Raw genomic sequence first — 72,089 nt, forward strand, 5'->3', positions numbered from 1 at the left:
CTATGATGTGGACTATACTTGACTCACTATTACGTCCTTATTATGGGCTAATAGTTTTGGTTATTATATAAAGCTTGCAATGTATGCTGTATTGTCTAATATTATCTTACTGATGACAAAAAGGGGGACAAGTTGCCTCTTTATTTATTTATTATTCATTGCAGGAACATATACGCAAGTCAAGGAACTTATGCTCAAGATCTATACTCATTGTGACTATTCAAGATTTTATTCTTTGCAAGCAACAGATAACATTTGGTGATAATTTTTTTAGTTTATATGTGCACACGCTAAATGTAAATTTTTTCAAACGCACATTATTTTGCAAAGATTCACATAGCATTAAAAGTTGACACTCTTGTGAAATCTTTTCAGAGCTCATATTTCTTTCTTTAATCTATTTCCAAAAATCTACTTTCATTGAGGAAGTTTTGTCTTCATCAAAAAGTGGGAGATTGTTGAGAAAATCTTCCTTCGGAATATTTTGATTTTGATAAAACTATCATTATTCAGATAGAATCCATTTAATGTTTATAGATATTTTATTGCAGGATGGACATGTGAATAAAAGATTATATTTTCTCAAACCCGACGTTCGGACTCAAGGTGCAGTCATCATATATTTGCTTCTGAAGTCATTCAAATAGAGAAGGCTACCGCCTCCGAAGACTTATTCTTTTGAAGATATATATGACGCGTTAGCAATGATTTTATTGAAGCTCAGAGTCACAGTTCAAATTCTGTTTATGTGACATCCCGAATTCCGACCCACTTTCGAAGCTTTGAATAAATGAAAAGTCTCATTGATGTATTTCAGTCGAATCTCACTCGGAGTTGATCCCTCTCGAGCGGACTAACCAAATGGGAATGGCTAACTAGGAAAATCAAGTACGTGAACCTAAGAACTTGATCTTGGATTGACTCTTTGGCCATGAAAATTGTCGAGGGAATATTCTGGACCAATATAGGCCGATCCTAGAATGATTAAGGAACGATTTGGATAATACCCTACGCTTGGATCTCGGGTGATTCCGTTTGACCTCGTATGAGTTCCAAACGTCCCTAAATTATTTTCGAATGATCGCGACCATCGGGACAAGTGATTGACCCTCACAATTGAATGACAACCAAGGTCGCCATGGCTCGAGTAATTCTTAAACGTGATTTTTAATCACGGGTCGATACGCGTAACTCCTAAAAGCCGCCCGTTAGTTTGAGATACGCTGAAAATTCTATCGATCGAGATTGATCGCGAATCGAGCTTCGTAATTTGACGTCAGACCTTCAGGGGTTTCAATAAATAAAAATTTTGGACGTTTCCTCATCCTATGTGCAATTCCTTCGCGGTTTACCCCAAAGAGGTTCAGGAAAAGTAGATTTGGACTGGGTATGGGAAAGGACCCATTTGCCCTTGAAAAATACCCCATTTTTCACTTGGAACGAAGGGTATTTTGGTCATTTTTCCCCTTGGCCGAAAATTGACTTTGAAGACCCCAAAATTATCCAACATTTTTATTAATATGTGTTTTTGGCCTTCTTCTTTTTTATTTTTCAAGAGCATTCTCTCTCTCTACCTCACTTTCTCTCTCTACCCCTCACCCTCTCACTTGGCCGAACTCCATAGCTCTCACTCTTCCTCACCGAAAAATTTCCCAAGCCTCGCCGGATTCGCCTTGGATCGTCGGAGCTCGACTACCACCCGAACCACCTTGAACCGCCGGATTTTTGTGGATTTTAGCCGAGCGAGGGAGTGGCCGGAGCCGCCGGTTGGAACCAAGATTCTCCACCCGTTTTCTCGCCGGAAAACTTGCTAAAATAGTGGTAAGTTGCTCCCTAACCTTAGATTAGGTATCTAGGTTGCTAATAGACTATAGATTGAGTGATTTTGGTGAAAAATGGGTTGGTTTTGTGCTAGTTCATGGAGTTGGCCGAAAATGCAAATGAAGGGAGGAGAGAGAAATGTGTTCTTGCATGAATAGTGAAGTCAAGAGGATAATTGTTTGGTCAAAGTTGGACCATGGTTACTTTATGCCTAACTAGAGTTACTTTATGCTATTATTTAATCATGGTTAGGTTAGTTATTGACTCTAGTTAATTTTTGACCATGGTTAGATTATACTTTAACTATAGTTACTTTTTATGTGACAAAAAGTTGTTATGCCACGGTGCTAATTAAATGTGACATTATTATAGTATAGTATTATGGTCGTGAATTAATTATATGTTAGAAAATTATTATTGTTCGGCCGTGATAAATTTCCACCTTAGTATAATTTTAGTGGCGCGTGATTTATAAATTACTATGTTAGCGTAATATGGTCGCATGACGAAGATTGGATACTATGGTAGTATTAATTGATCGGGTAGTCTGGATTAGTCCTTGGATTAGTGTGAATTAATCGGGTGATCCCGAATTATTAATTCTCTAACGTGAGTGAATCACGTGGTCCCGAATTATTCTGGGAAAGTATGAAGGTCGTATTCAATCAAGTCGTTTGAGGCCAAAGTGAGCCGTATTCGTCTGATTGTCTGAGACCGAGGAAATGTAATGGTCGTATTCAATCAAGTCGTCCGAGGCCAAAGTGAGCCGTATTCGTCTGATTGTCTGAGACCGAGGAAATGTGAGGGTCGTATTCAATCAAGTCGCCTGAGGCCAAAGTGAGCCGTATTCGTCTGATTGTCTGAGACCGAGGAAATGTGAGGATCGTATTCAATCAAGTCGTCTGAGGCCAAAGTGAGCCGTATTCGTCTGATTGTCTGAGACCGAGAAAGTATGAAAGTCGTGTTCAATTAAGTCGTCCGAGACCAAAGTGAGTCGTGTTCGACTAATTGTCCGAGACTTAATCCGGTCGTGCTCCTATGTGTCCGAGACCGAGATTTATGGGTCGTATTCCTTTGTGTCTGAGACCCCGATATCTATATATAGAGCCGTGTTCCATAAAGGTCCGAGGCTCAATGTTATGAACTTATTTGATGGCGATGGAGTAACGTGGAATATTCTGGAGCAACGTAGAACATTTTTGGAGTAACGTGGAATATTCTGGAGTGACATGGAATATTTTTGGAGTAACATGAAATATTCTGGGGTAACGTGGAATATTTTGGAGTGACGTGGAATATTCTGGAGTGACGTAGAATATTTTTGGAGTAACGTGGAATATTCTGTAGTAGCGTGGAATACTTTCGGAGTAACGTGGAATATTTTTGGAATCATGTGGAATTTTTCGGAGTAATGTGGACATTTTTATTATGGCCTGACGCGTTAAACGCGGGCCCTGGAGCACTTAGAATATTTTATTGTCAGACCGAGGCGTGGAATGCCGAAACGGGAGTAACGTAGAATATTTGAGAAGGTGTGGGAATTTTCGGAGAAAGAACGGAATTTTCTGGAATTTAATTGTGGAATTTTTGGTAAAAAAAAAAAAATAGGGACTGTCGGAAATTGTTCAATGAAAATGTGTCTGGAGGCACTAGAGCCCTAATCTAGGATTAGGGGCTAGCTTACTGAGATTTTATCTCACCCCGTCGTGGGCTCGTTGTTTATTTCGGACCCTCCGCCGCAAGCATGAATGATCTGCCCAGGAGATTCGGTATTCCCCGAGGTCATGGTACCGGGAAAAGATGGGGAGGTTGTAGAGCCATCGGATTCGAAACAGCCACTTGAGCTTGAAGAGGATGAGTTGGAGGCGAGAGATGATATAGTACCAAATAGCGAGGACGAGGCTTAGGGTAGTTGGCCTCTTGACTTTTGCTGGTTGTTTTATTTTGGATGTATAGTAGGCTTCGACCACGTAATCGTTTTGTTTTAGTGGTCATAGGCTTGTACAGTGGCCTCCGAAGCCGTAGGTTTGGAAAATTGTATAGAACATGTGGATATGTATATAAGTTTATTTTTTTTTACCGTCCCAAGTCATCATGATGTTAATTGTTTATGTACGGGGATTTGTTTTTGCTTCCGCATGAATTTGTTGGCCTTTGGATCCTGGAGAACTGTACATAATCGTGGCCAGGTGGGATGTTAACGAGCTCGCGGGGTTCGGGTCGTGACGGTTTAGATTCGGAGAGTCCCTACTTCTGAAGACTGCTTCTGAATAATGTTTAGATTCTGCGATAACTTTTACACAGATTCTAAAGACCCACGATTGGCGGGTTTTCGATATTAGTTGTATCTTTTTTGGAAGTTTGTAATATTTGATTGACAAGATTATTTTTTAATTAGATCAGGAAAATATCTATAATTGGACATTGCCTTCCAAGAATAAGAATTGTCGTTTATGTGAATCAACTCTACTTTTGAAAACTGAAGATTTAGTTGTATGGACGACTGAATCTGAAGAGTTCAGACTCTACTCCAATGGCTACTATATCTTCCCAAATATAGTCTCGTTCAACTACGATTGATGGAGTCCAATTAATGATTGAAGAGCGATCCTTTGAAGGTTTTTCCAATGGCTAGTTTGGAAGCAAAGGAGTATAAAAGAAGATCCATGGTGACCAACAGAGTGAGATCAAAACGTATAATTTAAAAGTGCTTGAGCTATTCAGATTCACATACTTATTTTCAAGTGTTAAACATATTATCTTTGAGATGTTTTGTAAGAGCGATTGAGAGTGATAATCTTTTGTAACCTCTATTGATCATCTAGTGGAATCCAGCTAATCGACTATCATTGTGGGAGAGTAGATGTAGGCCTAACAAGCCGAACCACTATAAACACTACGTGCAATCTTCTCTTCCCTGAACTCATATTATTGTGTTTAGATCACTAGCACACTTTCTTACTAATTCCATTTAGATTGTGTTTTGAAATTGTTTTAATTTTGCATTAAGTTTCAAATTATTCACAATTACCTATTCACTCCCATCTAGGCGATATTGCTAGAAACAACGGTTCTCAAATTCGCTCTGGAAATTTCTTCATTGTTTTCATGTGTGGAACCCCCATTTTCGCTAAGTCATAATGAGGTATGCATAAAAAATGTTAGGCTTCCTTATCCTAGCAAAGGTAAGGTTCGTTTTCAACCGTTAGATTAGGATTACTAATTAGACTAGGACTTTTTCCTAGCCATAGGATTTTAAAAAAATATGAATTTGAGAATTTTTAAATAAAAAATTCATCTTTGTCACACCATTCATGCCATGTTATCTTTGCCACGTCATCTATACCATGTCATCCATGCCACGTCATACACGCTACGTCATTCATCTTTGCTATGTCATCTCATACCATGTCATATAGGTTGCATGTTAGCTTAAATTGCATGTGAGAATTACATGTCTAGATTTTAATTAATTTACATGTAACCTAATTAATTTGATTAAACCATGGTCTCACTTGTACATTCATTTAATTTAATTTGCATGTCATCTAGTTTAGTCTTGTATTTAATTCATGACATTGCATCATTTTGAATAGGTTCATTCATTCATATAAAATATAAATAATAATAATAATAATAATAATGTTTTGGGTGGCGCATGCTCCTTTGAATATATTGGTTTTTGGATGTTCAATTAATTGATTGTGCACTCGCATGATAACCTTTATTAGTAACTTACGTTAAAATCAATTAATGTTGCATTCTCAAATAATTTTTCATGAAATAAAATGGTACCGAAAGGGCGTTAGAGTAATATAGCGTAATCACGTCTCCGAACTCTTAATCTCTGATTCGTAGGAATAAAATAGTTCTCCCGCTATTTTATTTAGGTTTCTAATTACTGTAAATGATTAGTGGTGACTCTGAATTCAAAATACATTGCATGTTAGTGAATTGAACCTTGAGTTACAATTGGTAGGACCGGGGAGAGACCGAGTTAGGTTAGTTGAATAATTAACATGATTATCCATTAGTCGGGAATTTCTCAAATTTTTAGGTCGCGACAGTAAACTAGTCACGGATGTTCATGAGGTTAGGATAGATTTGATTATGCTGGAGATGTATGCTTTCGATCCGATTGTTGGGATGGATTGGCTGACCAAGCAGAAAGTCATAGTGGATTACTCTCGTAGGACTATTCAGTTTAATGGACGAGGTTAGTTTCGAGTTTGTTGGAGGCCAAGGTGGAACCTCTACTCTGTTGGTTTTGCTGTTGGAGGTAATGCTTTATGTTAGAAAGCAGATGCCAAGGCTATCCGGCGACCGTAATGGATGTGTCGGTTGAAGGACCAAAGATAGAAAACCTTGTTGTCGTGAGCAAGTTCCTTGACGTTTTTCCTCAAGAGTTGCTTGGGTTATCGCCGGAAAGGGAAGCGGCATTTGTGATAGAGTTGGCCCCCGGGACGGAGCTGATCTATAAGGCACCGTATAAACGGCGTTGTCGGCGCCTAAAGAGCTTAAGATGCAAATGCAAGAGTTATTGAATAATGGATTTATCCACCCCAAGACGTTGCCATGGGAAGCACCTTTGTTATTTGTTAAGGAGAAGGATGGGACTCTGAGGGTGCGCGCAGATTATAGGGAGCTAAATTAGGTGACAATCAAGAATAAGTATCCACCGCCGAGGATAGATGATTTGTTTGACCAACCGCAATGAGCTTCAGTGTTTTTCAAGATTGATATACGGACGAGATACCATCGGTTGAGGATTAAGAAAGAGGACATACTGAAAATGACGTTCGGGACGCGATATGGACATTATGAGTTCACGGTGATGCCTTTTGGTCTAACTAATGCTCCTGCTGCCTTTATGAATCTAATGAACATGGTATTCAAGGAGTTCTTGGATCAGTTTGTTATTGTGTTCATAAACGACATCCTGGTGTACTCAAGGAGTTTGGAAGATCACGAACAACATTTGAGGGTAGTTTTGGGAACCCTAAGGGAGCATCGGTTGTATGCGAAGTTTAGCAAGTGCAAGTTCTGGCTGACTCACATGGCATTCTTAGGCCATGTGATTTGCGATGAAGGGATTGCAGTGGATCGGGAAAAGTACACTATAAGTGCCATAACTTTTGTACGTCGTTCACTTGAGTGCCATAACTTTCAAAACATTCACTTAAGTGCCATAACTTTTAAAAATCGTTCACTTGAGTGCCATGTTGACGTGTCAGCCGGAAAAGCCGACGTGGCGGCCAAAAAAGTTCTTGTAGCATGCCGGAAAAGTTATTGTAGACGTCGGAAAGATGACGTAGCACGCCGAAAAGCCGACGTGGCATGTTGAAAAAGTTACTGTAGCATTCAAGTGAACGATTTTGCTCCGACGTAGCACTCAAGTGAACGATTTTTTAAAGTTGTGGCACTTAAGTGAACGTTTTGAAAGTTATGCACTCAAGTGAACACCGTACACAAGTTATGGCACTTCTAGTATACTTTTCCCCGGTGGATCCGTCAAAGATCGAAGCGGTGATGGGTTGGCCGAGACCTACAACAAGAATCGAGGTTCGAAGTTTCGTAGGTCTAGCAGACTATTATAGGTTTTTGGTAGAGAGATTCTCTATGATAGCCTCACCTTTGACGAAGCTATTGAAGAAGGACGTGAAGTTACAAGTACGAGTGTAGTTTTCAAGAACTTAAGCACAAACTAACTACGACTCTGGTGTTGATAATTCCTTCCGGTCCTGGAGGTTTCAAGATCTATAATGACGCATCTCTTAGAGGTATGGGTTGTATCTTGATACAGCATGGTAGATCGATAACTTATGCATCTAAACCGCAAGAGTTAAACTACCCAACGCACGATCCGGAGTTGGCTGTGATAGTCTTTGCAATGAAGATCTAGAGACAATATCTAGTAGGAGAAAGGTCCCAAGTATATACCGATCACCAGAGTTTGAAGTACATGTTCTATCAAAAAGAGCTGAACATGAGGCAGTGTCGATGGATGGAGCCGCTTAAGGACCACGACTGCGAGATTTTGTACATCCGGGTAAATCAAATAAGGTTGTAGATGCCATGAGTCGGAAGTCGGTGATGGCCCAAATGATGGTGCAAGAACGGCGTCTTTTGGAGGAAGTCAGAGATTCAAGCTCTAAGTTAGAAGTGAGTCGTCTTTTGAGTTTGCTGGCTACGCTAAGAATCGAGCGAGAGATACAAGCTAAGATTAAAGCCTAACAGTCGACGGACCCCGTCATTCAGAAGATCCTTCAAGAGGGCTCAACTAAGAGAAGGGTTGACTTTCGGGTAGGCGAAGATGGGATACTCGGATTTCGAGGACGTCCGTACATTCCGATCGATGAAGGCTTAAAAGAGGAAATCTTATCATAAGCGCACCGTAGCGATTCTGATATTCTTCCGGGTAGCATGAAGATGTATCAAAATCTAAAGAAGCACTACGGATGGAATGGTATGAAGAGGGACACGGCCAAGTATGTAGCTAAGTGTTTGACTTGTCGGCAGGTCAAGGCACAACAATGTAGGCCCGATGGATTGCCACAGCCTCTAGAGATTTCGAAATAGAAGTGAGAGCATATCACAATGGATTTCATGATGGGTTTATAGAGGAGTCGAAGAGGGCATGATTCAATCTGGGTCGTGGTGGACAGATTGACAAAGTCGGGGCACTTCATTCCCGTGAGAAAGGACTTTGCCTTGGATCGTTATGAAGAACTGTACATGAAGCACATTATGAGGTTGCATGGAGTGCCGGTGACGATTACTTCGGATCGTGATCCCAAGTTCACTTCCATGTTTTGGAAAAGTCTGCAGATCGCCTTGGGCATGAAACTGCAGTTCAGTATGGCTTACCATTCGCAGATAGATGGTTAATCTGAAAAGATGATTCAGACCCTGGAGGATATGCTGCAAGCTTGTTTTCAAGGGTAGCTGGGAAGAATAGTTGTACCTAGTTGAGTTCGCCTACAACAACGGCTACCAGCAGAGCATTAAGATGGTACCGTTCCAAGCGTTGTATGGCAGAGCTTGCAAAACACCGATATGTTAGGATGAAGTGGGCAAAAGGAAGATCACCGGTCCCGAGTTAGTGCAGCAATCTAGCGTTACTATAGGAGGTGTAGGCCTTTGGAGTTTTAGGTGGGCGATCATATCTTTCTAAAGGTATCGCCTATGAGAGTAACGTCCCATTTTGGCAAGAAAGGAAAGTTGAATGCGATGTATGTTGGACCGTTCGAGGTTCTTGAGAGGATTGAAAATCTTGCATATCGTCTTGCGTTACTGCCCGGACTTTCTCAAGTGCAAAACATTTTCTACATATTGATGCTAAGGAAGTACGAACCGGACCCTACTCATGTGCTAAGTTATGAGGAGATTGAGTTGGATGAGCCAAAAGAGTACGTAGAATGCCCGGTGAAGATCATCGACAAAAAGAAGCAAGCACTTCGGAACAAGACGATCCCGTTGGTCAAAGTGTTTTAACAGCACCATGGGACTGAAGAAGCTACTTGGGAAAGCGAGGAGATCATGAGGCATAATTATGCTTTTCTTTTTGAAGATTTGTAATCGTAGTATAATTTTGAGGACGAAATTTCCTAAGGTAGGGAGAGCTATGACGCCCCAAAATTTCGACGTCCGTAGGATAAAATGGGACTAAACTTGACTCAATTTAAATCCAACTATGAATTTCAGTTTGTTGTATAAAATGAGGTTTTGAGGATTCAAGCGGTGATAGTTGGATATTTTCTTAGACGTCGATCAGAATAGATTAGGCTTACGTAATTTAGTCGTCGCATAGTGGCTTCGAGAAACGCGTGCTCGAGCCTAACCCTAACCGAGCCCGAGCTGTGAAAAGATCAAAATACTCTCCGTCGATTGAGCCAAATATCCAACCAATCCTAAAATACCAAATGACCAAAATGCCCTTCATTCATGCACAAAAAATAAGATTTGAATCCCTTATGGGTCCCACCCCTAATCAACTCAGTTTTCCCAACCATCACATCCCCAACCCCCCACCATCACATCAAGTCCTATCCCACCTTTTCCCTCTTCTTCTTCTCTCTCCTCTCTCCCTCTTCGCCCCCTCACGCTCACCTAACCACCCCTACCTCCCTCACTTTTTCGCTGGCCACCTCCGACCACCCCCACCATCCCATCATACCGCCGCCGTGCGCTACCTCCGCTCATGCCATCGCCGGTCGCACGCCGCCGGTGCTCTACCCAGCCGACGGCAACCCCATCCCTCATTCGACCTCCCCCTCTCTTGGTCCATGACTCCTCCAGCATCCAACGCCTCTCACCAGCTCCAGCAACCACCGTCGCCTACTCCGGTCACCGTATACGGTCGATGGCCACCCTCGTTTGCTGCCCTTGTGCCGCATTGCCCTAGCCACCGACCATCGCCTCACCGAGCCTTTAGCCCACGTCCCAACCTCTTCCTCGCTCGGCCATCACCGCCCACCTCCACCGAACCTCCACCAACCCTTGCCCGTCATCCTAAAGGCCCGAGACCCCACCATGAGCCGAGAGCCCTCGGCTGCCGCGCGTTGCCTTGCCGCCATCGTAGTGACTCGCTAAGCCAAACCCAAGCCCGAGAGGTCCTATCGCAGCCGTTGGTCTGCGAGTCGTCATCACCAGCACCGAGTCCCGTCTCTACCATGCTCACCGGACCTGAGTGGCCCAGAGCCACGTCATCGCCGTCCCATGCTAGCTAATGCCGAGTTTCGCCGCTCTTGTTGACACTTAGAGTGAGTTAGCCCCCGATCCTTGATTAAGACGCTAATTGCACTTAGGGCCGGTTAATTATTGTAAATAGTTTAATAGGGTATTTAGGTAGATTAATTGTGATCGATTTAGATAGAAACTCGATTTAGGTTAAATGATCACAATTAATTAAGTTAGTTCAATTAGCTAGGTTGTGCGTAGCTAGTTGATATTAGATTGAACCGATTGATTAGCCGATTGCTTGATTGTTGCTGCTTAACCGAGAGTGAACGATAGGCTAGAGCCAAGTGGGAGATTATCTGTCTAATGAAATTGGATTTAATAATTATCGTTAGAATAACCATATGTTTAATTAATTGTGGTATTAAATTGTTTGTTGGATGCTTTGCATTGATTGTTGGACGTTATTCGTGAGATTTTGGGTGTCGATTACTTTATTTATAGATGCAAAGTCTTGTGGACAACTTATGCATTTATATAACTATGCATGGAATCAAATTGCACGTTTTAGCATGAAAATGGCCTCGAGCCGAGTCTTTGAGCACGTTCGCATGAGCATCCAGCTAAAAGTAAAGATGAAAACCGATTGGTTGTCGGATGTGTCTAAGTGGTCATATAATGAGGTTAAACCGTGCCGGTCGTATGGGATCCCGATAAGTTCATACATGCCATTAATACGGAACCACACGACTTGTCAAATGCACGTCAATCTGTACCCATGCCGGTCGTACGGATCACATGGATTGTCGGAAGCTGGTTGCAATTTGTGACAGACCGATGCTCTGTTTAAGGATGCCTATCTGACGTGCCATGCCGGTCACACGAGATACATGGCTTTGAGTCACCGTTGCTAAAAGTAAGGGACGATACCTAGTCTTTTCAGTAGACATTGCAGATCGTAATGTTAGCGCCACACCGATTGTGTGTGCCGACCACGCTAGTCGTATAGGTCATCGGTTAATAAATGGACTTCGTGTAGCGTTCTATGCATACAAGTTAATGTGATGCGGTGCCCGTTAATTGTTGTTGTGACTATTGGTTTAAGTCAAGTGTTGCATTATATATGGCTAGAGGCTGGTAAATTTGCATGTGATTTAACGTATATACTATGATTCTATGTTTGTTAGTAGGATGCTTTGAACGAATCAATGCTCAAGCCGGGCTTAAGCATTGACTCACCGAGATTATTCTCACCCCATTGTTTAACTTTTTCAAATCCAAGGTAATGGAGCGACATGTCCGGTTCGGCATCCCTACCGATTAGTCTTTTTACATTGTCTCTCATTCTGTCGCAGGTACAAAGCATGTCCGGGAGCACCACGTCATGACGATCTAGGCCGAGAGGGGTTTCCGTACCTAGTTGCGCACCTCTTTAAGGCCTAATTTTTTCGTGATGGGGACCAACTCTTTGGCCCGCTCCATGGATTTGAGGGGCCACCTAACCTGACCCCTCATGTCCTCACCTGGGACCCGATGGACTTGGACATACCCGATGGAGAGGTGGTGGATCTCGAGGCCGACATGGAGTCGGAGCCCTCCATGGCTACGCCTTCTTTTGGTTAAGACTTTTGGTCCTAGACATGTGATTGTCCTTTTTTGAGAGCTCTGTTGATAAGGATGATAAAGGGTGGTGTAACCCCTTTTTGGAGTAGATGGGAGTTTAACCCTACCTAACCCGTGTATCTTTTTTAGATCTTAGAGAGCTGCCCAAAGTGTGGGATTGTACATGTCTGCTGGTAGCTCTGTAGGGTTAAAAATCATCTATTCTTAGTAAAGAAATGAAATTGTCTTTTGGTTGATTGATTGTGTTGAGTTTCTGCTTTACTATCCATGTTGTTGTGTTTGTCCGAGAATGTTTCATTTCCGCTTGCGCTTAATAATAAGATAAAACAAATGGATCGATAACGTGCTTATGACCGTGGTGATTTTGTAGGAATGTTACATGCTCGAGGATCGGGGCGTAACGGAAATAATCATAAAAATGATAATTTACCATGTTTTCCATCATCATGGGCCTAAATCCGTGCTACTTATTTACTATGCTTCTCTGTTAAACGACATTTACAATGAATGATTCCCGCAGGTAAAGCATCGGCAAGATAAAGGGAAAGCCTTACCTGGCAGTGGTCGCCACCGGTGCAAGGAGTCTGGAAATTCAACCTGGATTGCTCTTGGCGCGACAGCACTCCTGAGGGTTTGGTTGCAACGTTCAATGTTGACTTGTCCTCCTACTGCGACAAATAGTAGATACAAATTGTTTTCAAAATTTCATAAAAAGAAAATCTAAAAAAGTTTGAATGTAGGAAGAAAAAGAAAAATAGAAAAAGAAACATCAAACGGAAGGGGAAGGAGGAGGGGCGTAGCTGCCAGTCCGGCGATTCAACTACCAACGGTCACACTCCATGAGATAGACTATACATTGCCACATACGAATTTTTGTATAATACGTCCTAGATTTCATTTTGTGTTTATCTCCATTATTATTAAGTTCTATATTATTCCTAGTCACACATGGTTCACCGAGGTCTCTCAAACTTAATATTGTTGCCCAATTTGTCATCAGGTTGTCACGAGGGGAATGAACATCTTTTCTTTTCATTTTATAGAAATGGGTTAGAAGCTAAATGCAAAAAATTGATATCATGAATCTATTAGCCCTAATTTATCGACTAATAAGACAAGAACTTTCTAGGAGGTAATGGAAAGAATGAAGTATCCAAGTACTTATCGATTCCAAGATTTGCTAGTCAGTCAGCAAAGCGACTTCCTTCCCAAAACTTATGTTGCACTCTAAACTCAGTGAGAGTGCATTAGTATTGTGATATCTTTAAGCAAATCATTGCCAGCATGCAGCAGTTTTATGATATCTTTAAACAAATCAAGGTTAACATTCTCAATCATAAGCTCTGGACTAACAAGAGCTTTAGAGTCGTTTTCAATCATAATCTTATGAAAATAAAGTTGTTTTGCGAAGTTGAGTCCCAACCACAAAGCACAAAGTTTCGCTCGTGTCGAAGAATATATTTCTATGAATGCAGCATAACCACCAAACCAATCGCCCTAATTGTTTATGAATAATCTCCTACACTAGCAACTCCCTGGTTGTCTTTAAAACCCCATCAGCATTCAATTTAATCTACCCGAAAGATAAAGTATCCCATCTAATTAAAATATGAGAAGTGCATGATCCACTTAACGTCAAATTATTCACAGAGGAAGCTTTAATAATTTCCTTTGCGTTAGATCAAATTACTTTTGCTGGCTAGAAAAGGAAAACAAAGTCGTCATGGAAAAATGACTGATTTTTCCATTGCCAAAAAAGCCGTACACATACTTAAAAAATTAGGCTCACATTATGATCAAAATTCAATCACCCTTTATTTATGAGATTTGAATTCAACAATTGCGACAAATTTATTGAGGAGAACTCTCCCAAATACCTCCAAACCCTCCCTCCTCTACCGACTGTGTAGCTCTCCTCTCCCTTGTGTGTAGCAATGGCTTGTCCTATCCTCAAACGCTAATCTCGTCTTTTTTAGAAATCTGGATCATCTCCATGGATTTGAACTCCTTTTCTTGCCTCTTCTTTGCCCTGCTTTCCCACCCCATTTCCACCTTTTCAACGAAGTCGTGTCCCAAAACCCCAGCCGCCATCTGATACCACCTCCATTTCCTTTGGCCTGCGTATTTCCAGTTTCCCTTTTCCTTGGCCAACCAAGCTATTTCTTTACCTGATTTCCCCCTTTTTCCTCCCCTTTATTAGTTGTTTTTCTGTTCTCGTGGTAGCCACTCCATAGCTTTCTCAGTCCTCCTCGCCTAGTTGCCTGCGTTTCCTTCTTCCCAGGTTTTCTTGCGCCCAGACATGGAGGAAGATGAAGAGGCATCCATTCGCCTGGCTCTTCTCTGCAGAAAACTGGGTACATTACTCTCAGATAAAGACATTTCGGGGATTGTATCAGATGAAAAAATAGAAAACTGCCAAGTTATGTTAATGGGTCAGCTCTACCAAAATCCCAGCATCAATTTCCAAGCGTTCCAAACAGCCATGAAGAAAGCATGGAAAAATGAAAATGTGGTTTTTGCACCTCAGGGGCATGATGTTTTCAGCCTCACTTTCAGAAACGAAGTGGAAAAATCAAGGGTGCTTGAGGGAGGCCCATGGTTCTTTTCAAACCATTTACTGTTATTGCAGGATTGTGAGCCGAATACCCCTCCCCGTTGCTACAAATTTGAGAAATATTCCTTTTGGGTTCGCGTGATTGGTCTGCCAATAGGCTGGCTATCACCAGAGGTTGTGGAATCCCTCGTCAGTACTGTTGGCCTGGTAAAAGAAGTAAGAATTGATGCTCGAGGCCCAGCAGCTCTAAGAATAGCCAAAGTAAAAGTGCAGATCTGTTTACATGATGCCCTCACTGTAGGTACTCTTGCCACTTATAAGGGTTAGAAGATCTGGCTGGATTTCAAATATGAAAGGCTACCCAATTATTCCTATTCGTGTGGTAAAATTGGGCATTATGCAAATTATTGTGAAGAAGTGCCATATGAGGAGGAAAAATTCACATCGGAATTGGCTAGTTATTTTGGAAGTTGGCTTAGAACAGAATCTCTTGAGAATAGTCCTTTTGAAAAGTCCTCTATAAGAAGGAAACAATGGAAGATCTAGTTGATGAAGTTGTGCCTGAATCCCCTTTGATTCAGAGTCAAATTATACCTCTGAATCTGGCCCAGAACATTCCAAGAGAAGATGTTGTTGAGGAAGATAGGCCTATGAATATGATCTTTGACATTGACCAAGAGAGTTTTCAAGGAAAGAGAAAAGTAGACACTGGCAAAGCAATTTTGATGTGCTCTGGTCACAATCAGAAGCAGAATTTAAAGCATCCCTTGGCCCAAATAGCAGTGGTATTAAGATAGGAAAGGGACCAAAAACCCCAATCACAAAAAAATAGAGAAGATTCAGCTCTTCTTTGCTGGATGAATCTCCGCTATTGGACACCCCAATTCGCGTGACTGAGGAAGCAACAAAATGGGCTGTGGTGGCTAGCCCGAATAAGCCACCGGGTTACAAATGAATGTCTTATGTTGGAACTGTCAAGGGTCGGGCACACCTTGACAGTCCAAGCTGTACGGGCTATGGTAGCTCGAGATAGGCCCAAGGTGATATTTCTTATGGAGACAAAGAATCAGAAATCTGTTATCCTTCATTTGAGAAGGCGTTCGAATTTTCAGTTCAGTTTTGCAGTGAATCCTATTGGGCTTTTGGCTTTTTCAATATAGATATTTGGCCTAAAGGTGTTTTCAGAAATCTTCCCAAACACCAAAACTTTGACCCAAGGGGCTTTGGACACCCAAAGCCTCTTGGGAATGCTCTTCCCAAACGCATCTAGAGGCTGCATTTGGAAAGACTTTTGGGGAAAGCTTTCGGGAAAATGAAAATACCTTTAGTTTGAAGGGGTTTAGTGAAATACAAAAACTGTTTGGCAAACCGTAATTGAAAAGTGTCTTGAGAAAGACTTTTGGAAAAATGTTGTTTGGTAAATATATATTTGGAAAGTCATTTAATGTGACTTATTTAGATTTTTTTAATTTGTTTGAAATGAGAAAAAGAAAACAACGACGGCCACATTTATATAGTTGCATTAAGAATAATATGATAGAGACATACCAACAATTTTATAAATGAAAATACCTTTAGTTTGAAGGGGTTTAGTGAAATACAAAAACTGTTTGGCAAACTGTAATTGAAAAGTGTCTTGAGAAAGACTTTTGGAAAAATGTTGTTTGGTAAATATATATTTGGAAAGTCATTTAATGTGACTTATTTAGATTTTTTTAATTTTTTTGAAATGAGAAAAAGAAAACAACGACGGCCACATTTATATAGTTGCATTAAGAATAATATGATAGAGACATACCAACAATTTTATAAATAAAAAAATCATATCAAAGTGGACTTCTGTCGCAATTAAAAAGAGAGTACTTTCATTATAATAAACATAGTTACATATGCATCGATACAAGATTTACGTTATTATTGAAAATTACAAGCATCCTTAAAAATTTACTAAACTCATGGCTATTCGATCACGTAGAAGTTCCATATTAGAAGATAAATTATCATTTGAAGCACTAGTCCCCTCATTTACATCATTAAGATTAATTGAATATCCATAATCAAGATCCAAATCAGCTCTTGCAAAATGTGTATCATTGACGGCGTTTCTCCGTATATAATTGTGCAAAGTCATTGTTGCTATCACAATTTTCACTTGTTTTTCAAACGGGGTAACTTGGCATTTTCTTTAGAATCTTCCACTTCTTTTTTAACACACCAAAGGCTCGCTCAATTTCTGATCGCAGCGAGGAATGAGCACGGTTGAATACCTCCCGATAACTTGTAGGTGTGGGACCTTGCCGAAATTCTGTCAAATGATATCTAACTTCTTTGTATGGCCCCAAAAAACCTATTTGATTTGGATATCCAACATCTACTAAATAATATTTACCTATAAAATATAATGTAAATTCAATCAATATAGACATATGTATACATATTACTATACAAAAATCATTAATTCACGAACCTAGAGGAGGATGAGGAAATTGTACATCATGTCCCCCAATGGCTTCACGGAAGATACGAGCATCATGAGCTTACCCTTCCCAACCAGCCCAAACATAAATAAATTCCATGTTAAAATTACACCTTGCCGATATATTTTGAGTTGGTGTTCCTTTTCTACCGATAAAACGAATCTGATCATGCGTACGTACCACTGCTGGAATATGTGTGCCATTAATAGCCCCAATACAATCCCGACACGAAAATGAAAATATTATTGTATAATCAAAATGTATATTTAGTTCTACATTTATATTTCATAAGTGAAATATACCTAAAAATAAGGATACAATCGTCGATTATTCCCGATCTTCTCCGAAACTTCCCTAAATTGCCTATCGGATGGTTGGATCAAATCTTTTCCCATTGCACATGCTTTATCTAATACTAAGCTAAAATACCTACTTATGGTTTCCCCGGAGCGCTGAAAGCGCTCTTGTACTAACCTATTACCCACACCATGTCCTAAAATAAGAAGAAATATTCCAAGCATTTCTATTACATCGATATTCCTAGATCCTTGAAGGCCATAACCCGTTACTAAATCATGCATTAAACTATTAAACACAATCCTATCCATTTTAAACATTTGATAGCACCTTATCGAATTAGCATCTTCGCCCATCAACTCTTCTAACCATTTATTTCCTGTATATGAAGATGTCATACGGGGTTCATTGTAACTGTACATTGCACGATAAGCCACTGCAGCCTGAGTGACTCCCACAATTAGCCAATATTCTTCTTCCCCTTTGTCATGATTTTCCCTGTGACATCCCGAATTCCAACCCACTTTCGAGGCTATAAATGAGTGAAATATCACATAGATGTATTTCAATCGAATCTCACTCGGAATTGATCCCTCTCGAGCAGACTAACCAAATGGGAATGGCTAACTAGGAAAATCAAGTACGTGGACCTAAGAACTTCACCCTGGATTGACTCTTTGGCCATGAAAATTGTCGAGGGAATATCCCGAACCAATATGGGTCGATCCTAGAATGATTAAGGAACGATTTGGATAATACCCTACGCTTGGATCACGGGTGATTCCGTTTGACCTCATATGGGTTCCGAACGTCCCTAAATTATTTTCTAATGATCGTGCCCATCGGGACTAGTGATTGACCCTCGCAATTGAATGACAACCAAATTCACCATGGCTCGAGAAATTCTTAAACGCGATATTAATCACGGGTCGATACGTGTAACTCCTAAAAGCTACCCGTTAGTTTGAGATACGCTGAAATTTTAATTGACCGAGATTGATCACAAATCGAGCTTCGGGATTTGACATCGGACCTTCGGGGGTTTCAATAATAAAATTTTGGACGTTTCCTCATCCAGTGTACAATTTCTTCGCAATTCGCCCCAAAGGGTTCGGGAAAAATAAAATTTTGGACTGAAAATGGGAAAAGACTCATTTACCCTTGGAGAATACACAAGATTTCACTTTAGCTCAAGGGCATTTTGGTCATTACACCCCTTGGCTGAAATTTTGACTAGTCTTGGTGGAGGAAATTACCATTTTACCCGTCTTGACTTTGAAGACCCAAAATATCTACCCTTGAATTATCCAACCTTTTATTAATTAATTTCTTTGGCCTTCTTCTTCATGAATTCAAGACACTTTCTCTCTCTAGCTCACTCCCTCTCCTTTGGCCGAACTCCATTGTCCCTCTCTCTCCCTCACCGAAAATTCTTCAAACAACCGCCGGTGTCGCCTTGAACCGCCGGAGCACAACTACGCCGTGAACTACCGGGAACCGCCGGATCTTGTGAGTTTTTAGCCGAGCAAAGGGAGTCGCCGGAGCCGCCGGATTGGGGTAAAAAATTCTCTCGATTTCTCGCCGGAAAACTTGTTAAAATTGTGGTAAGTTGGTCCCTAACCTTATATTAGGTATCTAGGGTGCTAATAGACTTGAGATTTGGTAGTTTTGGGTGAAAATTTGGTGGTTTTTGGCCATTTTCATGCCTTGGCCGAGAATGAGAGGGAGAGGAGAGAGAAGTAGAGATGTTCTTGAATGAATAGTGATTTTTCATGATTACTAATGGACGGCTAGGATTTAATCTGGTTGATTTTGCTTTATTTGGACGACTCACGTTGAATCTTGCTTAGGAAGATTTATCCGACGGCCGGAATTAATTCCTGCATAGTGCAGATTGATCGAGTGGTAGAGATTTATAGCACGTTAGAATATTCTGATCGTACGATCACGATTAAATGCCATGGTAGTATAGATACTGGTATGGTACGTATTAAACGTCCGTTAGTATAATTCTGATCGCATTGTAGTTATTAATTGTTACGTTGGTATTATTTCGATCGTGTGGCATAGATTAATTTTTGTAGTGATAAAAATTAATCGTGTGGCCCGATTGGCCATTGGTCTATTGTGACCTTATTGGGTGATTCCGATTTATTAATTCTCTAACATGAGTGAATCACGTGGTTCCGATCAAGTATCTGCCGAGTACAATTTAATCGAGTGGTTTCGATTGGGCAATTGAGGACAATTGGAAAGATCGTGTGGACCCGATCTTTTATTGGAGAAAGTTGGGAAGATCGTGTGGTCTCGATCCGCTAATTAGGAAGATTAGCAGGATCATGAGATGAGGATTGATCGATCGGAAGGATATATGTGATCGTGTGGTATCGGATGAGCGATCGAGGAATTATTGGGACTAGATGGTCTCAACGTGGAATTATTGAGAAGAAGTGTGGAATTTTAGCCTGAGGCGTTATGACGCGGGCTCTATTATCATTATTTTACCCCGAGGCGTTATGACGCGGGGTACGTATTGTGAGATCATATTATAGCCTGAAGCGTTATGATGCGGGCTCTGTTATTATTTTACCTTGAGGCGTTAAACGTGGGGTTGTGCTTATTATTTTACCTTGAGGCGTTAAATTCGGGGTTGTGCTTATTATTTTATCCCGAGGCGTTAAACGCAGGATATTAACCTGAGGCGTTATTACATGGGTTACTGTGACACGAGGCGTTATTACGCGGGTCCGTCCGGTTATAATATAGCTCGATGTGTTAAACGCGGGCTCTAGACCAATGTGGAATTTTATATGATAGCTCGATGCGTTAAACGCAGGCTCTGGATCAACGTGGAATATTTATATTGGCACGAGGCATTATTACACGGGTCCGTCCGGTTATAATATAGCCCGATGCGTTAAACGCGGGCCCTGGACCAACATGGAATTTTATACGATAGCCTGAGGCGTGGAACGCGGGCTTTGGAGCAACGTGGAATATTTTTATTCCAGTCGGAGACGTGAAATATCGATATGGGGGTAACGTGGAATATTTATGAAGGTGTGGCAATTTTTAGAGAAAGAATGGAATATTTGGGAATTTATTTGTGAAATTTTTTATTGTCGGATGATTTGTTGGAAATTGCTCGCCTAGTACGTGTTTAGAGGCACTAGAGCCCTAACCTAGGGTTAGGGGCTTTCTTACTAAGATTTTATCTCACCCCGTCGTGGGCTCTCATTTTTCGGACACTCGGCCTCAACAATGAATGATCCGCCCGGGAGATTCGGTATCCCCCGAGGTCATGGTACCGGGAGAAGATGGGGAGGTTGTAGAGATATTGAATGCGGAACAGTCACCCGAGCTTAACGAGGATGAGTTGGAGGCGAGAGATTATATAGTACCGGATAGTGAGAACGAGACCTAGGGTAGTTGGCCTCTTGAGTTTTTGTAGAGTATTTTCTTTTGGAAGCATAGCAGACTTCGAATGCGTAATCTTTTGTTATAGGTGGTCACAGGCTTGTATAGTGGCCTCTAAAGCCCTAGGTTTGAAGGTTGTAACAATTATGTATGTACATAAATTTGTCTTACTGTCCCAAGTCATCGTGATGTTAATTGGTTTTCGTAAGGAGAATTGTTTCTACTTCCGCAAGTGTTGTATTTGTTGGCCTTTGGATCCTGGAGAGCTGTATACAATCGCGGCCAGGTGGGATGTCGACGGCTCGCGGGGTTCGGGTCGTGACATCTCCGTTTAAGTGGTATCAGAGCAAGGTCAGCTCGATCAAATGAGATTGAGACTTGGAGTAATAAAGTGTGAGACTTGGGGACGATTAGATACTGGGACCCTTAGGATAAGGCATTGATTTCTAAATCCCGAGGATTATAGGCTTGAACTTGTATTGTATTCTAATGGTTTTAGTATCGTTTTGTTTTATTGGTAAACTTGGGTGATGATATTATTGAGGTTATAAGTGAGCAAGCAGGAAATTGAGGAGCCATAAGTATGGATTTTGATGTTGTACATGTGGTTGAGGCTAATAGCGGTTTGCTTTTGAGTGAAGGGTTAGTTGGATTATATGACTATGATTATGATTTGTCAATGACTCAACTTGAAGAATATGCTAGAACATAGGCAATGGATCTATGAGACGTGAGAGTCATTAGTGGAATTAGAGATCTTTTGTGGATAAGAATTGATCCGGAAGCGACTATGGTACGTCGAGTAACGAGGACAATCATGCGGTGCAGGTGTTTGTGGCGTTAAAACGAAAGTCGATGAATGTGCATGCATGAGCTTATCACGATTAGACTTAATAAACTGTCGCTTGGTATGGGACAAGTGACGGGATACCTATAAACCGTAATGAAGCATGATATGGGTCGTGTGGAACGGGACTCTCTCCTTAGAAATATGACTTAGGACAACCTGCAACGACCAAGTCTGATGAGGGCGGGGAGTGATCGCCGGGACAAAGAGGTCCGGACAAAGAGCGGCTCCTGGCAGGCTTCTAAGATAACAAGGAGGCGGGAATGACCCAAGTCATAATTTGAAAGTGAGAGTCTAGGTATCAAGTTGAGTCTGATTTTGGTTAAGAGATGTAGTGTACGGAGTTGATCCTCATATTGAATTTTGTAATTGCTTGACATTTGTAAGGGCGCATGTGATTGTCGTGATTATGAGTTTCGTACTTGGTGGCAAGAGCCGTTCAAGAAGAAAATTGATGCTTGTGATTGGCATTGGCTAAACTAAGGCTTGCCTGGTATATGACTGTTAATTGAGAAACTACCTAGTTGAGGTTAGCTTGTTATGTGGTTGCTGCTTGAGGATGATTTGGGATCATTAGACAATGGGCAATTAGTTGAGAGTTGCCTAAGAACCACTGGATGGTTGATTGCTAGTGATAGATAATGAGATGAGCAGCCTGAAACTACTAGACTCGAGTAGATGACTTAAGTCTTTAATTCCTAAAGGGAATTGTAGTGGTTCAAGTGCCATAAGAACCTAATGAGGTCGAACGACAAGAGTATGGTCACTAGAGGAGCATTTGGCTCGAGTATGCAAAATATGAGAAGATTCAAGAACCGAAAGGAATCATAACAAGTGAGTAAAGATGAACCACGAGAGTATAAATGCTGGAAGAGCGTTTGGCCCGAGCTTGTAAATTGTGCGAAACCCTAGAGTCAAAGGGGTTAAGAAAACCTTGAGAGGAATTTGAAATTCGATGGGTAGGCGGACTCAAGAAGGAGCTGCCATTGTTGCCCAAAGCATATAGGACTACTACCGTTAATTGTGTTGTTAGCAAAGTAAATGGTAGAGATCATGGGAGAGATGATAGAGAATGGAAATGAAAAATCGTTTGAAAGAAAGCTTGTGGAAGGATGTATAAGAGTGAGATTGATTAAGTTCGATGGAGAAAGAGTGAATTTAAAACTGCTTTTCTCTGGATTGGGGATTATGTAAGGAAACCTCGGAGGTTCCGGGTGCACGGATGAAAAGAAAGTGACCATGGCAGTTACTAGCCTTAAGAGGCCGTCGATGATTGGTGAAAGATCACCGAAGGAAGGGTTTTTCCTTGAAGGCATGATATATGCCTGGATTGTCTTCGCCAAGTTGTCCAATGGAAAATTCCTTTCGAAGGTTACTCGAGAACAAGGATTGCCTGAACTTCAATGACGTTGTGAAGATCTAAAGGCAATCAACCAATACGATACAAAGTTCTCGAAGCCGTCTAAGTATACTAAGGGTGGTTAATGACCTTATTAATGAGACGTGAGTTCCTGCGTGGATTGGAATTCGAAAGCCTTATGGCTAGTTGTCACTCCTAATTCTGAGGAATGAAGTGGATAATTAGAAGAGGAATAAGCAAGAGAATTTCCGTTCATGGATTGCGAGTAAGGGAATTTACACTTATGGAGCACAGAATGTGCCGGGGAGGAATGGCTATTACCTTGGCGTATAGCCTATAATGAAAGATTGACGTTTCTTCTCTGTCACGGGGAAAAATTATGGAAAACGTTATGTCAATGGTCCGACTTTGTTGATTTATATGCAATTGAGTGAGGTTGAATTGGGACCACTAGAAGTGGTATTGCGAGTTATCATCCTAAAGGATAGGACGTCGTTTTTAAAGGGCGATTAGATCATGAGATGGTCGTTAATGGAAAGGAAAGGGAATGGACTTGACAGTCTCGACTACCCACAGTGTTCATGGATGGAGGAGTAAGCAAAAAGGGGTACTTGGATTGTAACCACAAGGTGAATTGATTTAATCAATTAAGATATCCAAGGTATGGATGTGCGGAGACCGAGGAAGAACCTCGACTCCTTTGAACCTTGTCGCTAAAGATGACTGGGTTATTAGAAGAGAATGTCAAGTGTGGGGGCATCTGAATCCCGGAGTAAGAACACCGCTATTGGCGTGAACTCCAAGGACGAAGTGAATTCGACGTAGAAGAATGCCACCGTAGTGTATCGTTTCCTTCATAGGGTAAGAGACCCTAGTGTGGAAGGAAGAGAAAGTTCTAATTGCCGTGGCATTAAGATTGAACATCTAGAGCGAGAAAGAAAACGCAGAACTCAAATGATCTCCGTAAAATTATTCTAAGGAATTGTCTTGTAGACAATGTTGAATTCCAGGAAATGTTGATGTTCATTGGAATGAATGAAATGGGGATAAGATCGCATTAGCTAGTTGTGGAATCAAGAGATTGAGGCACTAATGCTTCCCGAGGAAAGAGTGATCAAAATGAATAAAATGCGACATGGTCTAACTGGAAACCTATAAAGACAGAGAACTAAAGCATAAGCTTTCAAGTGGATGGTACGAATGACAGTTTAAACGAATCGACACCTGGTAGCAAGAACTGACAATAGTCGGATTGTGTATCCAAGGAATAATTGAATTAATTGTTATTGTCTTTAAAGACAATGGTCGGACTCGTTTAAGGAGTCACGAGAAGCATGACCCCGAGGAAACAATCATTGTATGCTAAGTGTGAAGAGTGCGAGTTTTGGGTCTGATAAGGTGAAATTCATTGGTCGTGTGAAGTCTGAGAGAGGGGATCCCTATGAATCCTTCGGGAGTAAAAAGTGATGATGGATCGACTAAGATCGATGTGAGTTATTGAAATTTAAAGTTTCCTGAAATTGATGGATTGTCATAGACGGATCGTAGGAAGATTCCCCGCAAGAATTATTCTATTGATGAAAAGGACTAAGGACGAGATGTAGAGCGAATGGATAAAATTGTTTATGGAGATGGGAGTGTTGATTGTGCAAGGAATGACCTTGCAACTATGTGAACTACAAGAGTTAGAAATATTGACTGCCCCAAAAGGAACTAAAGGAAAGGTCATGATTGCGATACCCTTATCGCTAAGGAATGGTGAATTAGGTAATGGAGGCATACAATTGAAAATTGAGCGTCTTGCATTTGGTAACGAAGGGACAGACCTCACCTCGAGGAATAAGATATTCAACTTCTAAATTGGAAGTTTACCAATTGACTAGTTTGATGGCTACTTAAAGCATCAAGCTCGAAGGTCAGAAAGAAATTGAGATGTGGCGATGAATGGACCCGAACTTTTAAGGGTTGTGGAAATGAATAGAACAAGGAGGAAATCCAGACTTCCGAGTACTTGGAAAAGAAATCTCGAAGTTGAGGATAGAAACCTTGAAGTTCAATAGACGAGTGTGCGAGTTCAATATTGGAAAGGAATCTAAAAACATGACCTCATCGGAATTTGAGAGGACAATTACGGTGTCCAATGGAATGGACTGAACATTGGATTAGTCTCACATGTGGTCAAGGATTAGACATGTCGGCCGTAAAGAGGCATGACATTGAAGATCGAAAGATTGCTATGACCGTTGAAGGTTTTCAAATGGGATTGAGAGGAGATTACTACTAAAGTAATTTTGAACTTGCTTAAGGAGTCGAGACGGTTACGACTCAATTTGGATAATAGAGGGCAAGTTGATAAAGGCCATGAGTCCCTAATGGTTGGCGAGGGCGTTTGGAGGGAGTAATATGCCAATGGTATGGGCACCAAAAAGTGCATTCTTGCAATGGTTTAGTAATGATGGTAAACAAAGACATGAGTCTTATGCGATGCTTTGGAAAGACCTTCAGCCCAGAATTAGAAAAGCTAGATTGTAGTAAGGTATGTATGTTATTCTTGGGCCAATAAACAATGGAAGAGGTGATTTGAATACTCGAGAGCGTACTACTAACAGATATTGCGAATGTCAAAAGGGAAGAGGAAGGTGAACACCATTGAGGACCAAAGGAAACAAGTTTTCAAGGATGAAAATCATTGCTATTAAGGACGTTATCAAAGTTCCAAGTGACAACAAGAACTACTTTGGAAAGCGTGGTCGCGATGAGGCGTTAGTACCCCCTAAGACAAGATGATTGCGGGATTGCAAATTTCGATGACGAAATTTTTGTAAGGGGGAAGAATTTTGACATCCTGAATTCCAACACACTTTCGAGGCTATGAATGACTGAAATATCTCATAAATGTATTTCACTCGAATCTCACTCGGAATTGATCCCTCTCGAGCAGACTAACCAAATGGGAATGGCTAGCTAGGAAAATCAAGTACGTGAACCTAAGAACTTCACCCTGGATTGACTCTTTGGCCATGAAAATTGTCGAGGGAATATCCTAGACCAATATAGGCCGATCTTAGAATGATTAAGGAACGATTTGGATAATACCCTACGCTTGGATCACGGGTGATTCCGTTTGACCTCGTATGGGTTTCGAACGTCCCTAAATTATTTTCTAACGATCATGCCCATCGGGACTAGTGATTGACCCTCGCGATTGAATCACAATCAAAGTCACCATGGCTCGAGAAATTCTTAAACGTGATATTAATCACGGGTCGATACGTGTAACTCCTAAAAGCCGCCCATTAGTTTGAGATACGCTGAAATTTCAATTGATCGAGATTGATCACGAATCGAGCTTCGGGATTTGACGTCGGACCTTCGGGGGTTTCAATAATAAAATTTTGGACGTTTCCTCATCCAGTGTACAATTTCTTCGCAATTCGCCCCAAAGGGTTCGGGAAAAATAAAATTTTGGACTGAAAATGGGAAAAGACTCATTTACCCTTGGAGAATACAAAAAAGATTTCACTTTAGCTCAAGGGCATTTCGGTCATTACACCCCTTGGCTGAAATTTTGACTAGTCTTGGTGGAGGAAATTACCATTTTACCCCTCTTGACTTTGAAGACCCAAAATATCTACGCTTGAATTATCCAACCTTTTATTAATTAATTTCTTTGGCCTTCTTCTTCATGAATTCAAGACACTTTCTCTCTCTAGCTCACTCCATCTCCCTTGGCCGAACTCCATTGTCCCTCTCTCTCCCTCACCGAAAATTCTTCAAACAACCGCCGGTGTCGCCTTGAACCGCCAGAGCACAACTACGCCGTGAACTACCGGGAACCGCCGGATCTTGTGAGTTTTTAGCCGAGCAAAGGGAGTCGCCGGAGCCTCCAGATTGGGGTAAAAAATTCTCTCGATTTCTCGCCGGAAAACTTGCTAAAATTGTGGTAAGTTGGTCCCTAACCTTATATTAGGTATCTAGGGTGCTAATAGACTTGAGATTTGGTAGTTTTGGGTGAAAAATTGGTGGTTTTTGGCCATTTTCATGCCTTGGCCGAGAATGAGAGGGAGAGGAGAGAGAAGTAGAGATGTTCTTGAATGAATAGTGATTTTTCATGATTACTAATGGACGGCTAGGATTTAATCTGGTTGATCTTGCTTTATTTGGACGGCTCACATTGAATCTTGCTTAGGAAGATTTATCCGACGGCCGGGATTAATTCATGCATAGTGGAGATTAATCGAGTGGTATAGATTTATCGCACGTCGGAATATTTCGATCGTACGGTCACGATTAAATTCCATGGTAGTATAGATACTGGTATGGTACGTATTAAACGTATGTTAGTATAATTCTGATCGTACGGTAGTTATTAATTGTTACATTGGTATTATTTCGATCGTGTGGCATAGATTAATTTTTGTAGTGACAAAAATTAATCGTGTGGCCCGATTGACCATTGGTCTATTATGACCTTATCGGGTGATTCCGATTTATTAATTCTCTAACGTGAGTGAATCACGTGATTCCGATCAAGTATCTGCCAAGTACAATTTAATCGAGTGGTCTCGATTGGGCAATTGAGGATAATTGGAAAGATCATGTGGACCTAATCTTTTATTGGAGAAAGTTGGGAAGATCGTGTGGTCTCGATCCGCTAATTAGGAAGATTAGCGGGATCATGAGATGAAGATTGATCGATCGGAAGGATATATGTGATCATGTGGTATCGGATGAGCGATCGAGGAATTATTGGGACTAGATGGTCTCAACGTGGAATTATTGAGAGGAAGTGTGGAATTTTAGCCTGAGGCGTTATGACGCGAGCTCTGTTATCATTATTTTACCCCGAGGCGTTATAACGCGGGGTACGTATTGTGAGACCATATTATAGCTTGAGGCGTTATGACGCGAGCTCCATTATTGTTTTATCCTGAGGCATTAAACGCGGGATTGTGCTTATTATTTTACCTTGAGGCGTTAAATTCGGGGTTGTGCTTATTATTTTATCCCGAGGTGTTAAACGCGGGATATTAACCCGAGGCATTATTACGCGGGTTACGGTGACCTGAGGCGTTATTACGCGGGTCCGTCCGGTTATAATATAGCTTGATGCGTTAAACGCGGGCTTTGGACCAATGTGAAATTTTATATGATAGCCTGATGCGTTAAACGCGGGCTCTGGATCAACGTGGAATATTAATAATGGCCTGAGGCGTTCTTACGCGGGTCCGTCCAGTTATAATATAGCCCGATGCGTTAAACGCGGGCCCTGGACCAACGTGAAATTTTATACGATAGTCTGAGGCGTGAAACGCGGGCTTTGGAGCAACGTGGAATATTTTTATTCAAGTCGGAGACGTGAAATATCGATATGGGGGTAACGTGGAATATTTGTAAAGGTGTGGCAATTTTTGGAGAAAGAATGGAATATTCGGGAATTTATTTGTGGAATTTTTTATTGTCGGATGATTTGTTGGAAATTGATCGCCTAGGACGTGTCGGGAGGCACTAGAGCCCTAACCTAGGGTTAGGGGCTTTCTTGCTGAGATTTTATCTCACTCCGTTGTAGGCTCTCATTTTTCAGACACTCGGCCTCAACAATGAATGATCCGCCCAGGAGATTCGGTATTCCCCGAGGTCATGGTACCAAGAGAAGACAGGGAGGTTGTAGAGCCATCGAATGCGGAACAGTCACCTGAGCTTAACGAGGATGAGTTGGAGACGAGAGATAATATAGTACCGGATAGTGAGGACGAGGCTTAGGGTAGTTGGCCTCTTGAGGTTTTGTAGAGTATTTTCTTTTGGAAGCATAGCAGGGTTCGACCGCGTAATCTTTTGTTATAGGTGATCACAAGCTTGTATAGTTGTCTCTGAAGCCCTAGGTTTAAAGGTTGTAACAATTATGTATGTATGTACATAAGTTTGTCTTATCATCCCAAGTCATCGTGATGTTAATTGGTTTCTGTACAGAGAATTGTTTCTGTTTCCGCAAGTGTTGTATTTGTTGGCCTTTGGATCCTGGAGAGCTGTATACGATCGTGGCCAAGTGGGATGTCGACGACTCGCGGGGTTCAGGTCGTGACATTCCCCTTCAAGAGAATCATCCATAATAACTGTTCAAAGTAACAAAATATAGAGTTACAATTAGAAAATAGATAGATAATCTAAATCATCCATAAATAGAAATCATCCATCATATATATGTAAAATTCACTCAACCAAAAGAATACCAAGTAAAAACAGGTCTCACATTAGAACATAAATTGGAATATAGTTCATACGTAGTGTAAATCGAGTGCTAATCATACCAACTACAAATAAGTCTCACATTACAATAAAATAGAATATAAAAGAGTTCAAACAAGTAGCTAACATCCTAGTGACGATTATTGTGCTCTTCCAACTTGAACTTGAGCTACTCTACTTTTTCTTCATCTCCATCCACGTTCATGAAGATGTGCCGATTTTCTTTCTTTTCAGCAAAGTGTGAGAGTGCAAAAAAGTACAACTTTCGATCTTGCTTAATCTCAGGTGTGGCCTTCAATGTTTGCATAATTTCCTTATGAGGATCAAACTCCCTTGCAAGAGATGATACACTACTCCTACTTTCAACGATTGAGCAAAATCTATCAATTTTTGATGCTAATATAGCGAGTCCAATCAATTTTTTTCCTTTCTTTCCTCCGGCTTGCCTGTGCACTGCTCTTTTATTGCTCTTACTTGAACTTGATTGAGCAATATCTTCACCTGCATTATCCTTTAAATTATCATTAGTTGATCCAGCACCATCACCCATATCAGCTTGTGGGGCCTCAATCTCCTCATTATTGATTAAACCTTGTGTAGGATTCCATATGACACTTCCAGTGGCAACTGTTCCCCCGAACATTCTATCCAATAACACTTCAAGATCTGGATGTATGCCTTTCGTTCGAAAAGCCTTAAACTTATGATCCTCCTATTATAATATAACATTTTTGTAAGTTGTATCATAAAAGATGAACTTGCAAAAAAGTAAAAAAAAAAAAAAAGATAAACACCTTAATTTTCCTCTCCCACCATTCGTCATTTGCATCTATGGTCTTCTTCCTTGCATCCCATCCTAGTCCTGTTTCATTGAGAAGCAATTTCCTCCATCTTTTGTATTCTTCCTTAAGATTGTCCCACTTACTCTTCATTTGATTTTTGTCATACTTTTTGTCCCTCAGCTCCTCAAACTTGTTAATTATAACTATCCATCCATCCCTTTTGTTGCTTGTAGGGCGATTGCCTATTTCAATTTGTTCAATGCACAACTTACAAAAAATTTCTACATCTTCTGGGTCCCAATATGCCTTTTCCTTTGATGAACTTGCCATCTTCTAGTAAAATAAAGACAAACATTTGGGAGATGCAAATAAATTAGATAGATTTTTACTAAGGGTCACTTTGCCATGAAGAAATACATGCCTAGAGGCAGGGGATGCAAGAAAAAAAAATCCATAGAGGCTTCTTCTTCGCTTTCTTTCCCATTATCAACTCAAACCGATGAACTGTTAACTCTAAATTGAAATCTGAAACTCAAAGCAAAAAAAAATAGCTACTTTCTATTGTTAGCTCAAAAAGATAAGAGCAAAAGTGCAAAACAAGTGTTAACAAGTAGAGAACCAAGGAGCTGCAATCTCATTAAACAGTATGTGAGTCTTGTAACCGGTAAGTTGCGCCAATAACTCTACCACACTCTAGATACACACAAAACACCATTGGACCACCTGCACAACACCTATTTTTTACTGGTCAAATTTTATGGGGTCATTGCAAATTGCTGAAAACAAAGGCATACTACGAAAGTGAGAGGTGACTCTGCCTCAAAAATAAACCTCCAAGACCGGTTTCTCAATGGAGCAACTAAAGTCCACAAAAATCTCCTCTCCCTCTTTCATCTTTCACTTTGCGGGGTTTTTTTGGAACCTCTCATTCCAGCCCAAGAACTTCAACTTTCCACGATTTCAAAGGTTCGCATGTTCTTTGTTTCGGGTCAAAGTGGAAAATTACTTGGACCCGTTTCACACGATACCCCTTCGTTGGCCACGTTTACGTAACCAACCACGAGTCCATCATCAAGCAGCCCAAATAGGACAAAGAAAATGAGAGAGAACCAGGGGAACAAAACTAGAACTTGAGAGCTACTACCGGATCTCCTCAATTCCCCAAAAATGAAAGAGAAAACAAAGCATGATGAAAAATCGTTCAAAGAATCCACAATGAAACTCACCAGAAATGCACGCGAAATCCGAAGGATCGGACGAATTTGGAGACGGAGAGCGAGCAACCGATGGCGTGAGAGTATGCCTAAGAGAGACGAAGAGAGGAGGAGGAGGCAACTTCTAATCCGGTAAAACAAAAAGAGGCAGATGTAGGGTTTCTATATTGGAAGGGGCAACATTGGAATTATAAAGATCTTTGAGAACAAAATGGACAAAACAAAAAATCATTTAACTATTCTTGGCAGCATGCGGAGAATGCCAAAAAGCTAAGGCAGCTTGAAGGCTGCCTTGGGCTTTTGGTTTTTTCAATGTAGATATTTGGCCTAAAGGTGTTTTCAAAAATCTTCCCAAACTCCAAAACTTTGGCCCCCAAAGCCCCTTGGGAGTGCTCTTCCCAAACGCACCCAGACTTGATCTGGTGAGAACTCTGATAAGTGGAGATGTAGATCAATTCACGTGGGAGGAGAGGGCTCTTATCATGGACTGCTTAAAGCTTCTTTCGGCCCACCCGAAAATCCGTTTGACCCATTGTCCCAGAGCATCGAACGCAGCAGCAGATTGGGCTGCAAAAACACAGAGACTTAATGAGCTACCCCCGTAATTGGCTTTTTTCCTCCCCTCAGACCCTTTGGTCTTTACTTTGTATGGACGCCCCTTTTGCAGGGCCCCCCTTTCCGAGCTAGTAATGAAATAAATTCGTTTCTGACCAAAAAAACTCTCCCAAATATTGTTGTGGGATAAACTCAAGCCATACCATATGGACAATTGTACAATCCCTTAGAATATATATAAAGTTATTTCCACACGAGACTTACATTTCAAGCAATATGGATTTCCTCCCGAGTTGCAAGACATCTTCACCATTAGTCAATAGTCGTTCGTGAGCAACTAGCCAGAAGAAAGTTCTGATATGTTGAGGTCCCTTCCACTTTCAATTAGTGGACCATATACTATCAAATTCTTGATCGTTGCCCCATCGATTACCTGGCATGCTGTCTTGATAGAGAAAGACCGGCTTCCAACAAACATATGATATTTCTATGAAGTACTTTCTAATGCATTTAACAATTTTAATTGGTACTAAATCATTGAGAAGAGGGCACCAGAAGTCTCTGAACAGATACGAAATGTTTAATGACATCCTTCAATAAATTTTTCTTGGTGCAATTGGGCCTCTAAACTATTTGCTTTGTTCTGTACGAATGGGTCCTTCAAGATAGGGGAGGAGAATTGAACTCGTTCAGCTTTTCGTCCTTCCCTGTGCATATTGTAGCTTAGAAGAACATACATGATTTGATTCTTTCTTGGTTGGGAGGATTTTTCCCTTGTTTTATTTTACGAAAGCTCTGAATTTCTTAGTGTGGTTTATATGTTGAAATAGTCCTATGACCCTTTCACTTGCTGCGCATGAACTGCGTTACTGATCCCCTGCTTAATTATCATCACTATTAGTATAGTGTGGGAAACACAAAACGCGTAACTAAAGAATCAAATTACATCCATGGGAAACAATCAACATATGTCCACAAAAGAAAACCTACACTACAGTCCGAACCGTTTATGTTTTCTATGGTCGAAATCATCATTATCTTAAACAATTGCACTTGTGATGTTGTGAAAGTGATGGCAATACGATTTTTCGTTGTTGTTTCCGGTTGTCTTGCTTTTCTAAGCAATGGCCTACAAAATCCCGTGCAGAGCACGGGCGACAAGACTAGTTAAGATTGTCAATTTCGAAATTGGAAATTTAGCCAAATGTCGTTATGGACACGCATTTATGCAGAGAAGACTTGACTTAGTGCGTGTCCGGCACTGCAAGAATTGGGCGTCATTTTGACTTGGAGAGATTATTAGAGGTTGGATTCTGTCTCCTTGATTGGGCCCAATTGAAAGAATGGATGTGCCTTTTCTTGTACGGCAGTACACACTCTTGCCATCTCATGAGTTTAGTTGTGTAACGTCAAATAAGGTTTTGGCTTAATGTTATGTGTTCTGTATGTGAACAAAATTAGTGGGTATTTTTACGCAGAAGCAAATCAGATTATATAAGGATTTTGCAAGGGCGACTATGAGAATAAAAACATATTATGAGCCACGCATTTTTTAAGAAGTGGACCTCATAATAATTTCTGATTATTTATTATTTATATTTCTTGTAACCTTGAACATGATGTTAATCTCACAGTAAACTGAAGAAAGTCATATAATCGTTCCTCTTAGTATAAAATGTAGTTCATACTGATTTACGTAGGATCTAATATAGTGATGACCACTTAAATAAAAATCCAAAATGTAAGTCTTGTCCGGTGGATTCTCTCGCATGTCGGTATTTTGTTTAACAGATGAAAATTCTTATAGAGAAACGTAGATGTACAATAAAAGTTAAGGGCATGGATACAAATAAAATGTCGAATAAATTAAGGAATAAAGTGGATAACCGTTATAATCATCTAATGTCATATTTATTTTACTTTCAAGTATAAATTCTTATTAGGTTAGAGGGCACATGCGGGTATTGTTTTACTATGTTGAAAGAATGGCTTAGTATAAATCTTTCTTGCCATAGTGACACTTTGAGTTCGTCACTTAGTGTAATCACTTACCTAATTTTTATACGAAGGTTACTAATCACGTGGAGAAATTATTAATTATAAATAGGTCGAAAGTCAATTTCCCTCCTTAGAAAGTTACTATTCATATTGAAATAACCGTGAGATGATTATGACTGATTAAGCTGTTGTCAGTCAAGTGATAGTCGTCAATGACGATGACCTGCTAATAAATCACGCCTGGTCATCAATCAGCCTTTCCAGTTAAGCACGGCATTGGTTGACTTCAAGTCAACAATTGGGAAGCCATCTAGATGGGTTGTCCATCATCCATTGGAAACTTCAAAATACTTGAAAAGTCCACAATTGTCGACATCAATGCCCAAATCAAAGAAAACGAGCCAACTGGAGATGAAACGGCCTTCTTCATAGTTTAATTTGTCGGCAGAAGAAAATTCGAAACGCGACGGGAGGTGCAAATAATAGTTGTGGATTGAGAATTGACTATGTAATAGTTTTGAGATAACTGTGAGTATAATAATTTGTTTTAAGCTAGAAAAACATGAATAATAATCAATCTAAAATTAGTACGAGGTCCATTCATTCAAGAATTTATGGCTTACAACATACTATTATGCTAGCAAAGCCCCTTTTAGATTATATTTCTCTTCATTCCAATGGATAAATTGTTTTGCAGCAGCTTCTTTCCACCTTCAGCTTCTTGTGTTGGTTAAGGACTCCTTCTCAGCACGTCATTCCTTTTCAAATCCACTTGTCCACCTGGGACTTGAATGAAACGAGCCCAAGGCGTCGCCCGTCCATGCCCCTTCCCTTTGTTTTTTTGTCCGTTTTTAATTCGTACGTGACTTCATCGTAACCAGTTATTCGAAGAACTAGATACAACAACACTACGTTTTGAACTTGTAATGCGTACGAGATAGGACACGAAATACGCCTCCGTCCTGCTACGAACCAACGTCATGTTTGGTTCAGAGGCATGCACATTTCATGGAATCAACGAGTGAGGTTCCCTCAAGAGCATTAGTCGCCACATCCACAGGGATGTGGCTAGTGATGCTTTAAACAAGGATGTGGCTACTAATGCTTTTTGAATAAGTCCGTCATTGATGGTTGACAAGTCTCCTTCACTAGCGGCCGCCTCACCTCCTTATAATTTATAAATCTCCTCACTGTCAGTTGAGTTAGCACGTACCAATATCTCTTCTTTCTTTTCAGTTTTCAAGTTATGGAACCTCAAAACATTAGCTTTGCAGAGTTTCAATCGTGTCATTTCCTTGTTGGGATCGTGCTTGCTTTGTGCTTTACCCAAATCTCCTCTACCACAAACGAAACCGACAAACTCTCTCTTCTTGCATTTAAGGCAGGAATAACTGAGGATCCTCTCGGCATCCTCAGCTCGTGGAATGATAGCGTGGGGTTGTGCCAGTGGCATGGTGTCACGTGCGGTCATAGGCACCAAAGGGTCACGACACTGGACTTGAGTTCGCATAAACTCTCTGGGACGATCTCTCCTCATATTGGGAATCTCAGCTTCTTGAGAGAATTGTGGATCAGAAACAACAGTTTCGGTGATGAAATCCCCCTGCAAATCACCCGGTTGAGCCGCCTACGAATCTTACGATTGGAGAACAATTCATTGGTCGGTGAGATTCCTGAAAACATATCAGCTTGCTCTAATCTTGTCATCCTCGCTCTTGGGGGCAACCAAATAACCGGGAAAATTCCTACACAAGTTGGTTCATTACCCAATCTACAACTTCTTTCTTTGCAACCAAATAATCTGACTGGGAGCGTGCCTTCCTCCATTGGGAACTTATCTTCTCTAGAGGAGCTTTATCTTTCGCAAAATAACTTGGATGGGAGCATTCCTCCAACCCTAGGCCACCTACTGAAATTACAGTACTTTTATGTGGCACAAAACAAACTGTCGGGTCCAATTCCAACTGGAATTCTGAATCTCTCTTCTTTAACTAACTTCGATGTCTTATTTAACCAAATTCGAGGGAGTCTTCCAGCAGACATAGGCTTTACACTTCCAAATCTTCGGTTTTTTAGCATTGCCGCAAACCTATTCAAGGGACAGGTTCCTCTGTCAATATCAAATTGCACAAAGCTAGAGTCACTTCAACTTTCAAGGAACAAACTTTCAGGTAAAATTCCTTCTTTGGAAAATCTGCATGAGCTTCAACGGTTCACCAATTTTGAAAATCAGCTCGGGTATGGAAAACTCGAAGACTTGAACTTTGTTTGCTCTCTGACAAATGCCACGAAGTTACAGGTATTGTCCATCCATGACAACAGCTTCGGCGGAGTGCTGCCAAAATGCGTAGCTAATTTGTCCATCACCCTCATAGAATTTGCTGCCGATGCTAATCTACTATATGGAGAAATTCCCAAAGAGATTGAAAGTCTTGTGAACCTGGAAGTATTGAGTCTGTCAAGTAACAAGTTTTCGGGTGTTCTCCCCTCAAATTTGGGGAATCTACGATATTTGTCCTTTCTGCTGTTAAGTGATAACTACTTGGGAGGGACAATTCCATCTTCTCTAGGAAATCTAACCAAGTTGACTACACTAGATTTGGGTGGGAACAACTTTCAAAATCAAATCCCTTCAGAACTGTTTAACTGCCCATTTTTGAACCTGTTAAATCTTTCTAGTAACAATCTCAGCGGTACCATACCCTCCAAAATCATGGGTATTTCATCACTAACCATCCTTTTGGACTTGTCTCATAACCGCCTTACTGGAGTTTTACCCACGGAAGTAGGCAACTTGAGGTTTTTGACTGCATTGGACATCTCCGAAAATATGTTAAGAGGTGAAATTCCAAATAGTATAGGTGATTGTGTCGGATTGCTATCATTGAGGATGGATGGCAATTCCTTCCACGGGTCCATTCCTCAATCAATGAGATCGTTAAGAGGCATTGAAGAATTAGATCTTTCACGCAACAATTTTTCCGGAGAGATTCCGCTGTTCTTGGGTGCATTTCGTTCTTTGAAGGTGCTGAATTTGTCTTACAATAATTTTGAGGGCATGCTTCCACGTGGAGGAGTCTTTGAGAATGCCACCACTATTTCTGTTATTGGGAATGCTAAGCTTTGTGGCGGATCGCCCAAATTTCAGCTTCCCAAATGCGTCTCCAGTAGCTCCAAGAGTCGAGAAGTCCATGTATTGAGATTGTCTGCTTTTGTTATTTGTGGCCTTCTCGGAAGTGCTCTAGTTCTTGCTATTCTATATCTCTGCTGGTGGAAGAGGCGAGTACAAGAACCGGTTTCAAGTTCTGTTGATGTTTTATATTCGAACGTATCTTATGGAGCACTCCTAAAAGCAACCAATGGTTTTTCTTCAACCAATCTAGTCGGTGTTGGAAGCTTTGGTTCTGTTTACAAGGGGGTACTTGAGGGCAGTGGGACTACCGTTGCGGTGAAGGTGCTTCATTTAGTGGGCCGCGGTGCTCTAAAGAGCTTCATAGTTGAATGTGAGGTACTAAAGAACATCAGACACCGAAATCTTTTGAAGATACTGACAGTTTGCTCGGGTATCGATTATCAAGGAAATGATTTTAAGGCCATAGTATATGACTTCATGGACAACGGAAGCCTGGTACAGTGGTTACACCAAAAAGCAATGCCCTTTCTTGGAAACGAACCTCCGAAAAAAGTGAATTTCATTCGGAGGATAAATATTGCTATTGATGTTGCTTCTGCACTTGATTATCTTCATAACCAGTGCCACATTCCCATCATTCACTGTGATTTAAAGCCAAGCAATGTCCTCTTGGATGCTCGGATGGTTGCACATGTTGGTGACTTTGGATTGGCGAAATTTATCCTTGGATCGTCCCTTGATATCGTAGCTAATCAAATGAGCTCTGTGGGTCTAAGAGGGACAATTGGTTACGCGCCACCAGGTAATCTCTCCACTTTCTATTCTAATGATATTGAGCTCCACATTCTTTTTTTATGATTGGCGCTCCCAATTTCATATGCACTATGATCTAAATGCATAGCAGAATATGCAATGGGATGTGAGGTCTCGAGAGAAGGTGATGTCTACAGTTATGGCATCCTCTTACTAGAGATGTTCACCGGATTGAGTCCCACCGAAGACAAATTCAGAGACAATTTCACTCTGCATAGTTTTGTCGCGGCAGCTTTGCCTGGACAAGCATTGGAAATTACAGATCACATCTTGCTTCTAGAAAGGGAGAGTCGTTTCAACCCCAACAATCGTCATCACTGGCTTTCCGAAAGCGATACCATATTTCAAGAGTGTTTGGTTATGGTATATGACATTGGAGTAGCTTGTTCCAATGAAGTGCCTGGAAGTCGGATGAGCATCAATGGTGTTGCGAGTCAGCTGCAAAAGATTAGACAAAAACTGTTTGCATTGGGTTTACATGAACAAGATGAGCTGCCGCGGGTGATATGATAATTTCTCAGTATGTCTCGTCTTAAATGTTTAGCTTTGCTTATGCTATTGCAAACAAACATGTAAAGTGTGTAGCGGGGTGGAGAATAAATCACGTATGTTCATTATATATCAAGCTAGCATATGCCCCGCAGTGCAGAGCCAATTTTGTAATATATGTTAAAATGTGTTTGGAGTTTGAGAACACCATCGAAAACCGATCTGAATCGATGTGCGGAGGAGTCTGGCTGTATGAGGGAAAGTCCGAATTGGATTTTGTGACGGCCTTCTTCAAATCCGAATCCTTTTGCAGGTTGGACTCGAAAGTGGTGCTCGAATTTGGAGCGTTAGAAGAGGGCTCAAATTATGATATTTGAGTTTTGCATGATTCATATACGAATTATTCCACTTTCGTTAGGAGGGGAATGTCGTAGAGTGGGTTTTTATGCCTTATGCTTTGGAGGGAGTCGTTAGAGGCGGCTTCCTCAGAAATTACGCCCTGAAGCAATCCGAGAACGTTCAAATCGATTAAATTTTTTCGGTAATATTTTGTCTATTTCTTTGTGATATTGACTGACTGTTTCATGAGTAATTGTGTGAGGCTAAACACTGAGATTACTGGGTGTACCTACGATTGGGAAACACTAACAGTATTTGAAAGACTCAATTGTGGTTATATTCTATATTGTTTCACTTGATATATAATGGAACCTAATGTTGTTCTTCACATTGAGTAGGTCACATCCACTAAACTACGTAAATCTAATGTCCATTTGTATTCATGTTCTGTTTAATATCGTGCTTGATAGATTGCTTTTTTTTTTTTTTTTTTTGCCTCAATTAGGATTAAACCTAAGTCTGGTTGACTTGAAGCAAATTGATGGTAATAATCAAAGGAAAAGTGAAAATCGATAAATTTTGTGGGAAGAATTTCGACTTCCAACTATGTAAAATGAGAATTATACATATTTTAAAATGATTTTTTTTTAATTCTCGAAGAAGTGCATATTATACTAGAGTCTTCGTCGATATGTAAGAGTGTTTGAACCGTTGATATACGTATTGATGCATTGGAATTTATTTCTGTAAAAAAAATCTAATTTGAATAGGGAATTTTTCTAATTACATAACCCATTCGGCAATATTTTTTTGTTTGGATCAGACATAAACCCGAAACAGCACAATCTCTAGACAAAAAATTCGATAAACTTTTACTCGTCATGTACAAGAATTGCTGCGTCATAAATTTGATGATGAAAACATCGTGATTGGTTCAGATTTACGATATTTCCCCTCACTATCGCAGGTGCATTTGCCATTGACTGGGGGATAAGGTACGTTCCCGACATGCGACCTAATTTTGTGTAGGAAATTTCATCTGACGTAGGGAGATTATAAGTTGGTTGCACCTTTCGTACCCAGGAAAAGCACATAGTAGAGCAAGGACAACAATCAATGAAGAGCAATGGCAAGAATGGTACAAAGATGTTTTGGTAGGAACACTGCAAGAGTGAAGTGAGGCCTACATTGATCAGCTAACAGCTCCTAAATTACTGTCCAAAAGAATCTAAAGAGGAGAATCACAGTCACACTCATAAACGGACTAGGAGAGACCAGCAAGGCAAACGACTCTCTTGACGGTCGGATTATTAATTCCACCGGAATTTGTAATGTGACGATGTCCCTCCTATGCCGTATGTGCTGAGACCAGGAGCCATGCTTTTAGGCCCTCTACCCACAAGCATCTTCCTGAATGGGCATCCCCGGTCCATATATCAAACGGCAGCGTTCACTGAACGAACCAACAAGTCTAGAGACTACTTCCCTGAAAAACATGGAGGCGACCTGCCAAAAATGAAAGCCATTGTCAATCCCAAATGGTGGCAGATGATTTTCGGTTCAACTGAGACTTTTAAGTAACCAGCCAAATTGAGGTCCCGATCAACAGTTGATTGCACCCATCATTTATAGATGCAATCTTCACTCATGAGGACAACATCAGAGTAAATACAGGGCCCAGAATAGTTTTAACACCTACATCCAGAACAGCTGTACATGCAGAGATGTTGTTTGAGATATGCTAGAACTTACAACATTTTAAACAAAAATCGAGATAACTTCTGTAAATGCAGAAGGAGAATGATGCATAGAAAAAATGGATCCAATAATCATATTAAACAATGGGCAAAACGAATCAGTGGCAACACTGTCGCCATTACAGCAAGCTCAAGAGATCATACTCCAGCGAAAGACTTGAGAGGCCCTATCAAGGGGACACAAGTTCCCCAGCAACAAAACGAACGTGAATAGAATACTATCCAATATGTAGCCTTCCATTTAATCAAAAATATTAACGAACCATGTGCGAATCAATCCCCCTAACCAACCAAGAGAAAGACACGAAAATTGTAAGTGAAAAAACAAAAGTACGATTCACCTAATCGGGCCGATAAACATAGACAGATACAAGTAAGTCAATCATCAATACTAACAAAGGAGAGCTCCGTACTTGTCGGTAGAGTGGTGACTGAAACTTGAAATCCACCAAAAAGTAAATGCTGCAAGGTCCTGGAACTGGTCCTGAATTGAATTGCCAAACATTTATCAAATGGTCGAAGAGGGTGCTCTGCGACACTGTCGTCTGGAAGTGACAAAAAAATTACATCAGAGGGATTAAAGTGCAGAGAGAGAGAGTATCTAATACATGATCGGCTACACCGGTGGCTGATACACAGTAACTGCCTACCTGTACTCATTAACCAGAAGATATCAAATTACTTACAAAGATATGATCTTTGTCAAAATGTACATAATATAATCTGATCAAATGAGAAGAGATACAAAAAAATGGAAGTTGGACAATAAATCAAGTGTCCAAATTCATGTATTTGTACAAAGGCAGCTGCTCAAGCACAATGCTTTCAACATCTACTTGATACTGACGATGAACTATAGTTTGATTAGACAATACAACTTAGAATACAAGAAACACATATTCCATCGATTTTATGTAGTGATGGGGCAAAGGAATGACCAAAAGAGAAACAAAGAGTAGCGGGAAGTAGGTTGACCAAGCATATTCATCCAAGCAGTGACACAACGAAACATGATTCTACCCAAGGAAGTAGTCTGGGAGTCAGTTTACCTTTATGTACTGAGGTCTTTTCAACTCTACATGTGAAACATAACTTTCTACTAAAAATTTAAAACCAATCTCAAGCTCCACATCAAACAATCCATCAGGATATCTCTTTATGATCTCCGAGCGCTGACACTAGGGGACGAAATCTTGATACAGATCAACCGCCGCAACAACATCAAATAACTGCACTGGAGAATACCTGCTAAGCAGAGGAAACACCGAAATTTGTAATTTTATTGAAAAAACAATCGTGTCACGATATCACAATGACGACAAGGAGAGAGAGCTTATGAGGGCAATGAGTAACACCTGCAGATTCACGCATTGACCATTCACGATATTAGAGATAAACATTACGCAATTTCAGATAGTAAACCATGCAGACAACACTGAAAAAAAAAAATGACATAAATTCAATACCAGAAAGTTCGGTCTTAGACAAATAAATATGAGGTTTGGCTAAACAGCATCTTATATCGCTGCATTCTCCAAACAAACCATTGCAAGTAACAACCTTTCACTGAGATAGAGACAGAGCAGTGAAAGCATGAATGAAGGCACAAACAAGCTTATGCTTCAGAACAACCTACTAAGTTATATTGCCCGCCCAGATCAAAGTCCCATTGATCGAAATGTAACAATTTTAAGCACACAAATCAAACATTAAAAGGACAAGTTCAAATGTATAATCAGTAGTACCCCAGAACACGCCTCTCTTCATAGACTCTGGACAAATCGCCTCCTTCTTCGCCATCTCCACAGCCCAGAAACCGCCTCTTCTGCACAGCGTCTCCGCTATGCAAGCTCCCCCGTAGAATCCGGAGGTCGTTGTTTGCATCAGACGGTCTGTGGACATAAGGGGCTTTCACACCAGCAATGCATCCCAAACATCGCGTCTGATCGCAACTCTGAAGCTGCCGATAGGTCGAAGCAGGCTTAATCACACGCCGGTTCCAATTCTTGCGCGTGACAATCGATCCCACCACCGACTTACAGGTCGACAAGAATGGAGGCATAACGGGTCCTCAGAGAATTCGGAAGATCGAAAATTTGCAAGGAACGCGAAGTGGGTTGCACGAATTTCAGAAAATTCAGAGGTCGGGAGATGCAGGTGCCGATGGAACCCAACGCGTGAAGAGAGATTTGAGGAGATGGGTCGTCGAAGACGGAGCTCCGAAAGGACGCAGGAACGGGTTATAGGCTTACCGATGGAGGGATGAAGCAGCTTCTTCTGGTGGGGGTTTCTTGAACTGAATGGAAGGAAACAAAAGTCCCCCACGTAACGCCCGTCCAAGCTTCCATGCCCCTGCATGGTCGCTTCTGGAAGACTGAAAACGTGGGGGGACAGAGAGAGAGAGAGAGAGAGAGAGAGGAGATACGTGTAGAAATTTGGCATTGAGTGTTGAGATTGGAGGTTTCTGTTACGTGAAACGAAAGAGGAAAAGAAAACGAGATCACAGACAGCTCTGGCCTCTCCTTGGACCTGGGAAAAACGAAGAATTTCACCCAAAGCCATAGCGAAAAGTCAAACATGGCCAAACAAATCAGGAGTTCACGGATTGGATTGGGCCAATCGCGGGTGAAAATAAAAACCGCAAGCCCAAAAACCCGACCCGAAAATGGTCAGTCGCATTTCGGGTGGGGTTTTTTCTTTCTATTTCGAGCCCGGTCCAAAACCGTTTGCATCTTTATATAATTTCTTTCCAAGGTAGATAATTATCGAAGTGTGGTTTATACTTCTTGAAGTGCGGCCTCTACGTTGTGCGTGTAAGATGGGAGAAATATTTTGAGAAGGCTCAATTGAACTATCTAGAATTTCTGTTTCGGGTCAAGTCTAGAAGATCAACTTATCCTAAGGAAAGCCAATTTAGTTCCACGATAAAATTGAATTTTTTTTTTTTGGTCGGAAAAGGTTGTAACCTTTCATTCATAATAAGAAAACCTACAGTAGTTGGTGCTCATATAGTCGCAACATAACAGATCCCATAGGGGTTGGGAGGGTTTAACCATCCAATCGGGAGGGAGCAAATTTTTTTGGTGGGCTTTTGCGACCCAATCCGCAGCGCCGTTAGCCTCCCGTGGAATATGGACTACTCTAATTTTTTCTTTGCCTAGTTGGGCTATAATAACTATGCAGTCTTCAAATAGAGATCTGAAAGCCCATGGACTCTCCTCGGGCATCTGTAGAAACTTTGGGATGGATACGTTGTCAGTAAAGATATCTATCATCTGCTGCTCCTCTTGTACGATTGAAGAAGAACTCACCGAATCCAACATCTGCTTCTTATTATCTCTCTCTGCCTGCACCACACGAAGGGCTTGCAACACTCCAAGGGTTTCCATCTCCGGCCACGAGCCTGCGTTTTCCTCCTTCGCAAATCCGGCTACGATGACGCCTCTGCCATCTCTGCAGATACCGGCCACGGATCCGGATTTCTCACCTACTTTCCACGAGCGATCGACGTTGAATCTCCACGCTTCCGGTCCCGATGGATTCCACATCTGAGGTGAGTCCGTTCTTTTTCCTCTTGTGCTCCGTTGGCTTAGCAACCCTTTGTCAAAAATCGCACTATCCGCCTCAGCTTCGTCCACTATTAACGCAGATATGGGTTTTCTCCCTCGAAATACCACGTTGTTCAAGTTCGGAGGATGGATAAGTGGATTGCTAAAGCTCTTACCAGTAATCAAAATCCCCCAGCACTTCTCGCAAACGTCCTTTGGCGCCTGTGGAACTCTCTCTTTCACTTGGGTCGGATAGTTTCAGTGTAGTAAGGGGTCTCACAGATTAAGATCAAGGCGGCTTCACTTATCTCCCAGAGTAAGTGCTTCATGGACCAGTTCGGGAGCCTCCAAATAGCCCATTGTTACAGAGAAGCAAATCAAGTGACGGACTGGGTTGCCAAACTCACATATGAAGGAATTATTTCGTGCAATTGGATCACTAACACCCCGGAAGCTCTCACGTCCATCCGTAACCCTATACCCGCACATGGCGGTAAGCGGGCCTCTTAAGGTTACCTTAATGAGAGGCCTTGTGATTCGAACAGGGATCTGCCGCGTCCAAAGCACACAAACTTTCGGTGGAGTCCTTTTTGAGAGTTTTCCCCGTTGTCATATGATCGGAGCCCAGCTGCAGCTTATGAGCAAGCTGATTGGAATGCAACTTCTGTTCTAACCACTTGGCCTTCGAATGGGACTGGATTGGGCAACTACATTGTTAAAACAGAGTGAACATTTCTTCTAATTTACTTCCTCGGTTTGTTGGGGCCTCGTAAAACCAGCTGAAGCAACTCCCTCTTGAAGTTTAGCACTAAACCCACGTCCTAACTTGTCTCGACACAACGGGTTTAGCTTTCGATAATCGCTCGAGATCAATTCAATCCCTTTGCGGTTAAAAAGCGCGAAACCCTCATCAAATGGAAGAGTCTTCGTGGATTATGGTTTTAAGTCATTGCGCCGATGACAAATCACGCAGAAATCCAAGTCTAACAAGATCGAGCGTTTTCCTGAGGGAATGAATGTTTTGGCATGGATAGCCAAACTTAGCTCGAATATCGGCTTTCTAACCAGCATGGTGGCGACATCATATGGACGTCGAGGTGGCCTTCAAATCGGCTAGCCGAAGGCAAAACCATTCGGTATATAGAAATGGACGTACATGTCGAATTAGTACCACCCTTCATGCTTAAAATTGCTATTTCATCACGTTCCCAAGCGATAGTTATAAATGAAGTGAAGTTGAGGTCATTCATGAACATTGCTTCATGGGAACGCCCATCGTGCATCATACCTGTCTCCAAGCGAACTACCGTGTTGGATAGTAAGGGGATAAGCAGCTACTTCACAGTGTGCATCGTAGACGATCAGTGATTCAATATAATCCAATTTCCATACAATTGCCACAATGTTCGTTATGATGTACTAGTTAAACAAGATTGCTCAGCACTTATGGGTTCGCTCCGTCAATTTACTACCTCGGTTGCTTTATACAATAGCAGATCGAGAATTTTCAAGTTGAGAAGGCAATACAAAAATAACAGGTCTACTTTGTACCGTTGGGTGGTAAACCAATTCTACTCGGGACGTTTGTGTGATAGCTCTTTCTATTCATGCTTACATTAATTGCAACAAGGATGTAGTGATCGGATTGAAACATGTGAAATCAACTACCAAGGACCGAATCAAACACAACTTCAAATGCGTTTGGCCGAGCTTTGACGAGCGACTTTGGGCCTCCAAAGGCTTGTACCAAAATTGAGGTAGTTGGCAAGACAATTATAAAAGCCTTCAAGCCAATGCTAGGGGAAAAGTATATTAGAAGTGCCATAACTCGTGTACGGCGTTCACTTATGTGTCATAACTTTCAAAACGTTCACTTAAGTGCCATAACTTTAAAAAATCGTTCACTTGAGTGCTACGTCGGAGCAAAATCGTTCACTTGAGTACTACAATAACTTTTCCGACGTGCCACGTCGGTTTTCCGGCGTCAACAGTAACTTTTCCGACGTGTCACATCAGCTTTTCCGGCTGCTATGTCAACATGGCACTCAAGTGAACGATTTTTGAAAGTTATAGCACTTAAGTGAACGTTTTGAAAGTTATGGCACTTAAGTGAACGCCGTACAAAAGTTATGACACTTCTAGCGTACGTTTCCTCAAAGCTAGCATTTTCAAAATCCCATTAACCCAATGCAAGTCTCATCACCAAGGATTAGCTTTTAGCATTTTCGCAATGCTGCTCGAGGGGTTAATGTTTTCTTTTTTGCAACTTTGTCCTAACTAAAGTATCTAAGTTCTAGTTTTACCTTCACCAGCTTTACTGTGTATATCTATCGGCATTGCGCGACGCGGCCGGCCCACACCTAAGGCCGCACGAGCTCGGCATTAAGTCACCTTGGGTCACGCAATCTCAGGCGAAGCCCAAGTTGTCACAACCTTTGGGTGGCATCGCCAAAGGTCAACCGTCCTCGTCATGGGGTCCAGCGGGGCCACCTGAGTTTGCCGGACGTCGGAGTTGACGCCTCAAGACCTCTACGAGCCCTCTTCGCAACGGCCTGAGCGTGAGTTGGGTGGCATGATCCGAGGCCCTCAATGCGTCGTTCAATCTCTCCTTCTTTTTTTACAGTTTTTCATTTAGTCCCTCTTTCTTTTTCATATTCTTATTTCAAAATCATCTTATATTAGATATGAAATTTGTCAAAAAAAAATGTGCATTCACCAATTGCTATTTACATATCCTCCCAAGTGGTGGGAGTTTTGAGAAGCAAGGAATGCCACTGTTCATGGGGGAAATCCTCACGATCACCAATGGATGATCAATCCCATCAAATGATACCCAACCTGTCTTGGAGAATCGCAGTACTTTCTCCATTCTAACATTATCCAATTCATGCGCGGGATTGCGAAGGGTGCCTTTTGTCCTGTTGCAACGCGAGAACCCGTACCTTAATCTTCAAGCGAACGCCACGTTCTCCTTTCCCACTCACTTGAACGTTCCACCAAACGGAGGAGGAAGGGAAGGTTTGAGATAAGGTTCCCCTCTACTTTTTTGGCCTGCACGTGAAAACGACCGAGCTTCGTTGACGGGGAAGAGAGCAAAATCCAGTGAATACGACATGAACGATGCAGAAGGGATGGGGCCAGAATTGGAATTAGCAATATCCGACTCACATGCCCTTTTCCTTGTAGATGGGATTGGAGCAAAGAGGAATATAAGGGAAAAGATGAGAGCCTGTAGTTTTAGGACAAGCTTGCCGGTGCTTGTAACTAGTGGTGACAATTTTTGCATATCTCGAACATTCCTAGGAAAAAAATTAACTGAGACAAGTTAGAATTCGAGTGAGAATTACCGAAGAAGTCCTAGACCCATTGTAGGGATGCTAATTCAGCCGTGAATCGATCGGTTTGGTCAATTTAATCATAAACTTTTTAATAATTTATCAACGCAATCATTTTAGCCCGGTCGGCAATTGTTGACATAGACCCCAATTGTCTTACATGGCACGGCTATTGTAGCCGGTGCAGACATGGACAATTTTTACCTTTTTAGAATTTCATACTTTTTATTTCTCTTTTATTTTCTTTCTTCTTTTCACTGTGGGCAACCCTCGCCGACATTGGTCGATGGCATTGCGGCTCTCGCCTAAAACCCTCGCCGGCCATAACAAGGGATGGCAGCCCCTCTCTAGATCTAGGCAGGGCGAGGGCCGACAAGGGTGTCCTGAGTACTGCCAAGGCCGTGGACCGGTGGAGGGAAATAATAAACAAAACAGAGAAATGGGAAAAAAAATACAAAAATTATCCACATCAGCAATGGTCGTGCCACGTAGGAAAGCTGGTGTATACGTCGGCAATATCCGGTAAAAACCGACCGAAATGACTACATCAGCAAATCGCCAATTTTAATAATGATAGGAATTGGATGATTACATGAGCATTACTAACTTCCAGATTCGGATCGTTCTAACCGGCTCATGCCGATAACGTATTGTAAAAGTAAACGGTGATTTTTGGAATCAACTCAGAAACACAAAGTGAACTTGAAAAGGGTACGGTACATTGAGAGAGGAAAAATCGTTCATGGAATGTGAAAGGTGAAACATCAATCCATATCAATATACATCAATGTATATTAATGTATTTGTAGCATACATTGGAAGAGAAAATGGTGAAAGGTGAAGCATCCACATGTGATTAATATATTTATAACATTATTTTGATATTTTCGTTTTTTATTTTGTGGCCTTTTTCCCCAAATTGCCCAAATTGAATTCCCCCAACCTCACAACCCAAAAAAAAAGAAAAAAAAAAAGAACTCCCCCAGCCCAAAAGCCGACTTCTTGCTCTTCCCCCGCCCCTCCCCCCCAAATCCCCTGGCCACCTCCATCTCCGCAGGGTCCTTCTCGCCCCCCACCGCCGCGACGAATTCGCCCTTGGGAACGAAATCCCTGAGCTTGCGCTTGTCAGAGAGGTCGCTGCCAAAGTCGGACCACAACTCACCTGAGTTCTTCCGCTGATACCGAGTCTCGGAGCCGGGATCAATTCAGCTGGGGTTGTCGGAGTGGATGGAGTCGCCCGCCTCGCTGGCGGTGCCCTTAGGGTACTTGGCGGAGCCGTCGATCGAGAAGTAATTAGGCCGGATCAGGTATTGGTGGCCAAATGGACCCGTGGGCCCGGAACCGGCCAGTTGACCGGGCCCACGGTTCCAACCCGGAACCGGCGGTTCTGGACTGGTTTTATAAAAAAAAAAAAAAGGAAGTAAGTTGGGTGAAAAGAGCAATTAGGCTTTGGAACCGACGGTTCCGAACCGGAACCGGAACCGGCCCGGAACCAGCGGTTCCAAACCCGGAACCGGAACCGGCTCTTCAAGGGCCGGTTCCGGTTCCACCTCTTTTTGGAACCGGAACCAGCGGTTTCGTCGAACCGGCCACGCCTAGGATCGGGTCCCTCGACTCATCCTTGATCTCATCGAGGTTCCTAAGTTTTTCGACACGGTCAAAGTCGGAGCTAGGGAGCAATTCCCAGTAATGGAGCTCACCTTCCATGGACAAGATAAATTGGACGAAGGTAGCAACGACCATCGAGGACGCGACGGCCATCGCCCAGTCCAGGTGAGGACCGCCTTGCCCTTGGCTGGTGGGGTCGCGAGGGCCCTCGTCCGCGGCCACCAAGGCCGCAATAGCGGTCGCTTGGGGCCGTCACGGCTCCGCCGGCCCAGGGCAAGCTGGCCCTAGCCCCTAGACCGTCCGGTGGTGGCCAACGCCGACAACCCTCCAACCTTTATTTTGCAAATAGAGAGAGAGCATCGGCGCTGCAAAAACCAAGAAAGGACCATAAAAAGAAAGAAAGTTTGCAAAATAAAAAAAAATATGAAAATTCCATTAAAATATTCAAAACGATCATTTCGCCGGTGCCACGTCATCTTTTCCGATGTCCACATCATCTTTTCCGGCGTCCACGTAAGTAATTATGCTTAAGTAGTCGATTTTTGAAAATTATGACACTCAAGTGAGCGAAAAAAATAGTTATAACACTCAAGTGAACGCCGTACACAAGTTATTGCACTCACAATGTACTTATCCCCTTTATTGGAGGAAAAGACAGAGTCAATGAAGCAAGCTAATTAGGAATTGCTAGATAGAGAAGAGTTAAGTGTTCTTTAGCAGACTTTGTCTCATAATGTTACATATAACATTGTGGAAGAGAAGACCATTCTGGGATTGATGAATACCATATCGAACATATACATAAAGTCCTTTGTGATCAAAAAGTTCTACTTGATGTGGCGTTTGTTTTACTAAAAGATAGGTGAATATGTGTCAGTTGTAAAGCATACCATTGAAATCCATGTGTTCATTAGTTTATTGAGTTCAATGGTGATTAACTTGGATGATGATAGACAAAAGTGGGTAAACCTCGCGTTAGGTTAAGCCATGTGAGACACTCACATGATAGCTTTACCTAGTAATTTATCAGATGATGGGTCCCTTTAACAAATCTCTAATTCTTATGCACATGAGATCCTTTAGACCATATTTTGTGTTTGCACCTCAATTGTTGAAGTTGGGCATTGGTTGACAAGGCGGTTCCCACGTTCAACATTAGCAGGTCACTTTCTCCATGCAATGCAAGGGCCCAATCTAATTCTTCTTCCCTGAAGAGATGCAGTGTGAAAAAGGACCACATAAATGGGACATGCAGATTTTCCATCCTTTATCTGATATTTCTACTTTTTCAGTGCGTTTAATACAGGATTTCTGTCTTTTTCAGCAATTCATATAGGTGACATAAACGTGCAAATTGTGTCGTCATACTATGCGTGATGACTTGACCTGAAAACTGGCCTAGTAATCAACATTTCATGTTACATGTTTTTTTGTCAACTTGGTAACATTTACGGGATCATGAGTTGTTCATGCCCATCAATTGGTTTCTTTTTTGCTCGGACAGGAAAGAGCTTCAGCGTAAAATGTGTTGGAAATATAAAATTCATTTTGGAAAAGTCAAAAAGTGGAAGCAAAATTCAATTTTGCTTTGGATGCTCACGTTCATTTGTCTTTGGCGGTGGGATAGAGTTTGACTTGTCAAACTTGCATGCAAGTGGCTGAAGCAAAAAAAAAAAGTTGCAACTTTCTCATGGCAACAACTTGAAAGTGCGGCAGCCCCCCTCACGTTTTCAAAGTTGGCAGCGACCTCTCTTTTCACGCTATGTCGGCTATTTTATGGAGTCCAATAGGCGGTAGAAATTTAATATAAATAGGGTTCATTTGTTTTAGTTATGCCATAGAAGAAGCATATAGAGTAAGAGTGTTAAAGAGTTTTATTTTTTTTTTTATATCTCAAGCTTAGCAAAGCTTGTGTATTGTGTACAAGCCTTAGCTAAGGCTATTTTGAATACCACTCTCATTTGCATACTCTAATCTCTCTCGCGTTGAAACCACCAAACTTTCGCAACCCTTCTGGTTCCTACAAAATGAGGATGGTTGATATCGACATTAGCTAGCGGCGCTTTAGCATTCAATGATGCCAAACATCGAGAACAATGAAAGAAATCAAGATAGTTTTGCAAAAGTTTTCCTTCAATTACAGGAGCAAAGCCCTTTCGCGACAGCTCTCTCTATTTGCATCGCCCCTAGTGCACCCAAAATAAGTCAGGCATGCAGCGAAATAAATGGGAAGCTTTGAAAAATAGGAGGTGATGGGTTGATCTCGACTGACATAAACAGGGTACATACTCAGTCAAGAGGGTTTACAACCGAATCCTCTCTTGACCGCCACAGCCAAACACAAAAACTGGTAGAGGAAGCATGGACACTCTCCCGGAGCCTTCATATCGATGTCGGACCTGTGCTAGATACCAACATGGATCCGACACGTGACCGCACGTGGTCAATACGTGTCAGAAATCAAACACATGTTGAGCACTCCAGACAAGCCAGCGACATGCGGATTCAGCATCTTGACACGGACATGATCAATTTTAAATATTTTTAATAAATTAGAGGATCAAAATGTAAATTTATCAAAAATATATATACTTAAGTCATATATCCAAACTCCCTAAAATTAATACACCTAGCTAGCCAAAAAAAAAAAATCTAATCTTGAATCCATATCGGAAAAGAAGAAGAAGAAGTTATTTGACTATGCTTAACGTAGGATTGCTCTTGCTATTTGCCAAGTATTGCTTTTGAATAAATTGAATGAATTTTCCTTTCGACCAAGAAAGAAGTTGGATAGTGAGCAAGACTTGTTAGTGAATAGACGAGTAGTGTAGTTTAAAAAATGGGATGTGAGATACTTTAAGTATCAATAGAGTAGAAAAACATGCGTAATTGATTCAGAGATAAAGGCTTCGGAGGTCTTTGAATTATTACAAAATGTTTTATCATGTGGCCCTTAATTTTTTTTTATGCAAATGAGTCCCCAAACTATGTTTTTTTTTTCTTGAGTCAGTCATTCCCAGGAAAAAAAAAAACATAAATGGAGATGCTAAAGCCCGCGTTACATGTTGACTTGTCATCTTACAGCGGCCATTAGTATATCCAAATTGATTTCAAAATTTCATAGAAATAAAATCTGAAAAAGTTAAAAAAAAAAGTAAAGAAAAGTAGAAAAAGAAACATCATACGGGAGGGGGAGGGGGAGAGGGTAGCTGCCGGTCTGGCCATTCAGCTGCCGGCGGTCACACTCCATGAGATAGTTATTGTATATTGCCACATATGAATTTTTGTGTAATACGTCCTTGATTTCATTTTGGGTTTATCTCCATTACTATTAAGTTCTATATTACTCCTAGTCACACATGGTTCACCGAGGTCTCTGGAACTTAGTACTATTGCCCAATTTGTCATCGGGTGCATTTAGAGGGAAAATCAACCGTCACAAGCGGGATGAACATCTTTTCTTTTAATTTTATAGAAAAAGATTAAAGCCAAATGCAAAAAATTAATACCGTGAATCTATTATCCCTAATTTATCAACTAATAAGACATGAACTTTCTAGGAGGTAATGGAAAGAATGAAGTATCCAAGTGCTTATCGATTCCAAGATTTGCAAGACAATTGGCAGAGCGACTTTCTTTCCAAAACTTATGTTGCACTCTAAACAAGTGAGAGTGCATCAATCTTATGATATATACGATATCTTTAAGCAAATTAGGGCTAACATTCTCAATCATAATCTCTAGACTAAAAAGAGCTTTAGAGTCATTTTCAATCATGATCTTACGAAAATAAAGTTGTTCTGCAAAGTTGAGTCCTAATCACAAAGCACAAAGTTTCGCTCATGTCAATGAATATATATTCCTATGAATGCAGCAAAACCACGAAGCCAATCACCCTTATTGTTTATGAATAATCTCCTACACTAGTAAGTCCCCGGTTGCCTTTAAAGCCCATCAGTATTCAATTTAATATATCCAAAAGATAAAGTATCCCATCTAATCAAAATAGGAGAAGTGCATGATCCACTTAACGTCCAGTTATTCACAACGAAGCTTTAATAATTTCCTTTGCGTGAGATCGAATTACTTTTGCTGGATTGAAAAGTAAAACAAAGTTGTCCTGGAAAAGCGACTTATGTTTCCATTGCCAAAAAAGCCATACTCCTACTTAAAAAGTTATGCTCACATTATGATCAAAATTCGATCACTCTTTATTTATGAGATTTGAATTCGACCATTATGACACATTTATTGAGGAGAATTCTCCCGAATATTGTTGTGGGATAAACTCAAGCCATATCGTACGGGCAATTGGACAATCCCTTAGAATATGTAAAGTTCTTTCCACGTGAGACTTACATTTCAAGCAATATGGATTTCCTCCCAAGTTGCAAGACATCTTCAATCCATTAGTCAACGGTCGTTTATGAGCAACTGGCAAGAAGAAAGCTCTAATATGTTGACTGTTTCCCATGCTCTCACTTTTACCTACCATCACTATTAGGAATTTGTTGGCATTGGTTGACTTCAACTCAACAGCTGGAAAACCATCTAGAAGCGCCCATCATCCGTCCCTAAATGCACGGGCTTGGATAGGCACAGGCCAAAAGGACCTGTGCGGGAGTATGCCCACATCACAACCACAAAGGATTCTACCGTCGTCATAGGTCTTTTATAGTTTAAGGCAATGCCGTTGATAAACAAACTAAGGTATGTCACTACATCAGACGAAAGTAATGAATCAATTCGAGCACATGATTGCCTACGCTTACTATCTAGGAATTGTAACTTCTCCCGAATAATCATGGTCTACTCTAAAATCTTGGGGTCCTGTGGATGTGGCTACTGATGCTTTAAACAAGGATAGATGGCTACCAATGCTTTAAATAGGTCCGTGATTGATGGTTGACAGGTCTCCTTCACTAGCGCCCGCCACGAAATAGGCCGCCTCCTTATAATTTATAGACCTCTTCACGTCCAGCTTAGTTAGCACATAGCAATTTCTCTTCTTTCTTCTCAGTTTTCAAAATATGGAACCTCGAAGCATTAGCTTTGCAGAGTTTCAACCATGCCATTTCCTCATTGGTATCATGCTTGCGTTGTGCTTTGCTCAAGTCTCCTCTACCACAAACGAAACCGACAAACTCTCCCTTCTCGCATTTAAGGCTGGAACAACTGGAGATCCTCTTGGTGTGCTCAGCTTGTGGAATGATAGCGTGGGATTCTGCCACTGGCGCGGTGTCACGTGCGGTCGCAAGCATCAAAGGATCACAGCATTGGACTTGAGTTCGCAAAAACTCTCTGGGGCAATCTCTCCTCATATTGGGAACCTCAGTTTCTTGAGAGAACTATGGCTCGGAAACAACAGTTTCGATCACAAAATCCCTCCGCAAATCACCCGGTTGAGCCGCCTACGAATCTTACGATTGGAGAACAATTCATTGGTTGGTGAGATTCCTGAAAACATATCAGCTTGCTCTAATCTTGTCATCCTCGTTCTTGGGGGCAACCAACTAACTGGGAAAATTCCCACACAAGTTGGTTCAGTACCCAATCTACAGGTTCTTGCTTTGCTAGCAAATAATCTGACTGGGAGCGTGCCTTCCTCCATTGGGAACTTATCTTCTCTAGAGGAGCTTTCTCTTTCGAGAAATAACTTGGATGGGAGCATTCCTCCAGCCCTAGGCCACCTACTGAAATTACAACACTTTAGTTTGGTATTAAACAAACTGTCCGGTCCAATTCCAACTGGAGTTCTGAATCTCTCTTCTTTAACTCTCTTCGATGTAGGAGCCAACCAAATTCGAGGGAGTCTTCCTACAGACATAGACTTTACACTTCCAAATCTTCAGTTTTTTAGCATTGCTGCCAACCTATTTGAGGGATAGGTTCCTCAGTCAATATCAAATTGCACAAAGCTAGATTTTCTTCAACTTGAAGTGAACAAACTTTCAGGTAAAATGCCTTCTTTCGAAAATTTGCACGAGATTCAAAATTTCGTCATTTACCAAAATCAGCTCGGACATGGAAAACCCGAAGACTCGAACTTCATTTGCTCACCGACAAACGCCACGAAGTTAAAGCGATTGTCTATGGGCCTCAACGGTTTCGGCGGAGTGCTGCCGAAATGCATAGGTAATTTATCCATCACCCTCACAAATTTTCATGTCAATGACAATCTACTATTTGGAGAAATTCCTGGAGATATTGAAAATCTTGTGAACCTCGAGGTGTTGGTTATGATGAGAAACGAGTTTTCGGGTGTTCTCCCCTCGAGGTTGGGAAACCTATGAAATTTGTCGTTTCTGGGGTTAAATGATAACTACCTCGGAGGGACGATCGCACCATCTCTAGGGAATCTAACCAAGTTGAGTACACTATACTTGGATGGAAACAACTTTCACGGTCAAATCCCTTCACAACTGTCTAACTGTCTCTTTTTGAACGAGCTCGATCTTTCTGGTAACAACCTTAGTGGAACCATACCCCCACAAATTATGGGTACTTTAACACAAATCTACCATTTGGGCTTGTCTTATAATCATCTGACGGGAGTACTACCCATGGAAGTAGGCAACTTGAAATTTTTTACCGCATTGGACATCTCCAAAAATATGTTAGGAGGTGAAATTCCAAATAGTTTAGGTGATTGTGTCGCATTGCAATTATTGTGGATTGGGGGCAATTCCTTCCACGGGTCCATTCCTCAATCGATGAGATCGTTAAGAAGCATTGAAGAACTGGATCTTTCACACAACAATTTTTCCGGGGAGATTCCACAGTTCTTGGAGGCATTTAGTTCTTTGAGGGTGCTGAATTTGTCTTATAATAATTTCGAAGGCATGCTGCCACGTGGAGGAGTCTTTGAGAATGCTACCGGTGTTTCAGTTATTGGAAATGCTAAGCTTTGTGGTGGATCACCCAAATTTCAGCTTCCTAAATGCGTCCCTAGGAGCTCCAAGAGTCGGGAAGTCCATGTATTGAAATTGTCCGCTGTTGTTATTTGTGACCTTCTCGGAAGTGCTTTGGTTCTTGCTGTTCTATATCTCTGCTGGTGGAAGAGGCGAGTACAAGAACCGGTTTCAAGTTCTCTTGCTGTTTTATCTCCAAACGTATCTTATGGAGCACTCCTAAAAGCAACCCATGGTTTTTCTTCAACCAATTTAGTCGGTGTTGGAAGCTTTGGTTCTGTTTATAAGGGGGTACTTGAGGACGAGGGAACTATTGTTGCGGTGAAGGTGCTTCATTTAGTGGGTCGCGGTGCTCTAAAGAGCTTCACAATTGAGTGTGAGGTACTAAAGAACATTAGACATCGAAATCTTTTGAAGATACTGACGGTTTGCTCGAGTGTCGATTATCAAGGAAATGATTTTAAGGCCATAGTATATGACTTCATGGACAATGGAAGCCTGGAACAGTGGTTACACCAAAAAGCAATGCCCTCCCTTGGAAACGAGCCTCCGAAAAAAGTGAATTTCATTCGGAGGATAAATATTGTTATTGATGTTGCTTCTGCACTTGATTATCTTCACAACCATTGCCACATTCCCATCATTCATTGTGATTTAAAGCCGAGCAATGTGCTCTTAGATGCTCGGATGGTCGCGCATGTTGGTGACTTTGGATTGGCGAAGTTCCTCCTTGGATCGCCCCTTAATACCGTAGCTAATCGGATGAGCTCTGTGGGTCTAAGAGGGACAATTGGTTACGCTCCACCAGGTAATCTCTCTACTTTCTATTCTAATGTATTGAGCTCCACATTCTTTTTTATGATTGGCGCTCCCAATTTCATATGCACTATGATCTAAATGCATGACAAAATATGCAATGGGATGCGAGGTCTCGAGAGAAGGCGACGCCTACGATTACGGCATCCTCTTACTAGAGATGTTCACCGGATTGAGTCCCACTAAAGACAAATTCAGAGACAATTTCACTCTCCATAGTTTTGTCGCAGCAGCTTTGCCTGGACAAGCATTGGAAATTACGGATCACATCCTACTTCTAGAAAGGGAGAGTCATTTCAGCCCCAACAATCGTCATCATTGGCTTTCCGAAAGCGATACCATATTTCAAGAGTGTTTGGTTATGGTATATGACATTGGAGTAGCTTGTTCCAATGAAGTGCCTGGAAGACGGATGAGCATCAATGGTGTTGTGAGTCAGCTGCAAAAGATTAGGCAAAAACTGTTTGCATTGGGTTTACATGAACAAGATGAGCTGCCGCGGGTGATACGATAATTTCTTAGTCTGTCTCGTCTTTAATATTTAGCTTTGCTTATGCTTGTGCAAACACACATGTAAAATGTGTAGCAGAATGGAGAAGAATATCATGTATCTTCATTTTGAGCTAATAGTCGATTGTCATCCCTCATTTTGTGCAGATTCCCCACAGTGCAGATACCTTTTTGTAATATCCGCTAAAATTTGTGTTGAGTTTAAGAACACAACGATACCCGATCTGAATCGGAGTGCGGAGAAGTCTGGCTGTATAAGGAAAGTCCGAATTGAACTTTATGACCGCCTTCTTCAGATCCAAGTCGTTATGCATGTTGGAGTCGAAGTTCCCCAGCAACAAAATGAACGTGAATAGAATGCCATCTAATATGTCGCCTCGCACTTAATCAGAAATATCCACAATCCATGTGTAAATCAATCCCCTTAACCAACCAAGGGAGAGAAACGAAAAAGCCTCAACCAAAAGAAATGAGTTGCCCAGTATGTATAATTCACCTAATCAGGTTGATGAACAATTGCTATGTCTTTTACAACTCAATATATCTTTTCTCATGCTATGTCACCAGGTTTCGGTTTGCAAATAACATAAACAAAAGAGACAGAACAGAAGGTCGGGAGGAAAAAATGGAATATTTTAAAGTTCACGTAGACACATGCAAATCAATAATACTAAAAGAGGAGAGCACCATACTTGTCTTGTTGGTAGAGTGGTGACTGAAACTCGAAATCCACGAGAAAGTAAATGTTTATCAGATGATCGAAGAGGGTGCTTTGTGACACTATAGTCTGGAAGTGGCAGAGGAATAACATTAGAGGGATTGAAGTTGAGAGAGAGAGAGAGAGAGTATCTAATACATGATCGCCTACACCGGAGGCTGATACGTAGTAACTGCCTAACAGTACTCAATAACCAGAAGATATCAAATTACTTCAGTTAAAAGGGCTCCTCAGACATTACAAAGTCATGATCCCTGTCAAAATTAACATAATTTTATCTGATTCAATGGGAAGAGATGTAAAAATGGAAAATGGACAATATATCAAGTGTCCAAATTCATGTATTTGTACAAAGGCAGCTGCTCAAGCACAATGCTTTCAACACCTACTTGATAGTGACAATGAACTATAGTTTGATTAGACAGTAGAACTCAGAATACAAGAAAAGCAGATTCCGCCAATCTGATTGTAGTGATGGGGCAGAGGAACGACCAAATGAGAAACAAAATAGAAGTGGGAAGTAGGTTGACCAAGCATATTCATCCTAGCAGTGACATGAGGGAACATGATTATGCGCAAGGAAGTGAGTCTGGGAGTCAGTTTACCTTCATGTACTGAGGTCTTTTCAACTCTACATGTGACACATAAGTTTCTACTAAAAATTTGAAACCAATCTCAAGCTCGGCATCAAAGATCCATCATGATAACTCTTCAGCATCTCCGAGTGCTGACACCAACATCAAATGACTTCACTGGAGAATACCTGCTAAGCAGAGGAAACACCAAAATTTGTACTTTTGGTTAAAAACAAACGCCGTGACGACAAGGAGAGAAAGCTTATGAGTGCAATGAATAACACACGCAGATTCACACATTCACCATTCACGATATCTGAGATAAACACCAACGAAAATTTCAAATAGTAAAGCATGCAAACAATACTGAAAGAAAAGGATAATTTCAATACCACGGAGCTTTTTTTTTTTTTTTTTGGGAGAGGGGGGGTGGTGGGTTGTCGGCAATAATACACAGTTTTTAGTCTGAAGAGAAATAAATATGAGGTTTGGCTTAACATCATCGTATATCGCTGCATTACTCCAAACAAACCATTGGGAGTAACAACCTTTCACTGAGATAGAGACAGAGCAGTGAAAGCATGAATGCAGGCACAAACAAGCTTATGCATCAGAACAACCCACTAAGTTATATTGCCCACCCAGACCAAAGTCCCATCGATCAAAATGTGACAATTTTAAGCACAAAAATCAAACATAAAAGGACCAACTCAAATGTATAACCAGTAGTACCCAAGAACACGCCTCTCTTCATAGACGCTGGACAAATCGCCTCCTTCTTCGCCATCTCGACAAGCCAGAAATGGCATCGTCTGCACAGCGTCACCTCTATGCAAGCTCCCCCGTAGAATCCGGAGGTCCTTGTTTGCATCAAACGGTCTGTGGATAGAAGGGGCTTTCACACCAGCAATGCATTTAAAACATCGTGTCTGATCGCAACTCTGAACCCACCGATATAGCTCGAAGCAGGCTTAATCACATGCCGTTTCCAGTTCTTGCACGTCTCAATCAATCCGACCACCGACTTTGCAGGTCCACAAGAATGGAGGCATAACAGGTCGTCAGAGAATTCGGAAGCTCGAAAATTCGCAAGAAATGCGAAGTGGGTGGTGGAATCCGGGTTCGATTGGAGATCGCCGTCACGCGAAGAACGGAAAACTGGGAGGGCGGGAAATGCCAGGGGCCGATTGAACCCAAGGTGCGTGAGGAGAGAAATTGAGGAGATGGGTCGTCGAAGACGGAGCTCCGAGAGGACGCAGGAACGGGTTCTGGGTGCCCCTGGCATGGTCGCTTCTGGACGACTGAAATTATGGAAGAAACGACATTATGGTCGAATCTGAGCATCCTGGAGACGACACTTGGTATGGTTTGACTTTGAGTTTTGCCGAATCCGCAGAAAAAGTCAAACATTGACCAAACAACTTAAGAATTAAAGGATTGGATTGGGCTTAATTACGGCTGCGGGTGCAAATCAGAATCGATAGCCCAAAAACCCGCAGCCTCGTTTCGGGTGGGTCTTATCTTTCTATTTCGACCCCGGTCCAAAATGTTTGATGATGAAGCCGAAAAAGCAAAATATGTTTGATGAGTTCAAAGGGGAAAACATATCTATTTTTTCAGTTAAAGCGTGAAACAATCGAAAAAAAAAAAAATGGAGTTGTGAACCCATAGTGGCTTCCTGCTTTAAATGAGCTTGCTAAATTTTACTTACGGGACTCGTGACTCAACAAAAATGAAAAAGTTAGCTTCATCAAATTCGAAGAGTGGTAATTTCGTTTTCTTTTATTTTATTTTCCTTTTTTATAATTTTTTTTTGTCGAACTTTTTTAATAATGAAATGTACACTTTTAAGTAGTTTTATGCTTCGTCAAAGGCAGCCCGAACAATAGATTATCTAATTAATGGTCTAAATAGGGGAAAGTTTCTACACATGTTTTACAAGGATTTTCAACATGTGGCTGTTTGGCAGTAGTCTTTTAAGTGCAGATATTAAGTGTCAGCAAGGGCGGCAAACCTATTTGTAGACATACGAGAGAAGTGAGTTGTCCCCTAGAGAAATGTTAATTTGTATTGGCGATAAACAAGTGTCGCGACCTAATTCGCCTAGTGCGGCCAAAAAAGAGAATAGGTTTAGGGTATTGTTCAAAAGGGGACCAAATGACCGTTCCATTTAGACACGCGCTCTCCCAAACCCATATCTTGCGCGACTTTGGATTTCAATTTATGCTCTTTAACAGCCTAAATAATTGACTACGAGCCACCACTAGCCTATTGTGGTCGGCTAAAAATCAATCGAGACACGGGAGTGTCGTCTCAATTCCTACGCGACCAGAGATTCTAGGAACGAAGACTTATTTGCGCTAATAATCTAATTGGCGTTCTTTCGGTATCTCTAACTATATTTTGCAAAGTGGGGTTGCTTTGGGAGCGTTAGTTGACTTCAAGTCAACGGCTGGAAAGTGCTCTATATGTGTCTGTCATCCATCCCAGAGATCACGCTAGATCATCAGTCTTCCACTTTCTTTTCCAAAGTAGGGGGACTTTAGGACTTCGTGGGCATCGGTTCACTTTAGTCTTCCAATTCCTTTTCCTATTTCTCTTCATTCCAATGGACACATTGACTTCAGTCCTAAAGTGATCATGCATTTTGATTTTATCATTTCCATCTGGGGGTTCTATCCTAAACCAATAGTAAATGGTCATGCGATTTGTTTTTGTGATATGTTTTCATGAATTTCCGATCTAAACCTATCTTAACATACAACAAAATCAACAAATAATTATATTGAAGGACAATGCAGTAAATAAACACGCAAGGTATTAAAATTACAAACTATTCTAACTGCGATAAAACAAAACCCGCAACTCCTCGGGTATTTAGTTACAATTCCAAATAAAAACCCGAGACATGAACGGGAGTAAAAAAATGAGATCGGATTGGACATCAGTCTTATCCACCATTCTTCAAAATTCGACTGCCTACTCCATGGACCGACATCAGCATCTAGATCTCTGGCCACCAGTCGTGGACAATCTCAGTCGCCTCCTCCTAGGGCACCGCCTTCTGCTACCACTTACGGGTGTGGGTTTCATCCATTCAAGCAATTCAACATACACTCACCCAAAGCAAGTGATTAGCAAAGTTCACTTAATCAAAACGAGAAATCGATTAAAGACTTTGACCGTACTCATTGATCTAATTCATGCGAATTAAGCATAGGAAACAATCATTAATAAAGCATATACAAGCATAATTAGACAAAATAGGCAAGTAAAAGTATTTTTCCTACCCATTTTCTATCTTTTTATTTTTGAAATTTTTTTATTTTTTTATTTTTTATTGAACGGATCTATGCCTGATTCAGGACCAAATCAAAATATGAATAACACAAAAACCAAGCTCTGTTCAATCGTTTCAAGATTGAAACTTGGTTTGGGCATTTCTTCAAGCGTCTAGCGTGTTAGCCTTGCCTGCTCAGTTCCTTGGAGCCATGTTTGTGACCCTCAATCTTAATTCGTAAACAATATAGAGCTCAGGTAAAGCATCAAAGTTATAGTACGACATACAGGGAACAATAGTAACTAGCAATAACCTCCAAAAACACACTGGGTCCGACCTGTTTTGGCAAAACTGGGTTTGAACCCAGCTCAGGCAAATGGGTTGCATGCCCAAATGCAAGCCCCAATATTTATAACATGAGCGTCACAAAGGAAAATCCACTTGATCAAAATAAAATTATGTAACATGGAATTTCGAATTCAGAGAAGATCATGGCCAATTGTCAACTACACACATCGAACTATCCTCTCAAAGTGGCCTTCACGCATTATACACGTTGACCAGCCATGAACCAGCCATATATTGACTCAGTTTCTGGCTCAAGGTCTAAGCACTCTCATGGTTCACACTGAATGGACCAAACCAAGCTGACCTAAAAATCATTTGTACTCCCATATAACATCCATCAAGCTCGCGAAGTCTAAGTGATCCATGGAAAGGGGAGCGTAGCAAGCCAAGCATGCAAGACTCTTGAAACTAGGTCAACACTTGGAACAATTCCAGCTTCAGAAATCAGGTTCCGGGACTCTTATTTTAACACCCACTTCAATTTTTTTTTCTCATGTTCCCCGAAGTTTCCTTAAAAACTCTTGCTTGTCCTCACCAACAATTGAAAAAAGTTTCAGACCTCTACCCTGACCCGCTAATGGGGTGTTTTTCGGCTGGGTTTAGGAGGCCTTCCCGACATCCATTTGAGACTTTCTACAAAAAGTTAGAAAGCTCTTTCAGTTTACTTTCAGTCTCTAATTGAAGGTTTTGAGGGGGTGTCCAAGCTAGTTTAATTAATTAGCTTAGTAATTCATTAGCCCGAATTGAATGAAAATTTAGGTCGCAACAAAGTACAAATGAGATAACAAAACACCAAAAGGAATGAAGTAAGATGTTGATTAGGAGCCATTCGCAACTAGAAATACGTAGGGCTTAAGCCGGAGCTCCACGGGATAAGAAGCAAAGGACATATATGTATTTACAAAATTGTCCTTAACTGATGATCCGGTTTACCCATCAATTATGAGATGATTCTGATTGACTAAGCTGTTGTTAGTCAAGTGATAGTCATTAATGACGATGACTTGCTAACCAATCACGCTTGATCATCAATCTTCCACTATATTTTGCAAAGTGGGGCTGCTTTGGGAGCATTAGTTGACTTCCAGTCAACGGCTGGAAAGTGCTCTATATGTGTCGGGCATCCATCCCAGAGATCACGCTAGATCACCAGTCTTTCACTTTCTTTTCCCAAGTGGGGGGACTTTAGGACTTCGTGGGCGTCGGTTGACTTCAGTCTTCCAATTCCTTTTCCTATTTCTCTTCATTCCAATGGACACATTGTTTCGGAGCAACCTTTTTCCACCTTCAAGAGAACTCTTTGTTGATCAGGTGATAGTAACAACTGTGTAGTAGGGATGAGCATGGCACCAAGATAGAATAGAGAATTATTGATCCTGTTTCAGGTTCTTAGATATGCATAGTCTGTTTTAGGAACTAAATATTGAGGAGCCGATTCTGACGGTCAATCTGGAACTTAGAACAAGTCTTTGTGTTTCTCTTGTTCTGCATTTGCATGCAATCCTGCAATATTTCCTGGGTCTAATGATGAGTGTGTTAGGGTAGGTGTTTGACATGTGGAGTACTTCTGGTTCGGAAGCCATTTCTTCTTCTTTTACAATGGGATCCGGCTCTGCCATCATAATATCTTCAAACGGCAGATCGAGAGGAATCATCATGATTCAGATGAATCAAAATCAGAAGATTTATCTTGTACAGACTCTATAGGATTTACAGCAGAAATTGAAACCTAATGGTCTTCATTTTCAATACCCATTCATTAACCCAAGCTTCCGTTTTCGGCAATATTCATCACTAAGACTTTTTACTTTGTTAATGCATCATATTTTTCGTGTGTCTAAATATGAGTTTTATCAGTGGATTGTAACAATATATAGTGGTTATTAGAGGTAATGATTCACTACAAGTGTTTCATTAAAAATACATGCAAAGCCTAGATAAACTCGGAACCGACTTTGGAACCCAAGTTCTGAGTTATGAAGGTAGGCTTCAAGTTTCAAAAATTACAGTATCGCTCCAGAAAAATAAGTTCAAGGTAGAACCTCGATCGACCTTGAAACTGCTCACCCGTGATGCACAATGTCTATTGTTCACAAATTGAGGACCTGTTAGTGTTGTCATGTGCTTACATGGAAAAAGAGACGGTGATGAATGGAAAAGGGTTGTTGCGATTTTACACAATGAGCGGTTGAAATCCTTCTGCGGGGTCGACGGGTCAATCATGGACGGCCAATGCCTTCTCACTCCACGAATGATCACTCTTATTTTGGTCAAGGAATCATTTCTCCACACGTCACTCCTTTTCATATCCGCTTGTCCACTGGTCTGCCCCTTCCCCTTGCTCTTTTTTTCATTTTCAACTCGTACGTGACTTCACTGTAACCAGTTATTCGAAGATCTAGATACAAGAATGCAACGTTTTTCAATTCCTGCTACGAACTGACTGTCATGTTTGGTTCAGAGTCTTGCGTGTTCCATGGATTCAACAAGTGCGGTCCATGCAATGAGCATTGATGGTTGACAGGTGTGCTTCACTACCCGCCACCTCAAAAGGGCCGCCACCTTATAATTTATGAAGGATGTTCTAATGGAAGCTGAGTTGTTTTGCGAAATTGAGTCCCAATTATAAAGCACAAAGTTTCGCTTGTGTTGACGAACGCATTTAAATGAATGAAGCAAAATCATAAAGTCAGTCACACTAATAGTTTATGAATAATCTCTTATACTGGCAAGTCTTGGGTTACCTTTAAAGGCCATATCAATATTCAATTTAATTTACCTGGAAGGTAGAGAATCCCATCTGATTAAAATAGGAGAAGTGCATGATCCACTTTTTAGTTACTCGCAGACAAAGCTTTAATAATTTCCTTTACAAAAGATCAAATTACTTTTCTTGGAATCGAAAGGAAAACAAAGTCATCATAGAATATTGACTTATTTCTCCATTGCTGAAAAGCTACACACCTACTAAAAAAATTATGCTCCAATTGTTATGAAAATTCAATCGCCCTGTATGAGTCAGATTTGGATTCAACCATTGCGACAAATTTATTGAGAAGAATTTCCCCAAATATTGTTGTGGGACAAACTCAAGCCATATCACATGGACAATTGGATAATTCCTTAGAACTGTAAAGGTATTTTTACAGGTATTTTTACATGAGACTCACATATTAAACAATATGGATTTCCTCCCAAGTTGCGAGACGTCTTTAGTTCCTTAGTTAATAGTCATTTATGAGTAGCTGGCTAGAAGAACGTTCTAAATACGTTGACGTCCCCTCAACATCCAAGTAGTAGACCATATATTATCAAATGATTGATTTTATGCCACCTATTGGGGAAAAGTACACTTTTAGTGCCAAAAGTTGTGTACGGGGATTACTTTGATATCAAAAGTTTCAATCGGATCACTTTAGTGTCAAGTCGGAGACAAAAGGATTACTCTGGTGCCTTCGGCGAAATTTTCCAGCCAAAATTACCACGTGTTATTAATAATTAATTTTTTAATGTAAAATGACAATTAAAAATAATAATAAGTCCACGTGGGTTGCCACGTGGACTTCTATACATTAAAATAAATTAAAATAAATCAAAAATTCAAATTTAAAAATCATTTAAAAATAAATTTGTTTAAAATACAAATTGTATATAAAATAAAATTTAAAAATAAGTTTAAAATTTAACAAAAAAACCTTTGAAAAAAAAAAGACAAACCTTACCAGGTGGCGAGGGCTTGATGGTACGGGCGGCGGTGGTGGTGCATGACGAACGAGGATCATTTAGCCCCGGCTAGGGGTCGGCGACCCCTACCTACAGCAGACGTGGGTCGCGGCCCTCACCTAAATTGGGCAAGGGTCGCCGGTCCTCGTCCAGGTCTGGCCGAGGGTCGCCACTAGAGGCCCACTAGTGGCGGCCCTCGCCCAAACGTTGGCAAGGGCCGGCGATTCTCGTCGGATTTGGGTGAGAGCCCGCAAGCCTTCGCCTGCGGCCGGCGGGGGTCGCTGGCCCCCGGTCGGGGCTTGGTGACCCCCACTGGCCATGCCCCACCCTCACCGGCCATTGCCTGTAACGGTGGGGCGGTGGTGGTGTTAAGGGCTTGTAGCCCTCATCGCCTATCTGCAATTTCTTCTTCTTTTTTAATATTTTTTTTTCAAATTTTAGATTTTTATTTATTTTTGTAAACTACTTAAGTTCGTATTTTTATTTTTAATATTTTTTAAAATTTTAACCTTTTTTAATTGCTGATTGGATCTCATCGAAGCCACGTCAGCATGAAATATTAGTAAAATAATGCCACATCAGATTTCCGGCGGACCAAATCGGACTTGGCACTAAAACAATTTTTTTCTTTTCAAAAATTTGGTACTTAAGCGATTCGAATGAAATTTTTGATATTAAAACGATCTCTGTACATAACTTTTGGTACTAAAGGTGTACTCCTTCTCAACCCCCCAAATTGATTACCTTGCATGCTGATTTAACAGATAAAGGCCCACTTCCAACGAACATTTGATACTTCTATAAAGTACTTTCTAATGCATTTAACAATTTAAATTGGTACTAAATCATGGAGAAAAAGGCACCAGAAGTCTCTGAACTGATTTAAATTGGTTAGACTGTGTACTGGCACAATTCCATATCTGTATAGATGGGATGCCATATTGCACGCTCTTCAGCTTGAGAATTGTTGATTGGGGTTGGGGAAGACGGTGGTAGTTTGGGCGCCAATTCTCCTACAACCTCAAATTCTGGTGGGGTTATCTTCTGGAGATGGAATTTCTGGAGATGAGAGTGACTCAGACATTGATTGATTCACCTTCTGGGCCTGAGTTATCTCAGTTTGGGATATCTTTCGAAGAATCAAATCAAGTATGTTCTTCTAAGCTACAATTTCCACAGGTAAGGAAGAAAAACCGAACAGAGTTCAATTCTGCTTCCCCATCATTGAAGGATCAAATTCGGACAGAACAAAACAATGGACATAATGTTGCAAAAGCGGAATAATATCTTTTATAGATTCTTACGCACTTTTTTTGCCTTATTTTTCGGGACTCCAGACATGTTATTTTAGTATGTGAACAAAATTATTGGGGGTTTTAAAAATAGGAACTAATCATTTACTATAACAAATAGTGCAAACTCATCTGTGGTTGTCACTTGAATGAATATTCAGTCCTATAATTTTTGTCAATACATTTTGTTGCATGTTGACTTTTTTTTCTTTTCCTAAGATAGATGAAAATTCTTACAGCTAAACATCGATAGATGCAACCGACAGAAAAAATAAAATCATGGATTGATGTATAACGACAGTTACGAGCATGGATATTATTAAAGTTTGATAATGTTGAATAAAATAGGGAATAAAGTGAATAATCGCCGTTGTCATTTGACGTTGTATTTATTCTGTTGAAGAATAAGCGTTTTTTAAGGTTAGAGACCACATATTAGCAGTTTTTACTTTCTTGAAGAGTTACTACGTTGAAAGATGGACTTGGTATAAATCTTTCTTGCCAGAGCAACAATTTGAATTCGCCGCTTAGCATAATCACTGACCTAATTTTCATACAAAGGTTATTAATCACGTGAAAAAATTATCAACTATAAATAGGCTGGAAGCCGGATTTCCTCTTAGAAAGTTACTACTCACATTAAAATATAACTAGTCACTACTGATGCATACACGCCTTACAATGTTGTCTCTAACCGATGATCGGATTTATCGATCAACTGTGAGATGATTCTAAACTGCTTAAGCTATTGTTAGTCAAGTGATAGTCGTTAGGACTTTTGGGGGACTTTAGGACTTACATACGCGCTTGATCATCAGTGCTCCAGCTTATTTTCCAAAGTGGGGGACTTTAGGACTCTGTTGGCATTGGTTGACTTCAAATCAACAGCTGGAAAACCATCTAGAAGTGTCCATCATCCGTCCCTGAATACACGGGCATGGATAGGCACAAGCCAAAAGGACCTGTGCGATGTGGCCAACCACAAAGGATCCCGTAATGGTAAGAGCATTTTTATAATTTGAGCTCGTATTTTATTTATAGTTTATATTTGGGCCTATGAATAACAAATGTGCCACATATATATACACACACATACTCTTTTTTCTTTTGCAATTGAGAGTTGTAATAGATTAATAGAGAAGTTGGAAATGTTAATTATAATAAAATTCTCTATTAGATGTAACCTTAATTTATGGGTGAATCGAGATAAATTCTATATCTCAATTTCTCTTTCTCGCATTTATTCTCTATTCAATTATATTCGAGTGCCTAATCTTAACACTTATAAAAAATAAGTCATTCGTAAATGGAAAAAAGTTGCAAATCCTGTTGCCGAGTCGACATGTCAATGATAGCTGGCCGATACCTTCTCATTCCACGAATGATTACGAGCCCAAGGCGTCGCCCGTCCACGCCCCCTTCACGTGTTTTTTTGCCCCTTTTCAATTTGTACGTGACTCCATTGTAATCAGTTATTCGAAGAACTAGATATAAAAATACTATGTTTTGAACTCGTAGGGCTCGCAAGATAGGACACGAATTATGCCTACGTCCTGCTATGCACTAACGTCATGTTTGGTTCAGCGGTATTCATATTCCACATAAATCAACCCGTGGATGTGACTACCAATGCTTTAAACAAGTCCATGATTGATGGATGACAGGTCTCCTTCACTGGTGGCCGCCTCAAAATGGGCCACCTCCTTATAATTTATAAATCTCTTCACGTCCAGCTTAGTTAGCACGTACCAATTTCTCTTCTTTCTTCGCAGTTCTCAAATTATGGAACCTCGAAGCATTAGCTTTGCAGAGTTTCAATCAAGCCATTTCCTCATTGGTATCGGGCTTGCGTTGTGCTTTACTCAAGTCCTCTCCACCACAAACGAAACCGACAAACTCTCTCTACTCGCATTTAAGGCTGGAATAACCGAGGATCCTCTCGGCGTGCTTAGCTCGTGGAATGACAGTGTGGGGTTTTGCCAGTGGCGTGGTGTTATGTGCGGCAACAGACACCCAAGGGTCACGGCACTGGACTTGAATTCTCAAAAACTCTCTGGGACGGTCTCTCCTTGTATTGGGAACCTCAGCTTCTTGAGAGAATTGCAGCTCTGGAACAACAGTTTCGATCATGAAATCCCTCAACAAATCACCCGGTTGAGCCGCCTACGAATCTTAGAACTGGACCACAATTCATTGGTTGGTGAGATTCCTGAAAACATGACAGCTTTCTCTAATCTTGCCATCCTTGTTCTTGAGTACAACCAACTAATAGGGAAAATTCCTACACAATTTGGTTCATTGTCCAATCTACAGATTCTTTCTTTGTATTCAAACAATCTTATTGGGAGCATGCCTTCCTCCATTGGGAACTTATCTTCTCTAGAGAGGCTTTATCTTTCGCGAAATAACTTGGATGGGAGCATTCCTCCAGCCCTAGGCCACCTGCTGAAATTACAGTACTTTTATGTGAGCGCAAACAGATTGTCCGGTTCAATTCCAACTGGAGTGCTGAATCTCTCTTCTTTAACTAGCTTCGACATAGCAGTCAACCAAATTCGTGGGAGTCTTCCTGCAGACATTAGCCTTACACTTCCAAATCTTCAATTTTTTAGCATTGCCACAAACCTATTTGAGGGCCAGGTTCCTCCGTCAATATCAAATTGCACAAAGCTAGAGGTACTTCAACTTTCAACGAACAAGCTTTCAGGAAAAATGCCTTCTTTGGAAAATCTACACGAGCTTCAACAGTTCACCAATTTCGAAAATCAGCTGGGGTATGGAAAGCCCGAAGACTTGAATTTCGTTTGTTCTCCGACAAACGCCACAAAGTTAGAGCGATTGTCTATCGGTGACAACAGTTTTGGTGGAGTGCTGCCGAAATGCGTAGCTAATTTGTCCTTCACCCTCACAGGATTTGTTGTCGATGGTAATCTACTGTATGGAGAAATTCCTAGACAGATTGAAAATCTTGTGAACCTGGAAGTACTGAGTCTGTCAAGTAACAAGTTTTCAGGTGTTCTCCCCTCAAATTTAGGGAATCTACAATATTTATCAGGATTGCAATTAAGTGATAACAACCTGGGAGGGACAATTCCATCTTCTCTAGGAAATCTAACCAAGTTGACTGCACTAGAATTGGGTGGGAACAACTTTCAAAATCAAATCCCTTCAGAACTGTTTAACTGCCCATTTTTGAACCTAATCGATCTTTCTAGTAACAATCTCAGCGGTACCATACCCCCAAAAATCATGGGTATTTCATCACTAACCATCCTTTTGGACTTGTCTCATAACCGTCTTACTGGAGTTTTACCCATGGAAGTAGGCATCTTGAGATTTCTAACCTTATTGGACATCTCCGAAAATATGTTAGGAGGTGAAATTCCAAACAATATAGGTGATTGTGTCGCATTGCTATCATTGAGGATGGGGGGCAATTCCTTCCACGGGTCCATTCCTCAATCGATGAGATCGTTAAGAGGCATTGAAGAACTAGATCTTTCACGCAACAATTTTTCCGGGGAGATTCCGCTGTTCTTGGAGGCATTTCGTTCTTTGAAGGTGCTGAATTTGTCTTATAACAATTTCAAAGGCATGCTGCCACATGGAGGAGTCTTTGAGAATGCTACCATTATTTCTGTTATTGGGAATGCCAAGCTTTGTGGTGGATCACCCAAATTTCAGCTTCCTAAATGCGTCTCCAGTAGCTCCAAGAGTCGGGAAGTCCATGTAGTGAGATTGTCCGCTTTTGTTATTTGTGGCCTTCTCGGAAGTGCTCTGGTTCTTGCTATTCTATATATTTCCTGGTGGAAGAGGCGAGTACAAGAACCGGTTTCAAATTCTGTTGCTGTTTTATGTCCGAACGTATCTTATGGAACACTCCTAAAAGCAACCAATGGTTTTTCTTCAACCAATCTAGTCGGTGTTGGAAGCTTTGGTTCCGTTTACAAGGGGGTACTTGAGGACAATAGGACTATCATTGCAGTGAAGGTGCTTCATTTGGTGGGTCGTGGTGCTTTGAAGAGCTTCATAGTTGAGTGTGAGGTGCTAAAGAGCATCAGACATCGTAATCTTTTGAAGATACTGACAGTTTGCTCTGGTGTTGATTATCAAGGAAATGATTTTAAGGCCATAGTATATGACTTCATGGACAATGGGAGCCTGGAACAGTGGTTACACCAAAAAGCAACGCCATCTCATGGAAACGGACCTCCCAAAAAAGTGAATTTCATTCAGAGGATAAATATCGCTATTGATGTTGCTTCTGCACTAGATTATCTTCATCACCAGTGCCACATTCCCATCATTCATTGTGATATAAAGCCGAGCAATATCCTCTTAGATGCTCGGATGGTCGCGCATGTGGGCGACTTTGGATTGGCGAAGTTCCTCCTTGGATCGTCCCTTGATACTATAGCTAATCGGATGAGCTCTGTGGGTCTAAGAGGGACAATTGGTTATGCTCCACCAGGTAATCTCTCCACTTTCTATTCTAATGATATGAGCTCCACATTATTTTCTATGATTGGCACACCCAATTTCATTTGTACTATGATTTAAATGCATGGCAGAATATGCAATGGGATGCGAGGTCTCAAGAGAAGGCGACATCTACAGTTATGGTATCCTCTTACTAGAGATGTTCACAGGATTGAGTCCCACTAAAGACAAATTCAGAGACAATTTCACTCTCCATAGTTTTGTCGCAATAGCTTTGCCTGGACAAGCATTGGAAATTACGGATCACATCCTGCTTCTAGAAAAGGAGAGTCGTTTCAACCCCAACAATCGTCATCATTGGCTTTCCGAAAGCAATACCATATTTCAAGAGTGTTTGGTTATGGTATATGACATTGGAGTAGCTTGTTCCAATGAAGTGCCCGGAAGACGGATGAGCATCAGTGGTGTTGTGAGTCAGCTGCAAAAGATTAGGCAAAAACTGTTTGCATTGGGTTTACATGAACAAGATGAGCTGCCGCGGGTGATACGATAATTTCTTAGTTTGTCTCGTCTTTGATATTTAG

At 41.1% G+C, this 72,089-nt stretch overlaps 3 protein-coding genes and 1 pseudogene across 3 annotated transcripts; 2 read left to right on the forward strand and 2 right to left on the reverse strand.

Moving 5' to 3' along the window:
• Positions 1-29,490: 29,490 nt before the first annotated feature.
• On the reverse strand, positions 29,491-30,454 carry LOC125313877 (L10-interacting MYB domain-containing protein-like). The gene is made up of 2 exons (XM_048274787.1): positions 30,116-30,454; positions 29,491-30,033 (listed from the first exon to the last, which is right to left on the reverse strand). The coding sequence occupies exons 1-2, from the start codon at positions 30,431-30,433 to the stop codon at positions 29,491-29,493; spliced, it is 861 nt and encodes a 286-aa protein (XP_048130744.1). The 5' UTR covers positions 30,434-30,454.
• A 4,662-nt stretch (positions 30,455-35,116) lies between these two features.
• LOC115747892 (probable LRR receptor-like serine/threonine-protein kinase At3g47570) lies at positions 35,117-38,417 on the forward strand. The gene is made up of 2 exons (XM_030684222.2): positions 35,117-37,805; positions 37,908-38,417. The coding sequence occupies exons 1-2, from the start codon at positions 35,117-35,119 to the stop codon at positions 38,324-38,326; spliced, it is 3,108 nt and encodes a 1,035-aa protein (XP_030540082.2). The 3' UTR covers positions 38,327-38,417.
• Positions 38,418-39,755: 1,338 nt separating this feature from the next.
• On the reverse strand, positions 39,756-42,799 carry LOC115747862 (annotated as a pseudogene).
• A 26,048-nt stretch (positions 42,800-68,847) lies between these two features.
• LOC115747896 (probable LRR receptor-like serine/threonine-protein kinase At3g47570) lies at positions 68,848-72,058 on the forward strand. The gene is made up of 2 exons (XM_048273465.1): positions 68,848-71,536; positions 71,637-72,058. Exons 1-2 carry the CDS (start codon positions 68,848-68,850, stop codon positions 72,056-72,058), a joined length of 3,111 nt encoding a protein of 1,036 aa, XP_048129422.1.
• Positions 72,059-72,089: the final 31 nt, after the last annotated feature.

Source organism: Rhodamnia argentea, chromosome 2 (genome assembly GCF_020921035.1).
Source record: "Rhodamnia argentea isolate NSW1041297 chromosome 2, ASM2092103v1, whole genome shotgun sequence".
Lineage (NCBI taxonomy): Eukaryota > Viridiplantae > Streptophyta > Magnoliopsida > Myrtales > Myrtaceae > Rhodamnia > Rhodamnia argentea.

Coding starts and splice junctions, on each gene's coding strand:
- LOC115747896 (XM_048273465.1), top strand. CDS start 68,848: ATGGAACCTCGAAGCATTAGCTTTGCAGAGTTTCAATCAAGCCATTTC. Junction 71,537..71,636: donor AATTGGTTATGCTCCACCAG/GTAATCTCTCCA, acceptor AATGCATGGCAG/AATATGCAATGGGATGCGAG.
- LOC115747892 (XM_030684222.2), top strand. CDS start 35,117: ATGGAACCTCAAAACATTAGCTTTGCAGAGTTTCAATCGTGTCATTTC. Junction 37,806..37,907: donor AATTGGTTACGCGCCACCAG/GTAATCTCTCCA, acceptor AATGCATAGCAG/AATATGCAATGGGATGTGAG.
- LOC125313877 (XM_048274787.1), bottom strand. CDS start 30,433: ATGGCAAGTTCATCAAAGGAAAAGGCATATTGGGACCCAGAAGATGTA. Junction 30,034..30,115: donor GGTGGGAGAGGAAAATTAAG/GTGTTTATCTTT, acceptor ATATTATAATAG/GAGGATCATAAGTTTAAGGC.